Here is a 54,730-nt window from a genome sequence, read left to right on the forward strand (position 1 = left end):
TGAAGCAACACGATTAGAATTTAAAAGGCACAAAAATAATACTAATTGTGTTTCAAATGTCACACACTAATGATTCTGTATGACTGTTGTGTCTGATCTTACCTTTTTGCATCTGATTGCCCTGTTAGAGAAGATGAAGTTCACTGTTAGAGCTGATAGTAGAGCTTTTTTTTTTTTAATGATTATAATTATAATGTTTATTCACGCATTTAGCTGTCTGTTGTCTGCCTGTTTTTAAAGGCGCCATATGTAAGAAAGTGGCCAAAAATGGTTACTATAATACAGAGGTCTTTTAGGTTTGGTTTTCTGACATAACTGGCGACCCGCGGTTGCTCGGCAGCTGAGACTCTACTGACTGCAATGATAGGTAGACGGCGGTAGGTGGCGCCACATGCAAAAAAAACATGATTTCCAAAACAAAAAATGATTTGCAGTCTGCAAAAGATTTTTTTTAGTGCAAATATTTTGTCCGTACTGTTGTTGTTGGTGAGTTCAGTTTGTTATATGAACATTATTCCTGAGTCTCTGTGACATATTAGGAGGATTTTATGTTTATTATTATTATTATACATATTCAGTTGACTCGAGAGACCTTACAATACTACAGAGGAACCCAATAGTTCCCACAATGAGCAAGCACCTGACGATTCAGGGCCGACCCAAACGCGCTTGGGATTAAAGATTAAAGAGTCGGGGTAAAGTTATTTGGACAAACGTTGTTGATTTTGGTATTTTGCTATCGTTGTCCTTTGAACAATAAGGCTACTGTTGTTGTACAATTGTACGATTGTTCTCAAATGCAGCGAAGGGATCAAATAATTAATTACTTCCTTGTCTGTCAATACTTTGTGAATTCCGTGTGTCTGCGTCAGTCACAGTCTGATTCATCCGTGTTGGCTTTTTGCGGCGACAACTCAGGGAAGCAAAATTTACCACGGAACACAGACATTAACTAATACGGGAGTTAGACATTGGGTCTTTTACCGGGACAAGCTGACTTATGGAATAAAATCAGGATTTGAAAAAAAAAAAACGTATATATGATCTTACCAAACCAGCAGCCCAACAGGTATATCAGTAGAAACAGGTAGCATGATCTCATGATGTGACGAGTCTCATGAGATGAGAGGGTAAAATAAAAAAATCACTGGGGAAGGAATCAGAGAGAGCAGGTGACACATCAGGTGGAAAATCGGCCCAACACACACACACACACACACACAAAGGTAATTCAGAGGAAATAATTACGGATGTTTATTCCAAACCATTAAGGCTTAAAGGCGCCATATGTAAGAATGTGGCCAAAAACAGTTACTACATTCAAATTCAAAATACCGAGGTCTTTTAGGTTTCGTTTTCTGACGTAACTGGCAACCCGTGGTTGCTCGGCAGCTGAGACTGAGAAATATTTTGTCTGTACTGTTGTTGTTGGTGAGTTCAGTTTGTTATATGAACATTATTCCTGAGTCTCTGTGATAAATAAGGAGGATTTTACGGCCAGTTGCTTTAGATTTATCACATAACGCACCTTTAACATTACACACAAAGTAAGGCGTCTTATTCGTGGAAAACTTTAGTCATTTAGCCTTTGTGAGATGCTTATGATAGGCATCAGGGAGTGGCTGTTAGATATCTGGCAGGACCTTCACCGTAGCACAAAAGTGATGGGACAACAAACGATTCAAGAGAAAGAAAAAAACGCTGAAACGCGACACTGTCCACGTCCACACAACGCACGGACAAAAGAAACGCAGGACAAAGGTTAGAAGGAAAAAAAAAAAGTGGGTCCTTTTTATCTGCAAAGCAAAAGCAATGATTCCTTTTCAGTATTATTATTATTATATGATAATAATAATATCGCTTCAGGGGATATTTTAACCTGAATTCTACTTTCATTCAGCACCCCCCTGCGCGGCACACAAACGCTCCCTCACTCAGCTCTGATAGTATTGCTTGACAGATGACAGGTTTCTTTTCAGACGAATAATAATGCTACGTTTGTTTCTGTTCGCGAAAGACAGAGACAAAATAACATACGCTTCCAGGGCCGGCCCAAGGCATAAGCGAACCAAGCCGCTGCTTAGGGCCCCGTGACCACTAGAGGGCCCAGCAAGGGCAATTAACTAAATACATTAAATAAAATAAAAGTTTGGATTGGAGTAGTTTATGTAGAATTTTTCTCCCCAGTTTTTACATATCTGTCAGATGTGATTATTTACCTTTACATTTTATTTATAAACCTTTTTTATTACCTTGTTCCCGGTGCCTCTGTTGAGTTACTATTATTATTTTTTAAGTATTTGTTTGATATTTATTTGTTTATTTTATTAAATGCTGTGTTTTTTTATATATAAAAGTCAAATCTTTGTATTACAGGAGTGTATTTTGAATCCCCCCCAAAGATTTTTATATATATATATATATATTTTATCTATAAACAGCTTGGTTTTATGTATTGATTCTCTGTGTCGCCAGCAGGGGGAGTTGCTGATTTTGCCATATGCCGTATTCGTGACAGAGTAGAATAAGTAGAATACCTTTAGTACAGTAGGTGTGTGAATGATCAATAATCATTATTATTGGCAGTAACAGAGGGCCCCAAAATCAAATTTTGCCTAGGGCCCCATGGAGGCTTGGGCCGGCCCTGGACGCTTCTTCCCAAGTGTAATTTTCAAGCAATCGAGCAAAAAGATAGACGATTCGTTTAATTTGGACGTTTTTCGACGGCCCCTGACGGATTTTCTCAGAGTATGCGGATGTCGACCGAAGCTTATAAACACTTTGTCACCTGTGTTTCACACCTCCACACCTGAAATTATTACATATATCGATCCAGCGGATAACCTTGTTGGAGGTAACAATGAAACACTGTGATGACTGATTCATTATCGCAAAACAGGAAACTGGAATTTCCCTGAATAGAAAACATTTTTTGTGGTTGATTTTTGTAGGTTCTTAAAAATCTCTTTTTTTTTACAGGTATGTTTTATTCTGTATTACTATTGCAAGTAAAGTATTTAACAACTACGACACAGGCATTACTTCGTCACCCTTTCACCCTATTTAAACACGTGTAAAAACAAATATTAGGTTTACGTTGTGCGCTTGTTCAGGGTCACTCATTAAACACGTGCGTTTGTGCGTCTGCCAGGTAAAACACAAACACTTCTTTGGTTCTTTTGTGACCATTTTGCAATTTTTTTACAACATTTCACAATGTTTATCCACTTAAAGTCCGCTTAAATGGCATCACCCGTGACCCGATTACTCACTTTTTAAACTAAACTGCAATCTGGACGGACAACAATTTCCCCTTTGAACATTACCAGCTGAACTCAATTTTAAAATTGTTTCTCTGTATAACTTTTAATATTTAATGACAACTATGAAAAACAAAGATAATATCAGTCGCTGATTGTATCAGTTTGCCATGTTGCCAGTTGTTCCCATGCAACATTTCAAGGCAACTTCCTGCAATCAATTTTTGAGTTTACAGCCCAACAAAAGATCTCAAGTTTTTAAAAAGTTCCATCAACTAATATTATTTTGAGTTCTGCCAAATCAAAATTAAAAATTTCATTTTCAATTTAATTTTTAAAATTAACACCCTGAACAAGATTAGTTATCCAAACTGTTTGAAAACAGAATTGTGAGTTGGCACAACTCTAACAAAATACTATTTGTTGAAGGAATTTTTTAAAAACTCGAGATCTTTTGTTGAAATATTTCTAGTTTTCTCAACTTTTTCTTTTTCATACACTGTAAAAAAAACTTTTCGAGTTTATTTAATTTTTTTAATTATCTGAACACATATTAGTTAGCCATGCTGTTTGAAAACAGAATTTTTTGAGTAGGCACCAATCTAACGTACAAGTTTGTCTAACAAAATAATATTAGTTGATGGAACTTTTTTAACCTTTTGTAAACTCAAGAATTGATTGCCTTGCAATTGGGTTAGGGTTAGTTTTCTCAACTGTTTTTTTTACAGTGCATCTGAGAGGGACTCCTACACGTCTGAACTCTGTAACCAGGCTTAATGAGGCAGAACCGTTCTTTATTCCCTCAGCTGGAATCCCCACATGTGCACGGATCACGACAACAACGGCGAAAAGACCAGTCACATAAAGTGGAACTTCATTATATTCATCACATATAGAACCTCAATACTTCATCATTCTTCATTCATTCTTTCTTTTTTTAATAAAAGAAATGTGTTGTCGTTCATTTACTCTTCAATATAAACATGAATCAAAGGCAGATACAGGTAGAAATGAGATTTAAAAAAAATCATCAATCGTCATGTGATGCTTTAGAGAGCAGCGACAAAATGACACAATGACACGAAATCAAAGCTGAGATTCTCTTACCGAATGGTGTGTGTGTATCGCTGGAGTCTAACAGGTGTAATGAGCTTTCTCTCTCTCTCTCTTTCACACACACACACTTTCACACTCTCTCGCTCTCTCTCTTGAAACCTGAGACACAGGTGAACCAGTAAAGCTGCTGAAGGGCGTGTTTGTCTTATGATGACAACACATGGGATAATGGCGGCTTCCTCTCTCCAAGCACAAGCTCGTCTTTGTTTTTGTATTGTTGTTGTTGTTGTTGTTGCTTGTGTACAACACCACATAAACTGCTGTGTTCATGGGTAATATCCCCCCCCCCCACAGTTCTTAGAATAACTTGTGTTGAAAGAAGTGACATCTGATTCGTTTCTTTAAAGATGTGACACTTGATACGGCCGATGCCGAGTCAGGTTATGGGTTTATTGTCATTGTTTAGCCACTTTAGCCGCTATATATATATATATATCTCTTTCTGTGGTTACGCCACATCCAAAGCAATCACAGTACAGTGTGGACACCAAAAACACTCAACAAATGTCTTTTTTCGACACTCCAGGCGAGCCGGTGACACTGGATGTCACCAAAAAACAATTTTTTTCCCCCCACATTACCGTGCTCTCCAAGCCCATATGGATACACTGGCAGGTGGCAGGGTGTGTTCACGGGTGTTTGTGTTGCTCTGAAAGACACGGTGGAAAATAATGGAGAAGAGGTCAACGATGTCGTAATGTCACTTGTGTAGGAAGGTTTCTACACTCTGAGAAATAAAAGTACTAAGTAGAACCATATAAGGTTCTTCGACCTTTTGGAGGGTTCTTAAAAACACATTATTCAGGAAAGGGGTTTTAAAGGGTTCTCTGGATCAAAATGGTTCTTACTGGAACCATTAGTGTTACCAAGAACCCTTGAAAAGCAAATGGTTCCACGTAGAACCTCAGCCCTTGTAGAAGAACACTTTTTTGGAACCCTTGTTTCTAAGAGTGTAGGAAGGTTTCTACACTCTTAGAAATAAAAGTACTAAGTAGAACCATATAAGGTTCTTCGACTTGTCCTCATAGGAGAACCCTTTTTGGCTCCAGGTAGAACCATTTTTATAAAGGTTCCACCTGGAACCCTTTTGGAGGGCTCCACCAAGAACCCTTTTAAAAACCATTATTCAGGAAAGGGGTTTTAAAGGGTTCTCTGGATCAAAATGGTTCTTACTGGAACCATTAGTGTTACCAAGAACCCTTGAAAAACAAATGGTTCCAGGTAGAACCTCAGCCCTTGTAGAAGAACACTTTTGGAACCCTTGTTTCTAAGAGTGTAGGAAGGTTTCTACACTCTTAGAAATAAAAGTGCTAAGTAGAACCATGTAAGGCTCTTCGGCTTGTCCTCATAGGAGAACCCTTTTGGAGGGTTCCACCAAGAACCCTTTTAAAACCCTTTATTCAGGAAAGGTGTTTTAAAGGGTTCTCTGGAGCAAAAGGGTTCTTACTGGAACCATTAGTGTAACCAAGAACCCTTGAAAAACCCTTACTTCTGGAAAGGGTTTTTCAGAAGCAAATGGTTCCAGGTAGAACCTCAGCCCTTGTAGAAGAACCCTTTTGGAACCCTTATTTCTAAGACTGTAGTAGATAATGTGAAATGATATTTCCAAGAAAACAAAGAATTTCACAAAACAAAGAGGTAAGACATTTCTCGACTTCGGGGGGTAAACTGAGGCAGAGACGCACAGTTATTCAGAAATATTACCGCTATTCTGTAGGAATACAAAGCTCAATGCAGTAAGGGATTGTTGCAGGACACTGGCTGAGTTGAAAACCTTTGATTAAAAAAGTCATGTGACATCAATATATACAGTATTTTAAACAAAAGGCAGAGAAGGAAGCACTCTGGGATGGATTATATAAACAACCTGGGGCCCAGACTGGGAACAGGGGCTGAAAACATGACCTAAAGGGCCAAAGAAAGACATAATATCACATTATAATCAGTGCTATTTGGCGTTGGAGAGGGCCCCTTTTCATAGTCGACTAATCCGTCGATTGATTAATCGAGTCATGGTTTGGTCCAGACAACCTGTAGCATGATGTTCTCAAATTTCTCGTTTTTGTCCAAAAACTATTCTGCTTTAATGATACATTTGTTCATATGGAGCAAAGAAAAGAATGTTTTAATTCCTTAAAAACACTCAAACCGATGAATCGGTTGTCAAAATTATCGATTAATCGAACATATCAGACACTGTAGAAATGCCCCTGGCTCCTTTTGTGTCTTTTGTGTGTTACCTCTATGAAGGAGGTTGTGTTTGTTTTCAGTCTGTCTGCATGTGTCTGTACTCAACACACACTATATACAGATATACAATAAAAGAGTGTCTTATGTCCTTTTTTTTCCCATTTTCACCGACTATATAAACTCACTTACGTGTTCACCATTGTCTCCCTTTTTTTTCCCCATATCACGTTTTAAGCCACTGTTTGTTTAGCGAGACTAAAAAATGATGTGTCATGTATGTGTGCGTGCCCACACACACACACACACACACACACACACACACCTAGTTAAACTGGTTTGTTTAGTTGAAACTGAAATGTACCTGTTATATAGTGAGAGGATGACTCGGCCATTATAGACTGACCAGCCTTCAGTATATGATCAGTAATCACTGCACAGTGTCTGTGAGTGTAGTTTTTTTACGCTACAGGAATCTTTAGGAGTTTGAACTTTAAGATGAAGCTGAAGATTCAACCTCACTCCAGACGACTGTGAACTGAAACACAACAACTACAACAGCAACAACTAAAACACAACATTAACTAAAACACAACTACAACAGTAACAACTGAAACACAACATTAACTAACACACAACTACAACAGCAACAACTGAAACACAACTGAAACAGCAACAATTAAAACACAACTGTAACACAACTGAAACAGTAACTGAAACAACAAATAAACACAACATTAACTAAAACACAACTGAAACACAACATTAACTAAAACACAACTACAACAGCAACAACTAAGACACAACTACAACAACTAAAACACAACTAAAACACAACTGAAACAGTAACTGAAACAACAAATAAACACAACAGTCACACAACATTAACTAAAACACAACTGAAACACAACATTAACTAAAACACAACTACAACAGCAACAGCTAAGACACAACTACAACAACTAAAACACAACTACAACAGCAACAACTAAAACACAACTGAAACACAACTGAAACAGCAACTGAAACAACAACTAAACACAACATTAACTAAAACACAACTGAAACACACTGAAATAGCAACAACTAAAACACAACTGAAGCACAACATTAACTAAAACATCAAATAAAACACAACCTTAACTAAACGCAACTTAAACAGCAACAACTAAAACACAACTGAAACAGCAACAACTAAAACACAACTGTAACACAACATTAACTGAAACACAAATGAAACAACAACTAAAACACAACTGAAACAGCAACAACTAAACACAACTGTAACACAACATTAACTAAAACTCAACTGAAACACACTGAAATAGCAACAACTGAAACACAACTGAAACACAACATTAACTGAAAGTGGTTGTTTGTGTTGGTGATTTGCACTTCAGGGCCACCGTACATAACGTAATAAAAATCGTTATGGAAAAATTAGGGGAAAAAGTGTCCTTTTCTATTAATTTGAGGTGGAACAAACACAGCGGTGCAGGAGGGGAAGCAGAATAAAAGGAGAACGTCACACACTTACTGAGGCTGATGTGCTGTGACTGTGGCTGTGGCGCCCCCTGCTGGTTGCACTAAAACACTTCATTGTGAGGAAAAACCTTCAAACTGATGAGAAGAAAAGTTTCATTAGAAATTAAACTAAAACTCAGGTGAAGTTGAAGTGTTGAGCATTAGCATATAGTATATCAGTGAATGGAAAATCAACATTTGATTTGAAGGAAAATCAGGCAAAAACAACATGATTCCTGTAACACATATACGGCAATAAACCTTTAAATTGACAATTTTAACCTTTAATTACGTCATTATACTTTTCAGCTCACTGTATTTACTATAATTTATTTACAAATCCGTGGTTTAAAGCCTTAAGCTAATTGGTATTCATGAAATCCTCTAGCGCACGTCGCTAGCGTACTCCCATCATGCCTTTCGCGGTTCATGGACGCGCCGAGCAAGTCGAGAACGCGGACGGCGCGTTCACGTGGGAGTTCATGGGAAGAACACTACTGCGCATGGGCCAGGGTGACCACAACCCGGAAATAAACGCGGAAGTAGGAATGAATGGAACCAAAGGGGCGGTAAACATTCACACATGTGAGAGAAACGGGTATACTTACGCGTGAAATGTTTTTTTTTTTATAACATGAAGTTACGGTGACCGTTAAACTCGTGTCCGTCCTCTCGGTGAAACGTTCCGGTGTCGTCATGTCTTGGCTGAGGCGGTGTTTCCACCGCGGTGACCTGAACTGCGCCGTGTTGTTGACCGTGAAGCGTGTACCGTGTCCCGGGAACACACGGGTTAGTGGTGGACACCGGTACACCGGTAGACGATGCTGCTCCACGGTGCAGGGTGAGGTGAGGGTGAGGTTTGCGCCCAGTCCCACAGGTGAGTCCTCACAACACAGCGGTACATCTTAACGAAGACACCCTTGTATTGCCCTTGTATTTGAGCGTCTGCAGTTGACACCACTCAGTCTCACTAATGCTGACAACACCAATATAATGTTGTTTTCTGGTTAAGAAGAAGGTGCCAGCAACTCTTCCTTCCTTTATATCTGCTCAGAATAACCCCTATTGAGCTTGTGGCCTCTTATATATAAATAAATAAACACATTGGCATCACAGCCTTTATTTTAAAACCCATATTATAGTATAATACGATGAAATTGACCTCTTAAATTCACTCTAAATATGACAACAACACAAATGAGCACAAAACTTAGATATTCTTTGCTGTCGTTATTGTTTTCTGTCAGCTGATATTCAGCAGCCTGATGTGCCGCAGGTTTCCTGCACCTCGGAGGTCTCCGCACTGCTCTCTACAACTACCTCTTTGCAAAGAAGTATGGCGGCGCCTTCGTCCTGCGACTGGAGGACACGGATCAGAGCAGGCTGGTGCCAGGAGCCGCCGAGTCCATCGAGGACATGCTGGAGTGGGCTGGTGGGAAACGATCAGTGCAACTCCCGTACGTTATCGTCACCTCTTTTGTGCTCACGGTTTGACATAATATGTACACTACGTCTGCCAGGTATCCCTCCGGATGAGAGTCCTCGTCGAGGCGGCCCGGCGGGTCCGTATTTGCAGTCTCAGAGGTTAGACCTGTACGGTCAGACGGCGCAGCAGCTGGTGAAGAGCGGACACGCCTACTACTGCTTCTGCAGCTCGCAGAGACTCCAGCTGCTGAAGAAAGAGGCTCTGAGGAGCGGACAGACACCAAGGTAAGGTGACGACGCGCAAAGATGACCCAGACTAAGGCCCAAATCTAGCTAATTAATTATCCTCCAATGTGAGGCTTGATCCCGTTTGCTGTTCTCTGCAGGTACGACAACAGGTGTCGTCACCTTCGGGCCGATCAGGTCCAAGAGAAGGTGGCTCAGGGAGCTCCTCGCGTGATCAGGTTTCGCCTGGAAGAGGGCGTCGAGCCTTTCCAGGATCTGATCTTTGGATGGAATCGTCACGAGGTGGCTCAGGTCAGTTCTCTGGGGTTTTTGAATGTGCAGCATGCAAAATGTCTCATTTAATGTCTCAGTTATTATAACTGAACGATGTAGGAGAGAGTTGCTTGTTGTTATAATTAAGGATATACCCATAAGTATGAGTGTATAAGTGCACAATCACTTTAAAATAAATAGATTGGTTTACGAATCCCTAGAATAGGTCTTTTTTTATGTGCCTTCATAACTATGCAAATGAATAAAACCAACATTAGAGGTCACTCATTCTTACATCTATACCTTCTAGAAAAGGAGTACAAACTAAAATTTGGAAATCAATTCACTTTTGCATATTACGGTCCACATTCTCTCCCAGGTGGAGGGCGACCCCGTGGTGATCAAAGCCGACGGTTTCCCCACCTATCACCTCGCCAACATCGTGGACGACCATTACATGAGGATCAGCCACGTTCTGCGAGGCTCCGAGTGGCTCATCTCCACCGCCAAGCATCTCCTCATGTACGCCGCTCTGGGCTGGACGCCGCCCGCCTTCGGCCACCTGCCGCTGCTCTTGAACAAAGACGGCAGTAAACTGTCCAAGAGGCAGGGGGACATTTTCATCCAGAGCTTCCGGAGGGACGGCGTCCTGCCCGACGCTCTGCTGGACATCACCACCAACTGTGGATCTGGATTTGCCAGTGAGCGACTGAGACGAACATGTGGCGCAGTGAAATCCGTTTATTTTGATGCTTTTTATACTGTCGTCCTGTTTCCTTGCAGCCAGTCGAGTGGGCAGGAAGATCGATGAGCTCATCTCTGAGTTTAATCCTTCAAAGATCACAACTCATTCAGCTTTGTTAGACCTGGAAAAACTGCCAGAGTTCAACAGGCAAGTCTGCATTTCCTGTTTTCTTTCTCATATCTGATATCTGTCTGACTGTTTATCAGCGATGTTTTCTGAACTGTGAACAGGATCCACCTGCAGCAGCGGATCGACGACGACGAGCAGCGCCTCTCGCTGGTCAAAGACCTGCAGGCTCTAATCCGCCAGACGTTCACAGCGGAGATCCAGGACCAAGACGTCCTGCACGAAGATTACATCCGGCGGGTGCTGTGTCTTCGCAAGGTAAAACAGACATGTCTTAATAATAAAATCTCCGCATTTACTGTACAATGTTTAATAATGTCATCTAGCTTCAGGGAAAAGGAAAGCAAGAGTACGATTTATGTGATGTTTGCTGTAATCCTGAAACTCTTCCCTTCTTCACAGGGTCACATTTCCTCCTTGAAGGAGCTCGTAAGCCCCGGATATGCTTACCTGTGGGTACGCCCTTCCTTCTCCAGCCAGCAGGTGGCGACGCTCACCACAGAAGCCCAGCACATTGCCTCATCGGTGCTGAAGTATGTCATACTTATTGGTAACTTAAAGGAATACTTCACCGATTAGCATTTAGCTTTGTATTACTCGAATAGGAATAGTATTTTTGACAAATTGTGCTTCCCAACCTCAGTTCTCCGTGAGTTATCGGCTCCCTGACTAATTCCAAACGTTTTAGACTGACTCGTACGGGGACGGGACCTCCTGGCGGACCTGTAAGTAGTGTCCGCCATCTTTGCTAACAGTTACGCTAACAGGACCAAGTGTCACCTTTGGCCACCTAACAAAAAAAAAAGAATGAAGCTAGTTCTCAACTCGCCACCAGTGACACGTTGTCCTGTTAGCGTACCGGTTAGCAAAGATGGCGGATAATGTTTACATTCTGGGAATGGGAGGTTGGGAAAACCTCCCATTGGGAAACCTCCCTCACCCTAACCCCATAAATACTACCCCTATTGCCCCTATTATAGCTAAATGCTAATCGGTGAAGTATTCTTTTAACCACTCAATTGTTTCCTGTAGCAGGTCGACAAAAACCCCTCCCTCTCGCTGTCTTTTTGCGTTTAGGTTAATAGAAGAGCGACGCGAGCAGCTGGACCTGGATCAGCTCAGCAAAGACCTGAAGACTTTGTCCAAACAGACCAAAGCCACAAAGTACAGAGACGTGATGAAGCTCCTGCGTCTGGCTCTCAGTGGTCTGCAGGTACGAGAACACAAACGGTCAAATCAGACACTACAGTGTCCAATCCAACCCAACTTTATTTATAAAGCACTTTAAAGACAACAGCAGCTGAAACAAAGTGCTGGACGTCAGAAATAAATAAATAGCCGATGAAGGGGGCGTGTCTAACAGTGAAGGGGCGTGTCCAACATAACATAACACGACCGAAAAAGTCTCAAATCACGCCACGAGACTGTCTGAGGCTTTGTGTGTCTGTGTGAGATTTGGCTCTCTTTGCTCTCCCGAGTAAAGAAAGTCGAGACAATCTGTTGACACAGCTATACGATGGTTTTATCTTCCTCGTGAACAGCACCTGCTCTGCGATATTCTCAGTCTCACTTTGACTTTCAAAGGAAGTAATAACCTTTTTTTTGTCACACTTGCAACTTTCATTTCTGATTTTCTAAATGTTGAGGCTTCTTCGGACGCCTCTGTCAGACACTTGTGTTCCTTTTCGTTTTGAAACGATATCAACGACCACACTGACTCAGACACCGCAGGGTAAATTGCGAGACTACGGAAAGAGGAAGTTGTTTGTGATTGCGCCTGCTGCGTTACTTCACTGATCTGCTGAACCCCCCCTTCCTCCCTCTCTGACCTCTGACCTGCAGCAAGGTCCCAGTGTGGCAGAGATGATGGTGTCTCTGGGTCCGGCAGAGGTCCGACACCGATTCCAGAAACTCCTGCTGCTGTCGGGGACGAAGACGGCGACGACGGGTTAGAGGCCCGGACCGACCGTCGACCTCAGCTGTGGAGAGCGGTTCATGTTAATAATACTCAGTTTTGATACCACAGAGAAATTGTAAAATTTTAGTCAAATTTTGGGGAAACAATTTTTTTTCAAAAAAATTTGTCACATTTTGGACGACATAATATAGTATGACGTTTTTGTCAAATTGTGGACACTTTTTTTTTTTCCAAAAAAAATGTGTCAACTTTTGGACAAATTTTTTTTTTTGTTTTGTTTTCAAAAAAAAATCACATTTTGGACGACAAAGTGTATAGTATGACGTTTTTGTCAAACTTTGGACAGAATTTTTTTTTTCAATTTTTTTTTCAAATTTTGGACGACATAATATATTATGACATTTATGTAAAATTTTTGACACTTTTTTTTTTTTTTCAAAAACAATTGTCAAATTTCGGCCAACACAGTATATAGTATGACGTTTTTTGACACATTTTGGACAAAAAAAAAAAAGGCAATTTTTTTTCACATTTTGAACGAGATAGTATAGTATGATGTTTTTGTCAAATTTTGGACAAAACATTTTTTCCCCAAAAAAAATACCACTACCACTAAAACTAAACAGAGACTCATTTAAATTTATGAAATGGTGACAAATCTGGTTACAGGATCAGGTGACACCATGCACTCGGGGGGCTGGGGGGGGGGGGACGGGGGACGGGAAGTACCGTGATATTTTTTTATGTAAATCGTCTCTTGATTTAGCTCGGGAAAAACAAAACAAACGGACTCTGGTTTGCAGATGTGTCGCACAGTCGAACCACACTGACACAAAAGTAGGACAACACAAATCACAAGTGGGATGATTTCATTTATCACTGTTGACTGAAAAACTGCCGAGCTGTCACTTTAATTGTCTCCTTTTTTTTGAAGACTGAGCTTTTTGCTGCATATAAGATTTCTATAAATTATATCAAAATGTTATTGTTGTGTTGTTATTTTACTTCTCGATGTTTGCAGCTTTCTTACTTCTTGTCTGCTCGCTTGAAGTCTGAGTAGATGTAACTGTCCTTCACGATGAACTCTCTCTATATCCCCTGTCCCCCCCCCCCCCCCCCACATTTAAGGAGTTTTGGTATGTTCCGTAAGGTCCTTTAAATCTGGAAAAATGTCTTTATTATGTATATTTTCATTGTGTTCGTTCAAGGAGAAGAATGGCGTATTCCACACTCTGACCAACTGGGGGCTCGAACCTTCTCGAATCTTCTTGCTGCAAAGACAGAAGTGCTAACCGCTGGTGGTCATCTTGTGGTGCCCTGATTTTCTGACTGCCCCCCCGTCAGTCTAGAACCGGCCCTGCCTGGGAGCCATATAATCCTTCTACAGTACTGTGGCCCACGTGGACGCGCTGGGCTCTGAGTTACAGGCAATTTTAAACGCATTCCTGAAAGTGCCTGATTGAGGTCATGTGTCAGATGTCATACATTGATAATAATTTGATTTGCGGGAGGAAGAAAAATATGTTCCGTAAAAACAACAACTACAACAACAACAGGAAGTCCGTGAAACTTACTACTTTCCACGGAGGGACTTTTAATATAACCAAATAAAATAAAAGCAAATGATGTATGTGAGAAATTGAAAATGGAATGAAAAGAACACATGTAGAGGGGTGTGGTGTGTTGTACCAGCAGTGTGTGTGTGTGTGTGTGTGTGTGTGTGACTGAGTGACACAGTGTGAGTGTCACATGTCACCAGTTTGACACCTCCACTGCTTCCTCACACACACACACACACACACACCGTGGAGGAGACAGACCACGACATGGCGACGGGTGACAGCTACGACTCCTGGCTCAGTGAGTACAACTCTTCAAATATGAAGGGAAAAAGTTTGTTAGTTTTGCGTTTGTTTGTTTGTTTTTGTTTTTAAAATTGTTGTTTTATTGCTGAGAATATAGCACTGTGTGCTAACGCAACAGTAGTGACCATGTGTCGACGAGACGCACGTCGCGTTTTCGTGCGCGCACATTTACGCTAACTCACGCTAACTCGAGTTATTAAGCGCTTTTGTTTTGATTCAGAAATAAAAGTAACAAAAGTGACATGAGCAGGAAGTTGGTTTGCACGCACGCGCGTGTCCCCGAGAGAGAGAGAGAGCAGTGCTCCTGTGTTGTGTTGCTGCTGTGCGTGCGCGTTCACGGTGTCCGGAAAGATAAGAATCACATTTTGTTTTTATTTTTAATTCGTGTCGTTCTTTTCTTTTTTCATGTCAGTATATAACATTTAAAAGTTAATGACAACAGAATGAAGAATAAGATATAATTAAAAAAAAAAGTTATTGTTAAAACACTGTATTTCATTCTTTAATTCCAAATTATATATATATATATATGCTTTGTCAAATAAATCTTTAACCTGAAACCAATTTGATTTATTAATTAGTTCATAAGTTGAACTGACCCACATGTAATTTAATGTATATGAATGAAAACAAGACTCATTCAGAACAGAAACTTCAGCAATTAATATAGATGTTTTTATTTATTTACATATATGCATGTATATAGATATATGTATGTTTATATATATATGTGTGTGTATGTATGTATATATATATATATGTATGTATATATATGTGTATGTATATATATATATCATTCAGGAAATTAATTATATATATAATGAAAGTCTGTATACATATATATATATATATTTATTTATAATAAAGTAGAATATAAAGAATATGAATTTCTTTTTATATATTCAGACATTCATTCAATATATTCTTAAATTAATTTCATAAATGGCATGCCATTTTATATATATATATATATATATATATATATATATATATATATATATATACATATAGCTCAAGCTTTTCAGCCCACACACAGTTATGAATTCTGAGATTTAGTAAAGTGTTCTTTTCTCTTTTTTTTTAAATTTCACTTCCCCATCAGGTTTTCAGGTTGTGTATAATTTGCACATCTTTGATTTTTTTAACTGTGTATAGTATATATATATATTTATATATTTATATTTCTGGACCTGTGTTTGTTCCAGACCAGGCCACAGACCCAAACAACCAGGTGGACAGGTGGGACTGCATCCAGGGCTTCTACCAGCTCGTCAACAAAGAGCTCGATGGGTGAGAGGCCATCAAATATTAGTTTGTCTTTCATTGTTATTATTATCATCCTGATTTTTAAACGTGAATTAAAGTTGAGGTAACTTTTTTTTTCAACGCAACTGCAGCGTTTTGAGGAAGGCTTTTGCGTCACATCCATGTTGCGACCGCAGCTTCTCGCTTCCAGCGTCACGTAAGGCTATATTTGGTGGTGATGATGCAAGGAATGGAACACATTGAATACTTTGTCTCTTAGGTTTTGCATCCACGGCACAGGTTTTTTTGTTTTTTTTTAATTGAAAGAGTGCTTTATGCTGCATTTACAAATGCTGAGAACGCGATGGAAGCATCTAGCCTCTACCTGGGAGCTTCTGAGATGAATGAAGTTGCTGCAGCTTCACTCATATAAATAATTATCGAGTTTGTGTTTATGGGATGGTATCTATCTATCTATCTATCTATCTATCTATCTATCTATCTATCTATCTATCTATCTATCTATCTATCTATCTATCTATCTATCTATCTATCTGCTAGCTTAAAATATTTCAGTTAGCTTAAATCTATCTGCTAGCTTAAAATCTGTCAGTTAGTTTAAAGCTATTTATCTATCTGCTATCTTAAAATCTGTCAGTTAGCTTAAAGCTATCTATCTATCTATCTATCTATCTATCTATCTATCTATCTATCTATCTATCTATCTATCTATCTATCTATCTATCTGCTAGCTTAAAATATTTCAGTTAGCTCAAATCTATCTGCTAGCTTAATATCTGTCAGTTAGTTTAAAGCTATTTATCTATCTCAGGGGTCACCAACGTGGTGCCCGCGGGCACCTGGTAGCCCGCGGGTAGCCAATACGGTGCCCGCGGGCTCACTTCACTTCACCTCACTTGCATGTATCCGTATGATCGCTCAGTAAAATATCTTTGATATTGTTTATAAAAACTGGTAATCGTTAGGAGTAAGCACTGGAATTAATGTGTATGCAGTTGAATGCATAATATTAATCATTTAAATGGTAAACAAACAAAAAAATATTATATGGTAGCCCTCCATATTATTTTTTACCCTTAAGGTAGCTCTCTGACTCAAAAAGGTTGGTGACCCCTGATCTATCTGCTAGCTTAAAATATGTCAGTTAGCTTAAATCTATCTATCTATCTATCTATCTATCTATCTATCTACACATTTAATACTTTGTGTTTTAGGTTTTGCATCCACCGCACAGGTTTTTTATTTTTTTAATTTGAAAGACTGCTTTATGCTGCATTTACAAATGCCGAGAAAGCGATGGAAGCATCTGGCCTCCACCTGGGAGCTTCTGAGACGAATGAAGTTGCCGCAAGCTTCGCTCATATAATCGATTATTGACATTTTAAATGCGCACCCGTTGTCTTAAAGTTTGTCGTCTGCTCTCAGGCCTCAGGTCGCCGTTCGCCTCCTTGCTCACAAAATCCAGTCTCCACAGGAGAAAGAGGCTCTGCAGGCGCTCACTGTAAGTAATCAGACTCCTCACTGCCACTCCCTGACATACACCCAGCATCTGCATGACACACTTCTTCTTCTTTGTTGTATACATTTAGTTTTCTTGTCCCTTTTTTTTTATCATTTGAAATGTTCATTTCCGAGCCAACAAACACTAACCGTCCTTGTTCGCGTTTAACGCTCTCTGTCACGGCTCTTGCTCGGGCGTTTATCCTCGCATTGTTCACTTTGTTTTAAATGTGATCCGATCACGTGGCGACATGAGGGATTTAATGCTGCGACATTAAAGAAAAGCTGCTGCGGTCTGTGACAAAAGCAGTGTCTTGTTCATGTGCCCCAAGTCATGTGATACTCGTCCCCCCCCCACACACACACACACACACACACACATTGTCATTCGTTAAAGCGACGTTTGGTGATTTTGGTAATTTGGTGCTTTCCAGGTTCTCGAGGCGTGCATGAACAACTGTGGGAAGAGGTTCCACTGCGAGGCCGCCAAGTTTCGCTTCCTGAATGAACTCATCAAAGTGTTGACGCCAAAGGTGAAAGAGACCGAAGGGAGAATATCATCACAAGTCTTAATAACTTTAATTCTAATAATTATTAGCTGTCTGGTTGTGTTGAGCTAAAGTACATTTGTTTTTTTTTTATATACTTTTTTAACTATAATTTTTAAATGGGAAAATCACAATCAATATAGTCTGAGTTCAAGCTCTAGATAGAACACAGGATGGTGATGTGAGCTCCTTTAAACGGTGTCATTACAGAGTGAATGTCTACTGTAAAGTATGGTTAGTATCTTATTTTGAAAAGACATTGCATATAGAAACACGATAGTAATAATAATATGTTACTTACATTACAAATAGTAACAAAATAAGAATGAAAATGTGATTTTAACTGACCTGGGTGTTTTTCCTCAGTACTTTGGAGCGTGGACTCCTCAGAAGGTGAAGGACAGAGTGACCGAGGTTCTCTACGGCTGGACGCTGTGGCTGAAAGACGAGCCCAAGATCCAGGAAGCGTACGCCATGCTCAAGAAACAAGGTTAGGATGGAAAAACACGGGGATCGTTTAAAATCTCTTTTGTTCTCAGTATTAAAACCTGTTTATTATTATTATTATTATTATTATTATCATTATCAGGTATCGTGAAGGAAGATCCCAAAGTGCCAGATACGCTGATCATCGCTCCACCTCCACAGAGAACCACAGAGTCTGTTTTTGACCAGGAGGACAAAGCTACGGTGAGCGAGTTTATGTTTATGGGATGGGATCAATAAAGTCTATCTATCTGTCTGTCTATCTGCTACCTTAAAATCTTTCAGTTAGCTTAAATCTATCTATCTGCTAGCTTAAAATCTGTCAGTTAGTTTAAAGCTATTTATCTATCTGCTAGCTTAAAATCTGTCAGTTAGCTAAAATCTATCTATCTATCTATCTATCTATCTATCTATCTATCTATCTATCTATCTATCTATCTATCTATCTATCTATCTATCTATCTATCTATCTATCTATCTATCTATCTATCTATCTATCTATCTATCTGCTAGCTTAAAATCTTTCAGTTAGCTTAAATCTATCTACCTGCTAGCTTAATATCTGTCAGTTAGTTTAAAGCTATTTATCTATCTGCTAGCTTAAAATCTGTCAGTTAGCTTAAATCTATCTATCTATCTATCTATCTATCTATCTATCTATCTATCTATCTATCTATCTATCTATCTATCTATCTATCTATCTGCTAGCTTAAAATCTGTCAGTTAGTTTAAAGCTATTTATCTATCTGCTAGCTTAAAATCTGTCAGTTAGCTTAAAGCTATCTACTCCTTGGTATCTAATGAGGGAACCTTAGAAGGCGCCTAGTTTGTGTCTTATTATAAGTTATGGCTGTTGATATTTGTACACCAGGTCTGGTTATAAGAATATGTGAGTTATTAAACTCAAAAATTAGAATTTTGTGTGTGTGTGTGTGTATGTGTGTGTCATCAGCTCTTGGCCAGACTTCTAAAGAGTGGCCGTGCTGAAGACCTGGAAACTGCAAACAGACTCATTAAAAGCACCATCAAGGAGGTGAGGAATGCTATGTAGTGTTGATGGACATCTTTGCATCAACTCCGCCATGTGTTGCTTACAGTTTTGTGTTTATTTATTTGTGTGTGTGTGTGTGTGTTAGGAGCAGGAAAAGGCAGAGAAGACGCTGAAGCGTGAATCCACCATCAATGAGGTGAGGAGTTGCTCCACGCAGCTCAGAGAGCTCCTGAACCAGCACGCCGTCGCTGGAACCTCGCCACCGCCGAGCGATGACATGAAGGTGCGTTCAACACGATATAAAAACACAGTTACAATTACAGGATGTGGCAGCCATTTTCTTGTAGCCCGACAATAATAGTTGTAGTTTTTGGTAGCGATGGCACAATACCACGTTTTTGTACAGAATTTTGTTCCCTTTCAATATTAAGTTTATGGGTTAGGGTTCAATGGTTGCCGTTTAAATTGGTGTACGTTTAAACACAAAGTTTAGAAACAAGTTTAAAGCTATCTATCTGCTAGCTTAAAATCTGTCAGTTAGCTTAAAGCGATCTATCTATCCGCCTTGGTATCTAGGTAGGGAACCTTCTGGTTATTAGAATAAAACTAGAAATAGAACTTTTTTCCAGCAGTTTCCAATAGAGCTAACATACTCATTAAAAGCTAAATAAATTCAGCGTTGTCTTGTTTTCATCCCTGTCCTCGCTGCAGACGCTGTACGAGCGCTGCGACCGCCTGAGGCCCAGCCTGTTCCGCCTGGCCAGCGACACGATGGAGGACGACGCGGCTCTGGCGCAGGTCCTGGCGGCCAACGACGAGCTGACGCTAACCGTGAACGCCTACAAAGAGCGGCTGGGGAGGAAAGAGTGCAACGGCGGGAGAAAACAAAGTCAAAGTGACGAGGAAGCGAAGAGTACAAACAGCAGTGGTAGGTGTATTTTTCTTCTTCTTCTTCTTCTTCTTGTACTGTCGTCCCTGTGGGAAACACCTCCATGACCTCGTGCTTCTTCTTGTTCCTGCAGCTCCCACGAGTCCCAGAGAGATTAAGAGCTACCACCTCATCGACCTGTCGGCGCTGGACTCTCCTCAGGCTCGCAGAAAATCCGATTCTCCACCGCCCTTGGAGAACGCCGTCCGTTTAGCACCCTCAAAAGACCTCACAAAATTAGGTAGACCTCCAATTACTACTTCAAGGTTTCAAGTCCAGTTGCTTGTCGCTGAACATCCCAGAACATAACTCCATGTTGTTTCTCGTCAGATAACGCGGCGTCCGATCAGACTCGAGAGACGTCAGAGTCGTACTACGACGAGCTAATCCAGGTGAGGCCTGAATCTGCTACTTCTAGAATTAAGAGTGTTTTTTTTAGAGGTGTGTTTTACACAGTTTTGTCTTCTCTTGTCAGTTTAACGAAGACGTTCAGAAGAAGGACGAGCAGAGCGAGGGGAGGGGCCTTGTGCTGCGAGCTCGAGGATGTGGCGGGAACGGCGTCGTATCAAACGGGACGGATGCTGGGTAAGACAAAAATAACAATTCGTTAAGTTGTGGTAGACATGATTTCAGATATAACCATAAACTTTCTGTAGTTTCTATCTATCTATCTATCTATCTATCTATCTATCTATCTATCTATCTATCTATCTATCTATCTATCTATCTATCTATCTATCTATCTATCTATCTATTGGAAGATCTGTCAGTTAGCTTAAAGCTATCTATCTGCTAGCTTAAAATCTGTCAGTTAGCTTAAAGCTATCTATCTGAAAATCTGCCTGTTAGCTTAAAGCTATCTATCTATCTATCTATCTATCTATCTATCTATCTATCTATCTATCTATCTATCTATCTATCTATCTATCTATCTATCTATCTATCTGCTAGCTTAAAATCTGTCAGTTAGCTTAAATATATCTATCTGAAAATCTCGTCAGTTAGCTTAAAGCTATCTATCTATCTTAAAATCTGTCAGTTAGTGTAAAGCTATCTATCTATCTGCTAGCTTTAAATCTACCCGATAAGGAATGTGCCACACAACAGTGACACCTAGTGTGCAAAAATAAAAATGACACCAATATTTTAGCACAGTATCGACAGAAAGAACATTCAATACAAATATGATACCATAAAATGGAATTTAAATAGCAACAGACCCTAAAAATGGAAATGTGGTGTTTTGTTCATATTTTAAAGTCTATGTTTGACCTTATTGACCTTATATTTGTCCTGTCAGCAGGTCGTTCCCTCCGATTCATCCGTTCACCACCGGAATGAACGCAGCGTCAGCGGAGAGCACATCTGCACTGCAGTCCCTGAGACACGTCTTTGTTCCAGTGGACTCCATCACATCCAGTATGTTTCCAAATGAACTTTAACTTGGAGAAACCAGCTGGGTTTACGAATGTCAAACCCTAATATATTAACGATGTATACTGTGTGTGCTAAGGTCATCTGGAGCCCATCACTTTATACGATCAGGGCGGCGTCCACGTCTCTCTCCATTTCGCCAAAGACTCCCCGCCGGGTCACCCGGACGTCGCAGTGGTCGTCATATCCACCGTGAACACGTCTGCCCTGCACGTGAAAGACTTGACCTTTCAAGCTGCCGTTCCCAAGGTAACAAACGCCGCTCGCTAACTTAAAACTTATCCTGTTTTGTTGTTCATATGAAAAAAGGTTTTTGCTCATGTGAAAAATGCTTCTTTGTGTATCGCAGACCATGTCGGTGAGACTTCAGCCTGCCTCAGGGACACATCTACCTCCGTACAACCCTCTCCTGCCTCCACCTGCCATCTCCCAGGTCGTCCTACTGGCCAATCCTCAGAGGGTGAGTTTGAACTAGATTAAGGCCCCGTCCCAATACCTCCCATAACCCTACATTTTGCACGTTCACGTGTAGGGTGGAGCAAGGGGAAATGCGATTTTCCCATTATAATGAACCCTCAAAATGTAGTGAGCGCTAATGCGGGCTTAAAAAGAAGTGGAAGATGAAATTACCCATGATGCTTTGCGAATTCAGTGAGCCGGCTGATATTTTTCAACAAAGATGGCGGCCACATCTGCCGAGGAACATTTTCGTTGTAATAAATTTATCGCAAATAAGCACAATGTTACAATGTCGAATTCTGTTGGATTATGTTTGTTTGATAAACATCCAAAGGACCGTTGAGCTTTGAGCACTAATGTCAGAAAATAAGTGACGATTTATGAAAGCGGATGGCTAACTAGCTAGCTAGCGGCTACCCGCCGAGCGCCCCGAGAGAGTTTGCCCGCCATGCAGAGCTGCATGACGGGCAAACGCTCTCAAAGCACCCGGCAAACAGCCGCTAGCTAGCTAGCTCTGCTACATCTGGGTAGTTTTGTCAGTGTTTTGGATGTGTGTACTGGTGTTCACTTGAACACGAGTACTCTGGACTTGTCAGATTTCAATCACATTCGTGATATAGCATTTTTCCTGAATGAAAATAGTAGCACGCTCCACCGGTAGAATTGTCAACATGTGACGTAGGTTAGCACGTTCGTTACGTTCACTACGCTAATTTGCATTTTCCAAAACACCTGATCGTACAGTAGTTGTGACGGGATAAGTGCTTCTCGTCTGCTCCAGCTCCTCAAACCTGGACACAATCAGTTGACAAAGACCAAACGCAAGCGAAATAATCAACAAAAATCACCAAATAATCAGTGTCAGAATTTACATTTACTTTGATTTTTTTTTTTTTTTCTAGCTTCACAGCCATTTTTTGTTTTCTTTTGTTTTTTAGTGTAAAGTGCGTCTACGCTACAAGCTGACGCTGACTCACGGAGACCAACAGCTGCTCGAGACCGGAGAGATTGACAACTTCCCGGACTGGAACTCTTTCCACTGAAAAAAATAAATACAAAATCTAACAAGAAAAACTCTGCACCTGAACCTAGATTTTAATAATCAGTATTCTGCATATTCTGCTTTATACCGCTTTTCCACTACATGGTCCCGCCACGCCTCGCTTTGGCTCGACTCTACACGGTTTGGTTGGTTTTCCATTACAGTATAGTACCTCCTAAACGTGGGCGGAGTCATCACAGCACGGCTAAAAATTAAAAAATAGTGCTGGGCACAACGCGTTTCCATGACGACTGACCGGAAAAAGACGTGTGTGACGTCATGTTTGCGTCACTTCCGATTGCTAAAACCAGTCTCTTAAGTAACGCTAAACTTTAAAAAACAGAGGCACACATACGCAGTTCACAGTACACTGGTTATTTGTTAGCGCTGCTCTTTTTCGTTTAATAAACAGACCGCTCCAGTTCCACTGTAGCCGCGCTAACCGCCGCTATAAGGAGCTAATGCGGCTAACGGAGCTAACTGGTAAACGGTGCCTTGACTCCGGTGTCGCGGCACGTTTACATGGCGTCACGCGGTCAGGCGCCATGGAAACGCATCAGGCGTTAGCGTGCGCTAACCAAGTGCCCAGCACTAGTTCTTAGTCTTTTTAACTGATCTACAGTTTGCCATCGTTCGGCTTGATTCCTGTGTCTGAAGTCGTGTTCGTTGACTCTTCCTGTGACGACACTCTCTGACCAATCAGTGGCCGCGTAGTATCGTATAGTAACCTCGCCAGAACGGGTACGAAAAAGAAGTACCAGGTACCAGGTGCTATCGCTAATGGAAAACCAAAATAACCGTGCAATAACCGTGTTTGTTTGCAAATTGCTGCCTGTTGACAAAATGCTGTATCAAACATACATACATACATACAGTATATGTGTATGTAGCTGGTTACATCTACATGTGAAACTGGAAACATGTTTATTTTTTCTTCAATACGTATTTATTAAGTTACTCCCCCCCCCCCAAAAAAAGAAGGTATTGTGTGGTGAAAGGACAATTTTCAACCTACACGGACAATTTTTTTTTTTTTTACATAAAAACGTTGCTATGGTTAACGCTTTGTGTTGTTTTCACTTTCATATGACTTGCAGTTTTTCCGTAAAATCACCTAAAAGCGCAGAGAGTTCTGCTCAAACCTCCCGTTTTAAACCCCCATGTTAAAACTCAGCTCTGGAGTTCTGGAGGGTGATTTTAAAACGGTAATTTCTCTGTGAATTCATATCCGTTTATCACAAATTTAAATGTGGGAGTTCCTGAATGCCTTGTGACCTCACAAACCAAAAATTGAATCTGTATCATCAACCGTTTTTGAAATAGGACAACTTAAAAAACACACTGCTTTCTGTTTTTCACCTGTTAGAAACAGGTGTTTGAAGGGGGGCGGGGCATCAGGGAGGGGGAGGGGCGTAATATTCTAGAAACCAGCAGTGAAAACACCAGTCCATCGACTTCATTGATCATATTTATTATATGACATCAGCAGGTTAAAATACATGTTTTTTTATGTACATATATGTAACAGGGGTGTTTAAAGTGCCAAATACAATTTTTTTTTTTTTTTTTTTTTTTTATTACAAAAAATAAAGAAACAAAATAAATAATAATAATAATAAAAAAAGGATTTGTGGAAGACCATGACACGTGTTAGCCTGGTCCCACAGTTCATTGCTTCGTTGCTCAGTGCTGGTCGTGGGACGATTTTGGCACGATTCACCCAAAAAAATGAAAGTATAAGCCACAGTCTGGGAGGAGAGGTAAACATGTCGTGACGGGATGAATACTGTTTGTTTTGTTGTTTATTTCATCTTTTTATTTTTTTTATTTTTATTATTATTTTAATTTGTAACATGAACTGACATCGACACGTACAATAAGTCAGCCTTTCCTGAGCTGGACTGCGAATGTTTCCACGATGATGATGATGATGATGATGATGATGGTCCATGGTTCTGTTTATGCTCCGGAGATGGTTTCACAAATCCAGCGTTAGGACGTGAGGAGGCGCTGCACTCAGCGTCCTGCTCACACACATGTGTACGAACAGTTTTTTTTTTTGTCGTAAATACAACAGGACAGACTACAATTTCCAGACTGTTTGGCTTTTTTTTTCTTCTTCTGACAAACAGAACATTCTTAAAACGGTGTGTGTGTGTGTGTGTGTGTGTGTGTGTGTTACAGAGACGATCCATGAAATCAGGAGTTTCTTGTTTCTTTTCTCAGGAGCTACAAAAGTTGATAAAAGTGTCCCCGTCGTCCCTCCCCTTGACCCTAGTTCATCCTGTGTGGCAGTGATGGATGTACAGATATTTTGGCAATGAAGACTCGTCTCGTCTGTCACTGTACCGACCTGTTTGTTCCCGGGAAGGCGTTTCGCTCTGGAGAGGTTTGTCTTTTCCTCGTCGTCACGTCGTCCTGCAACACCGTGGAAGCCTCTCCGGATGTCCGAGCCTCTCCTCACTGACCCTGTTATTTTGTGAGTTTACGTCCACCTAATTTTCCTCCTCTTCTTCCTCTACGTTCTCGTCTGTCTCTGCCTCGACTCCCTCCACCTCTCCTGACTCCTCTTCCTCTGCCTTCTCCTCATTCTCACCCTCCTCTTGTTCGCCAGTGTCCTCCGTCTCGTCCTCTATATCCACATCTACCTCACTTTCTTCTTCAGCTTCCTCCTCCACTTCCGGATCCTCCTCCTCTTTAGTGTCTCCGTCCTCCACTGAGTCCTTGTTTTCTTGATCTTCTTCTGCTTCTTCTTCTTCTCCATCCATTTCCTCTTCAGCTTCCTCTGCTTCCTCATTTTCTCCACCTTCCTCTTGTACTTCCTCCTCCTCCTCCTCCTCTTTAGTGTCTCCATCCTCCACCGGGTCCTTGTTTTCTTGATCTTCTGCTTCATCTTCATGCTCCTCACATGCCGTGTCCTCTTCTTCTGCCTCTCTTTCTCCACTCTCTTCTTCCTGGACTCCGTTCTCAGTGCCGTTGTGATTCTCCTCATCCTCTTCCTCCTCTATGTGGTTCTGTACCTCCTCCTCCTCCTCCTCCTCGTCCTCCTCGTCCTCGTCCTCCTCCTTCTGCACATGGTTGTGGTTGTTGTGCTCCAGGTCCTCCAGCGTGATCTCGAACTGGAAGCGGTCGTGCTGCAGGTGTCTGTCCGGCGGAGGCGAGGGAGACTGGGGCATGGTGTTCAGGTACCACTCCCTGTTCTCCTCCAGCGTGTCCAGCAGCTCCTGGGCGTCTGGGTGCACCAGGTCGGCCCACGTCTCCCACAGAGGGTGCACGATGTAGTCGATAAAACCCACCTATAGAGGAGGGGGAAAAAAATAAATAAATAAATACCCTGATGAGGCGTGAGATGGTGTTCCACATTTGTAAACAGTTCCCTAACTAACTAACTAACAAAGATGAGGTCACCTGGCTCTTCTCCACGGACGCCGTGTGTTTGTCGCACATGGCGCTGATCTCCATCCCTCGCTCGCGCTCTTTGTCGCCCTGCCGGAAGAACTCCTCCATGATCCTCTCCGTCCACTGTCGGTAGAGCGGCAGCGGCTTGGTGGGGTTGCTCAGGTCGGCGCAGTGCACCATGTTCCTCAACACCTACGCACACACACACACACACACACACACGCACGTCAACATGGGCGATATCACGATCCCCAGAGTGGAATCTAAACCCGAACTCTTATCGCAGCGTTTACCTGTATTCGCTCTGTGTAATTGTCGAGCAGCAGGACGCCGGAGCTCGTCACCTTCTTGGTCTCCACCATGGTCTTCAGGTCGGCCAGCAGCGTCATGTGTTTGGACATGTCTGTGGCCAACACCTGCACACACACACACACACACACACACACACACACACACACACACACACACACACACACACACACACACACACACACACACAGTTCACCGACAATGATCCAGGATGTCGTTTTCACCAGAAATACTTGAAGAAATAACAGTAAAAGCACTTTTGATGGCAGCGTTAGCGCTTTTGTTTTCTGCTAAAGGCAGAATTGTATTGCTAGAAACAAATGCTGTTGCTAATATTGTGCACTTTTTTTTGATTTTACGCACTTTAGGTTGCACCCGAGTCAAATATGACGAACACTCCGAGGCGTACGAAGCACAGGTACGACCAAAATACTTTTATTCTTCTTTTTAAAGTCACGTTGAGATGGTTTTAGCTGCTGTTATTTTGTTTTCTTTGAAGGTGCATTATGTAATAAATCTAAAGCAATCGGCCATAAAATCGTTCTAATATGTCACAGAGACTCAGGAATAATGTTCATATAACAAACTGAACTCACCAACAACAACAGTACAGACAAAATATTTGCATTAAAAAAATATATTTTGCAGACTGCAAATCAGTCAGTAGAGTCTCAGCTGCCGAGCAACCACGGGTTGCCAGTTACGTCAGAAAACAGAACCTAAAAGACCTCTGTATTTTTAATTTGAATGTAGTAACCGTTTTTGGCCGCATTCTTACATATGGCACCTTTAACTATAATAACCTTGGTTTATAGGTCACATGTTTTTTTTGTCGACCTATGTGTTGTTTTCTTGAGTCATGAGTCAAGTTACAAGTTACAGAAGTTTGTTTTGTTCTTCGTCGTCTCACCATATCGATGACGAGTTTGCGGAGGCTCTGCCGCTGCCTCTTGGTGAGGTTTTGGAAGATGTCACAGTTTTCCTGGTGCAGGAGCTTGAAGCCCACGGCGAGATGGTGGTTCTCCAGGACCGACTCGTCGTTGTACATGAGGGCCAACTCTGAGTCTGAGCAGAGAGAGAGAGAGAGATGAGGTGAGAGAAGCCTCCAGACATGTCTTCTTTCGTTCATTTATCTACGTGTTTCGAAGCTCACTGGTGTTGATGAGGAACTGATTGGAGACTCCGGGATGGTCCACGTCATGAATGGCTGCAGCGAACAGAGCCGCGAGGACCTCCAGGTCAGTGAAGACGGCCTGTAGTTCATGTAGGATGTGAAAATACACGGTTACAAGTATTATATAAGGCCATAAAGGGGATTGTGTTGTATTGTGGCCTTGCTAGGACCAAAAAAAATCACATAAACCAAAGAGTGAGGACATTTTGGCAAAGTCTTTACATCTTTAAAGGGATTTTTGGGGATTAATACCTGCTTTTAGGGTTAGAATTAGGTTTAGGCACTTAATCATGATGATTAAGGGTAACGGGCTAGGGTTAGGGTATGGGGCTAGGGTTAGGATAAGGGGCTAGATTTAGGGTAAGGGGCTAGGGAATGCATGATGTCTATGAGTGTCCTCAGTATGAATGCTGTGCTATACAAATGTGTGTGTACACGTTGGCCTACATCAAGAGCATGTGTAGGGTATGGGTTAGGGTAAGGAGCTAGGGTTAGGGTATGGAGCTAGGGTTAGGGTATGGAGCTAGGGTTAGGGTAAGATGCTAGGGAATGCATGATGTCTATGAGTGTCCTCAATATGAATGATGTGCTATACAAGTGTGTGTGTGTGTGTGTGTACTCGTTAGCCTACATCAAGAGAAGGTGTAGGGTAAGGGTTAGGGTATGGAGCTAGGGTTAGGGTAAGTGGATGGGGAATGTATGATGTCCATGAGTGTCCTCAATATGAATGCTATGCTATACAAACGTGTGTGTGTGTGTGTGTACACGTTAGCCTACATCAAGAGCAGGTGTGGAGAGCAGGACGTGCGTGGACTGGGTGACATCCGCCGCATGGAGGCTGTTGTGGTACGCGACGTTTCCATGGTAATGGTCCTCCAGGGTCATCACGTAAGTGACGAAGGCGTCGACGGGGATTCGAAATGTCTTCAACAGCTCTCGTTCCTGGCGAGGAGAGGGGACGAGGAGACGGGGAGAGGAGCCGCAGAGTCACAAACAAACACTCCACCAGGAGTACACCGTGTACATCAGCAGCACGCTCGAGGACAATCGTCCGTGTTTACCTGGAAGATGGCGTACATGACGCAGCTGAGGGGCCTGTTGTTGGAGAACTCTGCTACTCTGAATATGTTTAAGCTCCACTTGTCCAGATCCTCCAACTCCTGCTTCAGCAGCACAGACACGGTGAGGAAAAACATAGTGAAAAACAACCCCAACAAATGCTTATATACACTAACCCCTAACCCAACCCTAACCCTAACCCAAACTCTAAATCCAAATCCTTGGATTTAGAGTTTAGAGCAGCCATTCTCAACCTTGGGGTCCCGACCCCAATGGGGGGGTAACATTTTAACCGGCTCAACTACCAGCAATACGATGGGATGTAGCGACAATTGTCGGTCTATTACTCGCGTGAAAAGTTACCCTTTTGATGCTGCTGTATGTTTTTCAAAAAATCCAAAAGTGTAAATGCGACGGTGCATTGATCCGGCGTTGTTTCAGCACCGCGGACAGTGCTTTATCCATCATACCCATCATGCGTTCACACCGGTGTGTGTGTGTGTGGATGGCGGGGGGGTGGGGTCGCGGACAGCCGTGCATGTTAAATTTGGGGTCGCGACTCAAAAAGGTTGAGAACCTCTGGTTTAGAGGATGGGTTACAGGACCAAGTGAAGTTTGAACTTTACAAATGTCACTAATTCATTGAAGAAAGCATCAAAATCTACGTAAACACCGCTTAGAATAAATCTGTTTACTGGGTGAGACTCAAATCATCAGCTGAGCTCAGAGATTGTGTAACACATTTTCCTCTGTGACAAACACAGAAAACTCCAGACGGACGACGAGACCTTGGCGAGCTCGTCCTCGTGCTCTGTGTTGACGCCAAAGCGAGGCATGGAAGCGCTGGAGAGGCTGGAGCTGTGAGACAGTTTCCTCACGCCGCTGATGTGACTCATCGGTTTGTCTTTCAGGGTCGGAGACGGGATTTCCACCTCGTTCTGCTTGTCTGCGGATGGCGGCGGTGGACACACGGGGAGAATGTGTTGACTTTTGCTTGGCCATAAACGTCAGATTATGGTGATGTCTGCTCTGGTTTCACTCACCCATGAAGGTGCTGGAGATGTATTCAGACACCTGGTTACCAGAGCGACTCATTTCTGAGAGGTGGGAGAGCTCTCTGTTCAGCATTCTCTTAAACTGAGGCACAAAGATAACAAACACAGGAGAAACAGGTCAGTGCCTTAAGATCCTTATTGTAATGTCCAGGATTCTTTTGATTCCTGATGTTTCACAGCTCAACGATGACTTTGTCATAGATGAACATGAGTGTATTGTATCAATATGTATGTAACTATACATGGGTTAGGGTTAGGGTTAGGGTTAATTAAATACACAAACAATAAGCAGGAGGTGGAAATAGTACTGAAATATTTTATGTTCTAAGTGAAAGTACCACTATATTGAGTACCAAAATATTACTGAAGTACAAGTAAAAGTACTGGTCTAAAATATACTTGAGTTAAAGTAAAAAAAATTAAAGTTTTAAAAGTGTGCTGCCAATAACTACTGACACATAAAAATGCAGCTTGTAAAACTACATTCAGTATGTAGTAATTGTTATGTATACACATTTAATTAATTAATTAATTAATTAATTAATTAATTAATTAAATAAATAATTTATTAAATAAATAAATGATTTATTAAATAAATAATTTATTATATAAATAATTAATTAAATAAATAAATAAATAAATAAATAAATAAATAATTAATTAATTAATTAATAAATAAATAAATAATTAATTCATTAAATAAATAATTCATTAAATAGTTAATTATTTTCATACATAATTAAATAAATAATAAATATACATTTAAACATTAGGGAGACTTTTTTTAATTACTATGCGCCTGATGAGTGATTAGCTCGCGTACCTTGTTGGAGGCCATTTCACTGACAGAGCGGTGCGTCTGAATGGTCTCCAGCTGGTCCAGACACCAGTCCAGCTCCTCCAGAGTGTCCAGAGCGAGCTGCTGGTACTGCTGCTCCGACAGCGTCGCCCTGGGACTGAGGCAAACTCCGCCCACAGGAGACCTCCTGAAAACACCAGGGATTACTATACTTTACTATCTTACCTACTACGTTATTATTCTTCCACACTTTTTCGACCCGTAACGATGTCACGACGCATTCATTTTCCGAAATATTCAATATTTTCCAAATGATTCATTTTTTTTCCGCAGATTTTTTTACCCCCCATAGAAATGAACGAAGACATATTTTAAGACAACATTTTCATGCATCTTTCAACTCCTGCTCACTCGTTCATACTTTCACGTAGAAACACCATTCAAATTGCGAATTGTTCACAAACTTTTCACCATTATTCGGTGTATTTAATATTCTCGCGACCATTCATACATTTCACGCAATCTCAGTTTAAGTTTCATCAAGTTTTTGGGACTTTAAAAAAACAAAACAATGAAAACTAATTAAAACTCACTAATTTTACAAAAAAGTCAAAACGCAATAAAAACTAAAACTAATACACAACTCCTTATATTATTAAATATAAATGCACTTCATATGAACCTATTAGGATTATGTATGAAATTAATCATTACAGTTTTCGTTTTTTAGATTTTTTTTTTAACTATTATTTTGATTTTTTTGTCTATTTCAACTTCAGTCTTCGTTATTTCGTCAGTTTTCGTTCACAAATTTGAAAATAAATGAAAAAAGTGATGGATTTAAGGCCTCAGGTGATTGGTTAAATCTGAACTAACTCTTTTAAATGTAGGATGGCGCACATGAGTGAACCGTTCAAGGACATGAACAGCTGGTTACTGACTTGACCGTTGGCGCGGAGACGTTGGCGAGGACGGTGAAGTTGCTCCGTACTGATCGCAGACTGGCCAGTACCTGTATCAACACACGGTGAGATTGTACATCAGAATGTACACAGTGTACCATCACCCAAGTGTACCAAAGTACTTATTCCAACACTACTTTGGCCCACAAATGGGTCATTTTTAAGCTAACTGACTCACCTGAGCGAAAGGCGTGACAATAAAGTCCTCTGCTGTGTGTCTGAGACGAGAAGGGTCGGGAAGGAGAGCAGCGTTTTTAAGTATAAAAGTAGATACAGTATGTGAAAAATAAATTCAGCCCAATGGTTTCTTCCTCACCCTTCGCTGGCAAGGGAGGAGTTCCGCGACACGGTCTTGGGCGACATGTCGTAGTCCGAGTCGGAGCGGTACAGGAAGGACTCTCGTCTCTGGCCCTGGGGGAAGGAAGTGTGCAGCGTGAGGCCTGGACTCTGAGAGCCCAGAGGGCTGTGACCTGGCGACACGCCGTTTTCTGCTTCATAACTGCAGCGAAAAAGTGGAGAAAGAAGGAGGACGAGGTGAGTTCATCAGAAACAAACAAACAAACAAACAAACAAACAAACCAGTTTGAATCGTAAAAAAGTGTTAAACCTGTCTGCGTCTGCTTGTGTGATGGAGATGCGCGGCGGGATCCGGAGAGGGAGGGTGGTGGGACGCGACGCGTTGCCCCGGATCTCCGGTGAACGGGTGCGGTCTCGTGGGCGGAGCCAACACGGCACCTGGACGTTTGGATCAAAAACAAAGAGTTCACACAGACTGATCCGCGGCCCGAACCTCGTCCACACGGGCACCACTGAAGTATACGAACGTTGTACGAAATCTCCCTCGCGCGATCTCATTGGCTGAATCAGCCCCGTTAAAGAAACACACTCCCTCTACACGACCCCCTTATTGCTCAAATCCGATCCCTCGCTGAAACCACGCCCCTCCAATAGAAACTTCCCAGGTGCCCCAATCTGGATCTGGTTTACTTGGAGACAGGGGCGATTCTAGAGTCTGCAGGGGCCCTAAGCAAAAATTCCCAGGGGGCCCTTCCTTCCAACCAGTGTTCATCACCATTATGTTATAAGTAATCTGAACAATGTATGAGTTCAAAATATTATTTTTTTCGAAAGGAATTACATAACATGGAAAAACCTTGTAAATAAGAAGTATGTGAAAATATAAAACTATATAAACTTAGTAAAAAAAGATTACATTACACTGTTAAGAACCCACATTATAAAACAATATAAATATATAGAACAATAAAATACTGTAAATAGCTTTTAAGAAACTATATAAACTTAGTAAAAAAGATATGCATTACACTGTAAATAATCCTCTTCATTTTCCAACTTGCAGAACGATAACTTCACACAGGTTAAAGTGAGGTGGGGCCCCTTTAGGGGGGGTTTCCTACTGAGATGTCATTGCAAATCGCCCATTGTTTTTTGTTTTTTTGTCACTGCACATTTCAGTAAAAACAGCCCTCAGGCCCCGAGTGTCGGGGGGGCCCCTATCAGCTCGGGGCCCCAAGCAGTTGCCTGCCTTGCCTGTTCACAAGCTGCGCCCCTGCTTGAAGAGGTTCTTTTGGAAGCAAGCAACAAGAAGTATTTGGTGAGTAATTCTATTATTATTATTATTATTATTATTTAAAGCTCCAGTGAGTTACATCTGTCGCCCAAAACATTTGAGTCACTAACCTGTGATTTAGAGATCAACTTTATTTACTTAATGTGACTTTCAGGTCACATGGGGTGGTAGTACACTCTTAGAAATAAGGGTTCCAAAAGGGTTCTTCTAGAAGGGCTGAGGTTCTACCTGGAGCCATTTGCTTCTGAAAAACCCTTTCCCAAAGAAAGGGCTTTTCAAGGGTTCTTGGTAACACTAATGGTTCCAGTAAGAACCATTTTGATCCAGAGAACCCTTTAAAACCCCTTTCCCTGAATAAAGGGTTTTAAAAGGGCTCTTGGTGGAACCCTCCAAAAGGGTTCCAGGTTCTACCTGCAAGACAAGCCGAAGAACCTTACATGGTTCTACTTAGCACTTTTATCTCTAAGAGCGTAGTATACAGAAAACCAAAGGGAAAGGCTCGTCTTAGCCCTAATACCTGGAGACTCGGCGAGAGTCGCCTGCTCCGCCCTCTGCGCAGCTCGGCCCCCAGAGTGGCCCCGGACGTGTAGGATCGGCTGCAGCGAGACGACTCCGCCTTCTCCTCGGCACCCGTTATATCTGCGTCGTTTCCCTGTGAGTAAGAGGAAGGAGGAAGAGCAAGGGCAGATGAGGACAACACACACACCAATGTCTTTGTGTTGTTGTTAGGATGAGATGTAAGGACTCATACGGCTGTCATTTTTTGGCACAGTTTAAATATAGACGGGAAACGAAAACACCAAGTATTATCATTATGTGTGTGTGTGTGTGTGTGTGTGTCTGGGACGAGGCCTCCACAGACTGAGCTCTTGGAGGCTGATCTGCACTGCAGCACCGTAGCAACAAAAACACTAGGGGAATGGCAGCAGTTGCTAGGCAACAGCGCCCGTGTTGCTTCCATGCTGCGTTTCCACGTCGTCCGGGCCCAGATGTGGAGAGGTGCTCACACACACACACACACACACACATGGGCACACACTCGACAAAATCAATAACAGAGCACTTGCATAATGCCCGGTGTTATGTCCTTCAACCGAGACGTTAGCTTTACAGGGGAAACGGCTCGTTGTTTACACAGACAAACTGTCCTCTCTGACTCCTGATTGTCTTCACTGATATTGGTCGAGAAACATATGGGAGGAGCTTAGATGGTGTAGTAGACGCTTGCATGTTTGTGGTGGCTTGGTGATCCACGACTGTCAAAGTTGTGTAATATGTGCATCTATCACATCGAGAGACTAGCGCAGCCGGGGGGAATCGAACCCACAACAACAACAACAACAACAACAACAAGTTGAAAAACAGCTGTACCGCTGATCCACCGTGATGACTGTAGTCTTGACATAATTTATTACTGTATGTGCCCGTGTGTGTTTTGCCCAAGGACACATCGGCACAAAGACTAGCAGAGCCGGGAACTGAACCCACAACCTTTAAGTTGTTTTTACATATTTCTTAGACCTCCTTTAACGCCTAAAACAAATACATATGTATATGTGTGTATATATGTATGTGTGTATATTGTTGTGTATATATGTATGTATGTGTATATATGTATGTATGTGTATATATGTATGTATGTGTATATGTATATATATCTATATCTATGTATGTATGTATATATATGTATGTATATATGTATGTGTATATTTGTATGTATATATGTATGTATGTATATATATGTGTATATATGTATGTATGTATGTATATATATGTGTATATATATATTTGTATATATATGTATGTATGTATGTGTATATTTGTATGTATATATGTATGTATATATGTGTATATATGTATGTATATATGTATGTATGTATATATGTGTATATATGTATGTATGTGTATATATGTATATATGTATGTATATATATGTATGTATATTTGTATGTATGTATGTGTATATATGTATGTATGTATATATAATATATATACATACATACATATATACACATATATATACATTCATACATATATATATATATACAAATATATATATACACATATATATTATATATGTGTATATATATATATGTATGTATGTATGTGTATATTTGTATGTATATATGTATATATATTCGTATATATGTGTGTATATATGTATGTATGTATATATGTGTATATATGTATGTATGTATGTATATACGTGTATATATGTATGTATGTATGTATATACGTGTATATATGTATGTATGTATGTATATACGTGTATATATGTATGTATGTATGTATATACGTGTATATATGTATGTATGTATGTATATACGTGTATATATGTATGTATGTATGTATATATACGTGTATATATGTATGTATATATGTGTATATATGTATGTATAATTATACATTTTTATGTAATATATATATATATTTATGTGTATAACCTATAGCCTCACCTCTTCTCCAGTCACCGACAGCACGCTGCGGCTCTTCTTCATTCTGATTGGCTCGTTCTGGGCCCCGGGGCGGAGCGTTCCCGAACCCAGGCAGCAGAGCAGGTGGAGAGCCAGGACCGGAGAGGTCAGAGGTCACGGCGAGGTCGAAACCGAGGTCAGACCGGGTCACAGCCGGCCCCCCATTGGAACCGAGTCCCCCGTCCTCCTGCTCAGACGCTCGGAAACGCTGTAGAACCACAAAGGTGCATCTGTGTGTCCCTCAGAGTCGTCTCCACGTCCACGTCCACGTCCACGTCCAGGGTGAGTTTGCTCTGATCCGTGTGTGTTTGTGTGTTTTTAAAGAGCCAAAGGCGCAAAGTCAAGGGTACAAAAGTGGCGTCTCATTCCGTGTTTTTGCGACGGCTACAAGAGTCCGAGCGTCCGCATCGTCGTCTCCTCTTGGCCCCGAAACAAAGCCGGTCCGTTACGTCGCAGCTGGACAAAACCTTTTCACATGTTTCCTAAAACCATCATCCGACCCGGCGTGACGTTCACATGACGTTTCCTCCTTCCTGTGAACCTGATCCCACATGAATGTGACGTCCCGGCGATGGCGGCGGAACCAAAATCCAGGATTTGTTGTCGCGGGAATTTAAAGAGTCTCCTCACTGGTGTGGATTCGCTTCAACAGAAAACAGAAATGACGAGTTAGTGCAACCAAACATTTACTGACCTGCTTTAATTGCTATTGCTTCATGCAGTTTACTTGGAGACATAAACCCATGGCCTCGCAGGAACCTGTGCCTTCACTTTAGCTAATTCTGTGCTAATTCTAAGCTAATTCTGAGCAGATACGGCGACACCAACGCTCCCTGATGTTATATAATTACTCCGAGCGGTCTGAGCTGACCTGATTCTGTCGTACAGGACGCCGTTCAGCGTTTTTTTGACTGAGCTGAAGTCGCATTGTGGTGGTGGACACCACTCTTTTTTGGGGGGTTTTTTTGGCCAGAGTCACCAATAACACACACACACACACACTGTGTGAAAGGACTTCCACGCCTGGCGTCTCTGTGCATCAAGAAATCAACAAATCCGTAGTGACACAGTGACACACATATATGACAATGACATGATTAAACACACACACACACACACACACACACATTATGGCGGCCACCAGTAACCAGTGAATAAAAGGAAAAGCAGCAATGCATCAATATGCAGCTCAGCTTTGCTTTTCACACACACACACACACACGCAAACAAAAAAACACACTGTGCATGTGAGGACTTCCTTGCCACCATGTCAGTCTGCAGCAGACAACACACACAGACACGCACAAACACACACACACAGAGTGTGAGCGCGTCAGAATAAAAACACACTCACCTTTCGCTCGCCTCAAGATCAATGGCAAAGATGGGCAGGGCCTCGTCTCCATCTCCTGCTGCTGTCTGTGTGTGTGTGTGTGTGTGCGCGTGTGTGTGTGCGTGCGTGTGTGTGTTTGTCACCGCCACAGAATAGAGAGGAGAGTGAGAAAGGAAGGAAGGAAGGAGGACACACACAGAGAGACGGAGGGAGAAGAGAATATTTGGCGTCTTCATGAATATCCGCGGCTTCACCAGCAGCAGCAGCAGCAGCAGCACATCCCTCCCTCCCTGACTCTCCTCTCCTCTCCCTCTCCCCTGCCACAGTGGTCTCCCCCAGCCACCCACCACCACCACCTCCTCAGCCTCTGTGGAGAACCCCATCTACCCTCCCCATCCTCCTCCTCCTCCTCCTCCTCCTCCTCCTCCTCCTCCTCCTCCTCCTCCTCCTGCACAGAAGCACAGTGTGTCCATTAATCCCATACAACAGCCTCCGCTCCTCCTCTTCTCCCTCGGTAGCCCTGCCTATTTTTTTTTTTTTTTCAATCATGATTATTTTTTTTATTATTTTGTTGTTGTTTTTTCCTCTCTCGGTGGCAGCCATCGTTTCTCTCCACCACACACACACACACACACACACACACACACACACACACACTCTCACAGAGTCCAGGTTTATTTTAAAACACACACACAATAAGGATTCTTGTTCACTCACTGTCATAGATAAAGACAGAATAGATCAGATTAGAGGTCCAGAGTATGGGTTTCACATCAGATTTTTCCAGAAAATATAAGCAGTGTTAAGAATTTCATAAAATTCACTCTATTTAAGACTGTTATAAGTCTTGTGGTATGACTTTTTTTTCAAATTTAGCAAAAATTTGCTTTTTTTGGCAAATTTTGGACGACATACGCGATACAACTTTGACTTTTTTTGACAAGTTTTGGGATTTTTTTTTTTTTTACTTTTTTAAAAAAATATATTTTTTACCTTTTTTTGACAAATTTTGGACAACAAACCGTGGTATGACTTTTTTTTCAAAATTTGGAAAAACATTTTTTTGACAAATTTTGGAAATTTTTTTTTTTACCTTTTTTTAACAAATTTTGGACAATAAACCGTAGTATGACTTTTTTTTCAAAATTTGGAAAAAACATTTTTTGACAAATTTCGGATTTTTTTTTTTAGCTTTTTTGACAAATTTTGGACGACATACCGTGGTATTACTTTTTTTTTCAAATTTTGGACAAATTTTTTTTTGACTTTTTTTTTTTTAAATTTTGGACGACATACCACGGTATGACTGTTTTTTTTAGCCTTATAAGTCTTTTTATAAGCCAAAATGTGACACATTATATATGTATATATGTATGTATATATGTATGTATATATAGGAGTGTAAATCAAGTGTAAATCAAAAGACACCAATCAATTATGGAAGGAAAAATGTCTGATTAGTTTATTGAGCGAGAACTTATTTTATTTCTGTTATTTCTCACTTTAAATGGAACACACAGTCCTGTACATTTGGACATTTGACAGATGCCGGCAGGTTAATTAGTGTCTGAAATCATTATGTGGAAGCCTAATCAATACAAAGCTGTATTGGCTCTGAGATTAGCATTGAACTGCGTTTGAACACGTTTGTTTTTCTCTCTGATCCCAGATTTCAGAGGCTGATCCCAGTATAATCTGTTGGTGAATGATGTCAAACATCGGTGTTTCCTATTGTACATTTTCATGTTCTGCAGTCAGAGTGCACTCCTCTAGTCTTAACCGCATGTGTCCAGAAGATGGCGCTGTTGTCCACGGTAAAGAGGAGAGTTTGTGAGACATTTAAGAAGACAAACATTATCTCACTTTTATGGCACCACTCAGTCGATGATTTAAGACTCAGCTGACTCTGCGTGATCACTTCCTTGACGGTTTAACATCACAGTGACACGTTTAACATTAACAGGCATTTATAAATAGATATGTAGTCAAAAAAAATCTACGTAGATTTAGATGAGATATTTAAGTAAAAATCAAACGGGATTCAATCCTGAGAGTGACTCACTTCCTGTGTGCTTTAAAAAGAACAACACAGCAAGTAGAATCAGAATTGTGTGTGAAGTCATGCACAACAGTTTAAACTTTTTTCCTCTTTTATCCATTTTCAGTCTTCACCCCCACTCTCTTCATCATCATCCTCATCATCATCACCCTCTCCTGAGTCTGGTACCCACAGTCCAGAGTCGATGCACCTCTTCAGGTGGTATTTTCCTTCCTGCAGAGACAAACACAATGGCACCAGTTCCAGGCAGAATTAAGGTACAGGTGAAGGCTTAAAATGTTGACATTTTTTTTTTTCAAATTTTGGACAACATTTTTTTTGACTTTTTTGGACACATTTTGTGGTATGACTTTTTTTTTTAATTTTGGCAATTTTTTTTGTACTTTTTTTTATTTACAAATTTTGGACGACATACCACGGTATGGCTTTTTTTTTTTTTTTAAATGATTTTTTTTAAACTTTTATTTTGATTTTGGACGACATACCGGGGTATGACTTTTTTTTAAAAAATTTTGGACAAAACAATTTTTTGACTTTTTTTTTCAAATTTTGGACAGATTTATTTTTTACTTTTGGACAAATTTTGGACGACATACCGTGGTATGGCTTTTTTTTTTTTTTTTAAGTAGCATTTTTTAAAAACTTTTTAAAAAAACATTTTGGACAATTTTGGACAACATACTGCAGTATGCCTTTTTATAAAATTTTGGAAAAAAAAATTTGGACAACATAGCGCGGTACAATTTTTTTTTTTTTAACTTTTATTTAAATTTTGGACGACATACCGCGATATGCCTTTTTTTTAGCCAAAATGTGACGCAATATGTGTATATATATGTACATATGTATGTATTTATATATAGGAGTGTCAATCAAGTGTAAATCAAAAGCCATGACACATGGAACACAATGACACCAGTTTCAGGCAGAATGGAGGTAAAGGTGAAGGTTTAGGGTTGATTGAACTCATATTTCAGATCCACACACACACACATTTACCTGAGGGTGGAGTTTGTCCATGGACTCCTGCAGCATCTGGATGTTCTTCTCGTCAAAGCTCCTCTGCATTTCCTGTCAAAACAAACACACGTTTGCGTAACGGTCACCGATGTTTAAGATGAACCGCATCGTCTGCTCGTCTTGTTGGCGTCTTTACCTCCGGCAGTGACTCGTAGACCTCGACAGGGTCCAGACCTCCAGGGCCCAGTCTCTGCTGCTGCTCCTCCTCCTCCTCCTCCTTCATGGAGCTCTCCATGCGAGTCCGTGCACAGCTGCGGATCCTAGCCTTCAGCAGCTCCAGCTCATGGTCAAATGCGTCGAGGTATGGCTTATCTGCAGTCTGACAGTAGATGGTTGTGTATTTATGATTAAAAAAAACCATACAAAATTAACTTTCCAAATTTCCAAAAAAAAAATCTCAAAATTTCAAAAAAAAAATTTTTCTCAAAATTTCAGAAAAATGTTTTTTCTCAAAATTTCAAAAAGATAAATTTTCTCAAAATTTAAAAAAAAAAATCTCAAAATTTCAAATGTGTTATATTAATTGAAAAAGTGAGTTTCCTTAAAAATTAAGGACTTTTTAGAAAAAAAAATGTTCTTTCTCAAAATTGTATTTTTTGTCTCAAAATTGTATTTTTTGTCTTAAAATTGTATTTTTTTTTCTCAAAATTTGAATTTCTTTCTCAAAATGTGTTATTCATTGAAAAAACGCCATTAGCAAACACAATGTACCATTAGAACACTGGAAATGGGCCTCTATACACCTATGTACATATTCCATTAAAAATCACGACGTTTGCAGCTAGAATAGTCGTTTACCACATTAACAATGTATAGAGTGTATTTATGATTCATTTCATGTTATATTCATTGAAAAAAAGGTGCTTTTCCTTCAAAATTGACAGCGTTAACTCGTCTGGAGATGATCCAGTAGACCACGTTTAAGAGGAGGTTAAAGGAGTAGAAAAGAGACGGACAGACAGACCTTCATCTTTGAGAAGAACTGCCTGAAGCAGCCTCTGGGGTCAACCTTCAGCGTCCGAGCCAAATCCAGGACGAACTGCATGACGATGGCCTGGTGGGCCACCTGCTCCATCAGTGCGTGTCTCTGCAGGGGTGCAGTATTTAAAAGAAGAAGAAACTCCTACCTGGTTGAATTATGTAACACGTGCGGCAGATCCACGCGCTCACCTCATCGATCTCAGAGTCAACGCAGGTGGCGACCAGACAGTTGGCCGTCTCTTCGCGCACCAGGTGCGGGTTGTCCGACAGGTACTTCTGACTGTCGTCCCAGTGTCGCAGCGTACCTGGTGCAAAGACGACAAACAAATCCGACCTTTAGCGGGAACTTGTTTTCAACTAGGGTTGCCAGATATTTCCAGAAATGTTCCATACTCAATTGTTGAACAAGGCTGGGTGCATCTGAAAGAGGTGGACAATGCGGGGGGTGGTGGGGTGAGGAGAAGGAAGGAAGGAAAATAATTGTTATGTGGATTTATCAAGAGATGAAGCGTACCAAAGTGTTTGATTTCCTTTGCATACAAGTCCACAAAGGTCTTGTCCTTGTCCACCGTTTCCTCGTCCGTTTCCTCCATTTTTTCAGGTTTTATGTTGAGTATGCTCTAAAAATGAGGCAAAAAAATGGTCAACCAGGAATCTGGAACTCCATTTTTAACAATCTGTGTTCTTTAGCACATGCACTTACCTTGCTGAATCCTTCTTTGTTGATAGTATCGACGTTCCACGGAAGCTTCTTTCTATCTCGCTGGTGCTCCTTAATCATGTTCTTGAACGTCTTTTCGTCCCTCTTCAGTTCAGTCAACTTGGCCCGGACCTCCTTCAGCTCAGCCTCTCTCTCCACGTCGCCATCCTCGCCTCCTTCTTCTAGCTCCCTTAGATGTCCCTGGGCGTCCTCTAAAGACTTCTTGCACTCGGCGAAATTGTTGTCCAGGTCCTCCCCTCTCTTCTGGAGATGGGCCATTCTCTCCAGCCTGGCCTGAGGTGAACCAGAGTGGACACTGAAGGTAAGGAGAAGGTGCAAAACACTGTGGGAGAGTGCTGTCATGGATTGATTACTCATGTCTGATTACATTCAAAGTCACAGTGAGGGCATGAATGGCTCTTATCTAGCAGCGATGACACACCACGGTGTTCCAAATAAGCCAGCCGGTGATCTCATCTGGACTTTCCCATAATCGAAAGATTAATGTTTTGTTTTTCACAGATTTCCAATTTAGGGGAAACGTAGGAATGAAAACGGACGAGAAGAACCAAAAGGGGAAGCTGGAGGTTTCAGGTCAGTCAAAGATGACCGAGTTAAGTCATGTGACTTCAGATCGCTCACAACTTAAGCTGATTAGCCCGTTTCAGAGCCTGTGAACCGTCAGAGAACGTTCTCTAAAGGTTGGATAAAGGTGATAAAAGTGGCAACGGGAACATTCTGGGGATGTTTTAGAGAACGTTCTCCAAAGGTTCTAGGACGGTTGTAGAAAAGTAACTTTAGGAGAACGTTCTGGGGACCTTTTAGAGAACATTCTCCAAAGGTTCAATGAAGGTTATGACAAATAAACATTAGGAGAACGTTCTGGGGACCTTTTAGGGAACATTCTCCAAAGGTTCTATGAAAATTGCGGCAAATTAACATTAGGGGAACCATCTAGGAATCTTAAGAGAACATTCTTTAAAGATTATAAGACGGTTGTGACAAATTAACATTAGGGGAACCTTCTGGTTAGGGGAATGTTCTGGTAATATTTAGAGGACGTTCTTTAAAGGTTCTATGAATGTTGTATTAGGGGAACGTTCTGGGAACTTTCTCTACAATGTTCTCTAAAGGTTTTCTAAACGTTCTGTGGACCTTTAGAGATTGTTCTCCAAAGGTTCTACGAAGGTTGTGACAAATTAACATTCGGGGAACGGTCTGGGAATATTTAGAGAATGTTCTTTAATGGTTCTATGAAGGTTGTAGACAAATAACATGAGCGGAACGTTTTGGAGACCCTTAGAGAACGTTCTCGAAAGGTTCTATGGAGGTTGAAGAAAAGTAACATTAGGGGAACGTTCTGGGAACCTTTAGAGAATGTTCTCTAAAGATTGGATAAAGGTTGTACAAAAGTGGTTACGGGAACGTTCGGTGGACCTTTAGAGATTGTTCTCCAAAGGTTCTACAAAGGTTGTGACAAATTAACATTAGGGGAACAGTCTGGGAATATTTAGAGAATGTTCTTTAAAAGGTTCTATGAAGGTTGTAGAAAAGTAACATGAGCGGAACGAAGAAAGGGAACACTAGGGGAACTTTCTAGGAACCTTCGTTATCTAAAGGTTGCATGAAGGTTGTGACAAGGTAACGTTCTGGCAACCAAAAACTAACGTTAGGGGAACGTTAGGAAGGTAGGCCTTCAGGGGTTATCTGGGGTAGTCACCAACACTTTTAGCCACTTCTACAGGTAAAAAAACTAACCGGATATGGAACTACTACACATGTCAGCGCTGACCCGGTGTCTCATTCTGAACAGACTCGGCGTGTCCACGAACGGACAAGTCACGTCCTCGTCGTCCGACACGTCAATGTGGTCCCATGCGCTGTAGTCGATGCCCGCGCCGCTGCTCATCTTCAGGCCGCTCCTGCCTCCTCCTGTGCCCCGGCGAGGGCGTCTCACTGTCGGCCACAGGCAGCACGACGACGACGACAAGCTGCGGGGATTTACCAGCGGACTGTGAGTCAATCCGTGAGTCAATCCTATTAGTGAGAGAACCAGAGACCGGGCAGTGACTGACGTACACGGAGGGCTTTATTTTTGTTTACTTCCTGGTCAAACTAAAACTACCTGACGCTGAATGTTAACGCCCTCCGTACACAGGTTTATACGGTAAAAAAACAAAACAAAACAAAAACTGCGAATCAACGAAACAAGTTTATTTGTATGTGTGACTACTAGCACTACTAGCTAGTACTACTAGCCTAGTAGCGCTAGTACTACTAGCATACTTTTATGCTAGTAGCGCTAGTAGTTTTATGATACCCTTACAAAGGTTTATACGTAAAAAAACACACCTGCTAATCAATTACTAAAGTTGATTTGTAAGGATATGAACATCCGGTTTTCAAAATAAAACACAGAGAGCACTGGAATTCTGAATATACGTTTGAAAGCACAATTTTGACTTTATTTTAGTTTACTTCGTGGTCAAACTAAAACTACCTGACGCTGAATGTTAAAGCCCTCCTTACAAAGATTTATACAGTAAGAAACAAACCAAAAACTGCGAATCAACGAATCAAGTTTATTTGTATTGATATATCGTCATCTGGTTTTCAAAATAAAACACACCGAGTACTTCTGAACAAGACTTACTAGCTTGTGGTCAGGACATTTGTGACTACTAGCATAAAACTACTAGCACTACTAGCTAGTAGCATACTTTTATGCTAGTAGTTTTATGATACTCTTACAAAGGTGTATGCAGCAAAACAAAACAAAAAATCCTGTGAATCAATTACTCCAGTTGATTTGTAAGGATATGGACATCCGGTTTTCAAAATAAAACACCCCGAGAGCACTGGAATTCTGAATTTACGTTTTATTTTTGTTTACTTTGTGGTCAAAGTAACTATCTGAAATCTGCTGAATGTTAAAGCTCTCCTTACAACGGCTTTAACTGTAAAAAATGAAAATGAAATACTTAAACAAATCCTGTGAATCAATGAATCAAGTTGATTTGTAAAGATGTCGACATCTGGTTTTCTAAATAAAACACATTCGCACATTTTAAATGGAAAGAATTCTTAACTTCTATATAGTAAAAACAACATTTTCTATAAGCTAGCAGCAGTTTTTTATTACATAACAAAGAGAATTTCTTAGTAGAGTGTGTGGACTTTTAACTTGAAATTTCCCTAAAACTACACAGTAAAAATTCCAGTTGCAGATATAAATGTGTTGAACACAACCTTAATAGTCTTATTATATACTTACAGAGACTGATTTTTATTTTTATTTTTAAAGCCTTCAGTCAACAGATTAAGTTGCACCGTCCTGACAAGAAAGCCTATTATCACTTGATAATCCATGTTCAACATTCAGGGCTAAGATATGTGCTCCTCCTTTTTTCCCCTCGCTTGTGCTCCAAATATCTTCCTGTAATGGCAGGAGGAAGAGGAGGAGGAGGTGGAGGAGGAGGGATACAAAAAGGGAGAGTGAAATATTTCATGGACGTATTTACCGACTCCACCCTAAACATTTTCCGGTAAAGCCCTTGGAGATGCAGAGTTCTAACAGAGCGAAGGGAAATCTCACAAACAGGAAACTGCGATTACTTTGACATACAGCACCATTGTATTTAAACCTTAGCAAGCATGCTAGATCACCTTTATTCATACTATGCAGCAAGTTTAGATTCTTTCAACGACGATTGTTGACATTGTTGAGTAAAACATCACATATTTATTTAATGGTACTGTCTTTTCTAATTCCCAGCGTTCCACAGCTTTTATCTCTCAGTGGTTTCACGGTACAATTTGAGGATGTTCCACATGGAATTTAACTTTATACACACATCGCAAGGTAAAAACATTTATTTCTAGTGTCCAGAGCAAAATAAAATACAGCATGATCATACAGTAGTTGTAGGAAATGTCTCAAACTCACTGTTTTAATAATAATAATCTGGAAAAATCAAATTTTTGTAAATGTAAAAAAATAGTGTTCTAAATACAGTGAAATGACATTCAACCAAACTGTGGACAAAAGAAACAGCTACAAAAACAACAACTACGTGCATTTTTAAGTTAGTACATGTGTTCAAGCATAAACCTGGAGATAATCTACATTTCATAGACGCCATGTGTTTACATGTGTATGTACAGTAGCACTGTCTTTTTCATTATTAATATACATTTTTAAATGGGTATACAGTGTGTTAGCTTTGTTTTGACAACCTGTAACAATGAAGCATTTCTGAGAATTTTACCCTTCGACGACAAACACTTTACTGGTGCAATATTTAGTAACACGATCAATTCAGACATCGTTGACTTCACATTTAGGGTGAATTCCAATTCCTTGCATAACCCTCAATCTCAAATAATGCGCTCCCTCTAGTCCAAATGCTGTTACGATTCTCAGAAAAATTAAGTTGAGGGCCAAGTTTAAGGGCCGTATCGCCCTCAATGTTGAGATTTTCCGAGACCACCCTTGGGAGCAAGGGGCTACCCAGAATGCATTGCGTGTTTTCAAAAAAGCAGCGAAACGAGTACGCTACAAATGAAGCATTTTCTTTGTTAACAGAGATATAAAAATGACGAAAACCATTGTATTATCTTAGTTTAGGCCCATATTATGGATTTCTGACGTCATTGTTGCGTAACATTTTGTAAAAATTTTACGATCTTTTGTCGATAGCCGGCCGGTTGCGGACAAGCGATGGTTTGCTATGGTTTACTTTTCAATAAGCCGTGGTGTGTGGTAACTGTCAGCTGAATATGTCCGTGGTTGTGGTATTTGTACGAGTATCATCTTATAACTAACTGACTAACTAATAATCGTGACGTAAATGTGTTCTTCTTCTTTTTTTGGAGTTGACAGACTGGACGCGGCTTTTCGCGTTATTCTGCCCCCCGCAGTCTGAAGACGTATCTGCATTTAAGGGGTGTCCCATTTCTAAAGCCCAATTTATACTCCTGCGTAAAGTGCTCTGCGTAGCTACGCAGAGTCCTCTGCGTCGACGCAGAACCTGTCGAAGAGCCTCTGCATCGTCTCCGGGTGCACGGAATAGTGTCCGTCACTCCGTCAAGGGACTACGGAGACGGCAAGAGCTGCGATTGGTCCTCAGGACAGGCCGAGCTAAGCTGCTCTGTGCCGGCTCTCAGTGCGCTCCGGGCGTCCTGACAGAGGCGGAGCTGATCCCCGCCGATAACGCCGCTGCCGAACTATAAATACGTCATATCTTAACACACACAGCACATGTTTAGACTCTAAATGGCCAATTTCTCGCCTCAAATTATCTTAAAACTGCGTTCCGTGACACAGAAAAGTGAGAAACGGCCACTTTTTCAACAACGACAGGCGTCTCCGTGGTGACGCAGACGGATAACGCATACGCAGTCGGAGAAGTATAATGTGGCCTTAAGTGACAAAATAAGCCTCAACACTTGGTTTTGAGGGTTAGTCAAGATTAAGAGTTGAGCTTGAGGGTTAAGATTGAGGGTTAAGATAGGAATTGGAATTGGCCCTTACTTCTAACTCAACAAGTACAGACAAACATGAACACGTCGCGCCCTTGAGTCATTGACAAAACACCCCAACAAGCTATTTATTATGTAAGGATTTCATTGACGGCAGTTTGAATCATGGAGGTCCGGTCTGTCTTAAACTTGCGCGTCATTAGACTTCTTCTTGTGTGAAAATACAAACGCAACACGGCAACAAGCAGCTCATTCTGTTGTGTGCCTGGATTGCACAAGACGAGGCACGACTTCCTGTTTTTGAGAAATCTAAATGTATGAGGCATTTTCACTTCATCAGGTGACGTCAGCAGACAGATGACAGGAAAAGAGACGGCAGCGTGGGGGGGGGGGGTTAAGTTCGACATTGTAGGTTCACGGTCAGTGTCTTAAACGCAGCGTATTTTCCCTCCCACAGTCTTACGCTGTTGTGGGCACGGCGGTGTGTGGTTTACGGTGACAACAAACATCCTTCAGGTCGTACTGTCCCGTTCGGCTCTGTCTGTACCACCAGACGACGCCGGCGATCATCACCACGACGACCGCGGCGAGGGATATGGCGATGTAAGGGACGATGTTTGCTGCACAGGGAACAGAAAGCGGTCGACGTCAGGGGGAAAATAAATGACCAAAAATAGTCACAATGGACTTCCTCCTAACTGAGTGAATGTCAGTTCATAACACATGTGAGAAAGCAGTACTGAAACCACTGAGTGTGTGTTTCGTAGACTTTCCACTCGCCAAACTGTCAGGAAATGACCTTTGAGTGTACTGATGATGATAATTAATTTTGTTGTTTTTTAGCACAACCACAGATGGAAAGAGAACTGAAATATTCTACTCAAGTAAAAGTACTGCTCTAAAAATGTGCTCCAGTTAAAGTAAAACAAAAAAGTAGCTTGTTTAAAATGTACTCGGAGTAAATGTTTCATTAATTTAATTGTTTTTCATTAACCTCAATCACCTGTCCTCGTCATTCACCTGTCCTCATCATTCATTTACCTGTCCTCATCATTCATTTACCTGTCCTCGTCATTCACCTGTCCTCACCCTTCACCTGTCCTTGTCATTTAACTATCCTCATCATTCACCTGTCCTCATCATTCACCTGTCCCCATCATTCACAGTCACCTGTCCCATCATTCCCCTGTCCTTGTCGTTCACCTGTCCTCGTCGTTCACCTGTCCGCGCCATTCACCTGTCCTCATTGTTCACCTGTCCTCATTGTTCACCTGTCCTCATTGTTCACCTGTCCTCATTGTTCACCTGTCCCATCTTTCCCTTGTCCTTGTCGTTCACCTGTCCTCGTCGTTCACCTGTCCTCGTCGTTCACCCGCGTCATTGTTCCACCTGTCCCCATCATTCACATTCACCTGTCCCATCGTTCACCTGTCCTCATCGTTCACCTGTCCTTCACCTGTTCCCGTCATTCACCTGTCCTCATCATTCACATTTACCTGTCCTCATCGTTCACCTGTCCTCGTCGTTCACCTGTTCCCGTCATTCACCTGTCCTTATTGTTCACCTGTCCTCATCATTCACATTCACCTGTCCCATCGTTCACCTGTCCTCATCGTTCACCTGTCCTCGTCGTTCACCTGTTCCCGTCATTCACCTGTCCTCATCATTCACATTCACCTGTCCTCATCGTTCACCTGTCCTTGTCGTTCACCTTTTCTCGCCATTCACCTGTCCCATCATTCACCTTTCCTCATCGTTCACCTGTCTTCATCGTTCACCTGTCCTCATCGTTCACCTGTCCTCAACAACTCACCTTTGACGACCACGTTGAAATTCACTGTCAGCGCCCCCGCGTCGTTGCTGGCGAAACAGCTGTAGTGTCCTTGGTCGTCAAACTCCGCGGACGCGATGGTGAAAACGCTGCCGTTGGCGAGCGGGACACCCGCAGGCAGGAACCTCCAGCTGTACGAGGGCTGGGGGTTTCCCTCCGCCGTGCAGTTCAGCTGCAGAGCGTCTCCTTGTGTGACGGTGACCTGATCCAGAGGTGACGGCTCCTGGCGCTGAGGCTTGTCTGCGTTGTTGGTCAAGGGAAGAAGAAATGCTAGGTTCATTCCTTGCCTAGATACAAGATGCTAACACCACAACAAAGTAGAACAATTTGCAAGAGCTGTGTCGAGTGTTTCTCTTCGGAGGACTCACAGTGGACGTTGGCGGTGATTCTTTGCGACGCCATCGTCGGAGGCTGCCGCGGTCCGTCGGGTCCCAGCTCCAGCGTGGCTTCACACCAGTACTGGACTCCGTCATCTTCTTTACTGACGTTCACGTTCAGAGTGTAGGTCCTGCTCTCGGGGCGTTCGGTTTTGACTTCCTCATCGGACGGTAGTCGCTGCAGCGGCGTTCCCCCTCTGTAGAAGGTGACGCTGACACATCGAGCAGGAGCGACCTCGTGTACATCGCACTGCAGAGTGTACCGACGAGCCTCGTACATCTGCCCCGAGTGATTTGCGAAGCTGAAGGACACGCTGTCTGGAGGCTCTGCGGAGAACACAGGTCATTATAGTTTGTTCATTATCATGCAGGTAGCTCTCGGTTTGATAAAGGTCGGCGACTCCTGGACTATAAACTGTTTATCTTGTCATTCCAAACACTGGCTTTTATTTGTGTGCACTTACTGTAAACAGTCACGGGCAGCCTGGTGCAGCACTGCTGGGCAGTAGCTGAATTATAATAATAACACAAAGCAGCCGTGCCCCATTGAGTCATTCTCGGAACCGTCCAGGAAATCATGGTCCCGTTGATTGTGGTATTTCCCACGGAGGCTTCCAATCTGAAATAATTGTTCTGGCAAGACGGGCATAGATGGCACGTCCCAAAGGTCGAGTCGCCGTGCTTCACCACCAGGCGGGACGGCGTGAAGAAAGGTTTGTCTGTGCAGTTTATTACTGTTATTAAAAGAAGAAGAAAAAAATTAGTGGTTAAATGAGTCTGGATTAATAAAAAACCTTTATGTCACAAGGTAGGAGCTGCGCTCACTTTTTGGCAAGTGGGAATGTACATTGTATGTGTTGTACTGGCCCTTTAAGTGTATTCCAACAAGTAAAAAGGAATGGGTGAGTTATAATCTGTCAAATATTAGCCCTATGAATGAAACCAAAGTGATTTCAGGGCAGAGAAAATGTTTAGGTTGCACGGTAGGAGCTGTGCTCACTTTTTGGCAAGTGGTAATGTACAGTTTATGACTTTTGCTGGCCCTTTAAGTGTATTCCAACAAGTAAAAAGAATGGGTGAGGTATATTCTGCCAAATATTAGCCTCATGAATGAAACCAAACTGATTTTAGGGCAGAAATTTTTTTTAGGTTGCACGGTAGGAGCTGCGCTCACTTTTTGGCAAGTGGTAATGTACATTTTATGAGTTGTACTGGCCCTTTAAGTGTATTCCAACAAGTAAAAAGGAATGGGTGAATTATAATCTGTCAAATATTAGCCTCATGAATGAAACCACAGTGATTTTAGGGCAGAAAAAAAGGTTAGGTTACAAGGTAGGCACTGCGCTCACTTTTTGGCAAGTACAAATGAGCATTTCATGGGTTGTACTGGCAACTTAAAGTTATTCAAAAAAGTAAAAAGGACTGGGTGAGGTGTAATCTGCCAGATAGTCGCCTCGTGAATAAAACCGAAGTGATTTTAGGGCAGAAAAAATGTTTAGGTTACAAGGTGGGAGCTGTGCTCGCTTTTTGGCAAGTACAAGTAGCCATTTTTGACGCCTCTTTGCTCAAATCTACGTTTGACCCATGAAATATGGATGAAATTATGCAATAACTAATAAGAAAATAACCCTTTTCCTTGCTCTAACCATACAGAATAACCAATGTGAATGGACTTAGGACTTAGGACTTGGGGCTGCGGCGGCTCTTCGATTAATCAATTATTAATCTGAAACAAGACCTCTGAGAACAACATTTTCTGATACGTTTTGGACCAAGCATTGTATTCTATTGTTTAATAAACACTGTATGCTACTACTACTGCTGCTACTGTTGTTGCTGCTGCTGCTACACACCCCAGACATAAAGTATCTGCCCAAACAAGATACCACAGAGTCAGTTTCTTCCCCCCGTGGCTGTCTCTCAAATAAAAGTATAGAGTAACAGATTAAATACAATCTCACCACAGCCGGAGACGGCGCGCAGGAACGTCACCGCCAAAGAAAGAGCCACAAACGAACGGCAGGAAATCATTATTTCCTATAGTGTTTGGTCACAAATCTGAGGAGTCGGGTGAAGACGGACGCGCTCGAGGCTCAGGCTGCTGCTCGGAAAAAGTGAGATGCTTCACGGAGAGGATTCTTTGAATGCTGTAGAGAGAAAGAAGAAGAAGTGGTGCTGGTGTGTGTCTGTGTGCGAGTGTGTGTGAGTGGGGGAGTGAACGCTCAGGACATTCCTGCTGCAGATAATGAAAGTGAAAATAAAACAGACACTTTGGGAGGGGAAAACCAGTGCTGTGTCATTTTTTCCCCCCTGGTTTCTTTAAAGTCCCCCCAAGATTTGACCGAAGCTGGTTTTTTTAGGGACTTTCACAACCAGCTGCACGTTTTTAAAGGTTCAAACAACGTTATTCTTATTCAGTAAAATAACACCAAGAGTTTGTTTTTTCCAGCCCTGTGTTCCTTGAAATAGGAGGAGGATATTGATAAGGAATGAGAAGGAGAGGTCACAGGGCTTTGGTCTGGAAAACTACTTTGTCATCACTGTCCTGTTGAGAGAGAGAGTGTGTCCTGTTCCTCTGTGTGATACATGTGATAATGTATATATATGTATATATCTATCAATGATAGTATATGTAACTGTATCTATATATATAAACCTCAAAATATGACTCCCATTATACTAGTAGTATTACTAATATGTCACATGATATCATAATTATCATATTATATTATGATAAACTTCTCATTGCAAATACTGTATTATTATCATATATAATACTATACTATATATATATATATATATATATATATATATATACAAGAGTAGTAATAGTAGTAGCAGTAGTATTAGTAGTTATAGTAATAGTAGTAGTAGTAGTAGCAGCAACAATAGTAGTAGTACTATTAGTAGTAATAGTAGTAGTAATAGTCGAAGTAGTAGTAGCAGCAATAGTAGTAATAGTAGTAGTAGCAGCAGTAGTAGAAGTACTAGCAGCAATAGTAGTAATAGTAGTAGTAGAAATAGTAGTAGAATCAGTAGTATTAACAGCAGTAGTAATAGTAGCAGCAGTAGTAGTAAAAGTAGTAGCAGCAGTAGTAGTAGCAGCAATAGTAGTAAAAGTAGTAGAAGTAGCAGTAGTAGTAGTAGTAGTAGTAATACTAGTAATATAAGTAGCAGTAATACTAGTAGTAATAGTAGCAGTAGTTATAGTAGTAGTAATAGTAGTAGCAATAGTAATAGTAGTAGTAGTAATACTAGTAATATAAGTCGCAGTCATAATAGTAGTAATAGTAGCAGTAGTAATAGTAGTAGTGGAAGTAGATTTTTCAGATTTTCCGATCTTTCACTCATAAAACTCAGAAACAGAAACACAGTAAAATAAACGAGCAGTTTAGGGCTTTTATTTTCTCTTTTGAAGGAAGTGACGTCGACTTACTGTCATTCAATTTCATTCATTCACAACTTCCTGTGTTGATGTTGTGGGAATGAGACGTGTGTCTGAATATAATAATAAATGTGTATTTGAGTTTCAGTTTTGTAACTCACTTTTATATTACTAGTACTTCCACATGAAAACAATGATATATATATACATATATATATATATGTAAATATATATAGTTCACCAATCACTGAGAGTTAAACTTATGTTGTCCACTTCCTGCTCACACTGTGTTCTTTCTTTCTAAGTCAGATTTCCTGCACTTAATGAGCACATGTTACACACAACTCTGTAACGTGTGTGTGTGGGGACAGTTTATTCAACCTGAACACACACACACACACACACACACACACACACACACACACACACACACACACACACACACACACACACACACACACACACACACACGTACATCTTTCATTAAACGACAAAACAAGAGGAAGAGGAGGGTGAGAGGAGGAGGTGACACAGAGCTCATGTCTTTTCCTGCTCTCTGATGTGAGATTAACTCAGTGTCACACAAACTGCTGGTGTTTGTCTGCAGCAGATGGTGACACTGTGACGTCACACACACATCATCATTAATCACACACACACACACACACGGACACACACACACACACACATTAAAAAAACAGCTAAGTATCACAAGTTTTGCTGTATTTATTATTTCCTGTCTTCATGATGGAATTTCCCAGTTTCTGTCATTGACTGTTAGGTTTGATTCAGTGATTCATCTGTAATACATTTATAAAATGGCATCTTTTGCTTAAAGTCAGAATTCAGACTAATCTCAGAATTCAGATTTTTTTTTTTCAGAATTCAGACTTTAATCTCAAAATGTGTACTTTAATCTCAGAATTCAGACTTTATTCTGAGAATTCAGACTTTAATATCAGAATTCAGACTTTAATATCAGAATTCAGACTTTTTTCTCAGAATTTAGACTGTTTTCCCCAGAATTCTGACTTTAATCTCAGAATTTGGACTTTAATTTCAAAATTCTTACTTTAATCTCAGAATTCTGACTTTTATTTTCTCAGAATTCTGACTTTTATTTTCTCAGAATTCAGACTTCAATCTCAGAATTTAGACTTTAATCTCAGAATTCAGACATTTTACCCCAAAATTTGGACTTTAATCTCAGAATTTGAACATTAACCGCAGAAATTCTGACCTTTTCTCCTCAGAATTCAGACCTTAATCTCAGAACTTGGACTTCCGTGTCAGCTGAGATTGGAACAGCTCCCTCCTGTGGAGGATAAAGCAGTAGAAAATGAACGAATGGACGTTGAACAAAGTCAAACCTGTGAGACGACTGCAGGAACTGATGTAAGGAATCTTTGTGAAAAGTGTTTCT

The 54,730-nt window shown here is 41.2% G+C and overlaps 5 protein-coding genes across 6 annotated transcripts; 2 read left to right on the forward strand and 3 right to left on the reverse strand.

Annotated features, from left to right (window-relative positions):
• Nucleotides 1–8,500: 8,500 nt before the first annotated feature.
• On the forward strand, nucleotides 8,501–12,834 carry ears2 (glutamyl-tRNA synthetase 2, mitochondrial; the record flags this gene model as incomplete). The annotated part of the gene is made up of 11 exons (XM_083905594.1): nucleotides 8,501–8,672; nucleotides 8,728–8,964; nucleotides 9,364–9,519; nucleotides 9,608–9,797; nucleotides 9,899–10,049; nucleotides 10,390–10,711; nucleotides 10,794–10,902; nucleotides 10,986–11,139; nucleotides 11,284–11,414; nucleotides 11,959–12,094; nucleotides 12,724–12,834. 11 exons carry the CDS (start codon nucleotides 8,501–8,503, stop codon nucleotides 12,832–12,834), a joined length of 1,869 nt encoding a protein of 622 aa, XP_083761720.1.
• A 1,760-nt stretch (nucleotides 12,835–14,594) lies between these two features.
• On the forward strand, nucleotides 14,595–23,906 carry LOC310941254 (ADP-ribosylation factor-binding protein GGA2-like). Of its 2 annotated transcripts, none has more exons than XM_083906388.1 (16): nucleotides 14,595–14,659; nucleotides 15,870–15,954; nucleotides 17,356–17,431; nucleotides 17,865–17,963; nucleotides 18,345–18,468; nucleotides 18,568–18,668; nucleotides 19,417–19,497; nucleotides 19,601–19,738; nucleotides 20,167–20,383; nucleotides 20,478–20,624; nucleotides 20,714–20,775; nucleotides 20,859–20,968; nucleotides 21,684–21,802; nucleotides 21,897–22,066; nucleotides 22,167–22,277; nucleotides 23,215–23,906. In XM_083906388.1, the coding sequence occupies exons 1-16, from the start codon at nucleotides 14,626–14,628 to the stop codon at nucleotides 23,317–23,319; spliced, it is 1,779 nt and encodes a 592-aa protein (XP_083762514.1). In that variant the 5' UTR covers nucleotides 14,595–14,625; the 3' UTR covers nucleotides 23,320–23,906. The 2 variants fall into 2 exon arrangements, with proteins under 2 accessions (XP_083762514.1, XP_083762515.1); XM_083906389.1 differs by having other exon boundaries at nucleotides 21,687–21,802.
• A 1,907-nt stretch (nucleotides 23,907–25,813) lies between these two features.
• LOC310940605 (3',5'-cyclic-AMP phosphodiesterase 4C-like) lies at nucleotides 25,814–36,164 on the reverse strand (the record flags this gene model as incomplete). Its single annotated transcript, XM_083905595.1, has 16 exons — nucleotides 25,814–26,614; nucleotides 26,727–26,909; nucleotides 27,011–27,133; nucleotides 27,937–28,091; nucleotides 28,180–28,279; nucleotides 28,978–29,142; nucleotides 29,262–29,360; nucleotides 30,048–30,205; nucleotides 30,303–30,396; nucleotides 31,138–31,300; nucleotides 32,055–32,125; nucleotides 32,254–32,293; nucleotides 32,392–32,574; nucleotides 32,683–32,810; nucleotides 34,184–34,318; nucleotides 36,123–36,164. The coding sequence occupies 16 exons, from the start codon at nucleotides 36,162–36,164 to the stop codon at nucleotides 25,814–25,816; spliced, it is 2,640 nt and encodes an 879-aa protein (XP_083761721.1).
• Nucleotides 36,165–39,634: 3,470 nt separating this feature from the next.
• On the reverse strand, nucleotides 39,635–44,142 carry LOC310940606 (hsp90 co-chaperone Cdc37-like; the record flags this gene model as incomplete). Its single annotated transcript, XM_083905596.1, has 8 exons — nucleotides 39,635–39,745; nucleotides 40,532–40,603; nucleotides 40,689–40,871; nucleotides 41,517–41,639; nucleotides 41,723–41,838; nucleotides 42,048–42,153; nucleotides 42,237–42,527; nucleotides 44,026–44,142. 8 exons carry the CDS (start codon nucleotides 44,140–44,142, stop codon nucleotides 39,635–39,637), a joined length of 1,119 nt encoding a protein of 372 aa, XP_083761722.1.
• Nucleotides 44,143–48,173: 4,031 nt separating this feature from the next.
• Nucleotides 48,174–51,953, reverse strand: LOC310940608 (cell adhesion molecule 4-like; the record flags this gene model as incomplete). Its single annotated transcript, XM_083905598.1, has 4 exons — nucleotides 48,174–48,334; nucleotides 49,528–49,785; nucleotides 49,914–50,249; nucleotides 51,884–51,953. The coding sequence occupies 4 exons, from the start codon at nucleotides 51,951–51,953 to the stop codon at nucleotides 48,174–48,176; spliced, it is 825 nt and encodes a 274-aa protein (XP_083761724.1).
• Nucleotides 51,954–54,730: the final 2,777 nt, after the last annotated feature.

The sequence above is a fragment of the Microchirus variegatus genome (genome assembly GCF_963457635.1).
Source record: "Microchirus variegatus genome assembly, chromosome: 19".
NCBI classification, from domain to species: Eukaryota; Metazoa; Chordata; class Actinopteri; order Pleuronectiformes; family Soleidae; genus Microchirus; species Microchirus variegatus.

Bases quoted from the DNA above. Each gene is read 5' to 3' on its own strand.
- LOC310941254 (XM_083906388.1), top strand. From the start codon at position 14,626: ATGGCGACGGGTGACAGCTACGACTCCTGGCTCA. The intron at 18,669-19,416 runs GTGAGCGAGTTT...GTGTGTCATCAG, and splicing joins ACCAGGAGGACAAAGCTACG to CTCTTGGCCAGACTTCTAAA. The intron at 22,067-22,166 runs GTAACAAACGCC...TGTGTATCGCAG, and splicing joins TTCAAGCTGCCGTTCCCAAG to ACCATGTCGGTGAGACTTCA.